General features: G+C 38.4%; 5 protein-coding genes and 2 long non-coding RNA genes across 8 annotated transcripts in view; 4 read left to right on the top strand and 3 right to left on the bottom strand.

The window, feature by feature from the left end:
* LOC129760831 (jmjC domain-containing histone demethylation protein 1) overlaps positions 1–14,739 on the bottom strand; it is a gene marked incomplete at its 3' end in the record, with an annotated part of 19,628 nt that extends 4,889 nt beyond the window's left edge. Inside the window, exon 1 of the mRNA XM_055758503.1 lies at positions 14,114–14,739. Within this exon, the coding sequence (XP_055614478.1) occupies positions 14,114–14,161 (48 nt within the window). The remainder of the gene's footprint in view (positions 1–14,113) is intronic.
* A 13,555-nt stretch (positions 14,740–28,294) lies between these two features.
* Positions 28,295–29,807, bottom strand: LOC129760826 (uncharacterized). 2 transcript variants are annotated; one of them, XM_055758501.1, is made up of 4 exons: positions 29,676–29,807; positions 29,405–29,603; positions 29,126–29,341; positions 28,295–29,052 (listed from the first exon to the last, which is right to left on the bottom strand). In XM_055758501.1, the coding sequence occupies exons 2-4, from the start codon at positions 29,473–29,475 to the stop codon at positions 28,449–28,451; spliced, it is 891 nt and encodes a 296-aa protein (XP_055614476.1). In that variant the 5' UTR covers positions 29,476–29,603; positions 29,676–29,807; the 3' UTR covers positions 28,295–28,448. The 2 variants fall into 2 exon arrangements, with proteins under 2 accessions (XP_055614476.1, XP_055614475.1); XM_055758500.1 differs by having other exon boundaries at positions 29,405–29,712.
* A 1,255-nt stretch (positions 29,808–31,062) lies between these two features.
* LOC129760823 (DNA helicase MCM9-like) lies at positions 31,063–35,283 on the top strand. The gene is made up of 4 exons (XM_055758498.1): positions 31,063–31,282; positions 31,348–31,828; positions 31,969–33,037; positions 33,106–35,283. The coding sequence occupies exons 1-4, from the start codon at positions 31,191–31,193 to the stop codon at positions 34,758–34,760; spliced, it is 3,297 nt and encodes a 1,098-aa protein (XP_055614473.1). The 5' UTR covers positions 31,063–31,190; the 3' UTR covers positions 34,761–35,283.
* LOC129760824 (GTP-binding protein Rheb homolog) lies at positions 34,838–38,296 on the bottom strand. The gene is made up of 5 exons (XM_055758499.1): positions 37,761–38,296; positions 37,140–37,211; positions 36,422–36,629; positions 36,217–36,346; positions 34,838–36,150 (listed from the first exon to the last, which is right to left on the bottom strand). The coding sequence occupies exons 1-5, from the start codon at positions 37,807–37,809 to the stop codon at positions 36,061–36,063; spliced, it is 549 nt and encodes a 182-aa protein (XP_055614474.1). The 5' UTR covers positions 37,810–38,296; the 3' UTR covers positions 34,838–36,060.
* A 1,529-nt stretch (positions 38,297–39,825) lies between these two features.
* On the top strand, positions 39,826–40,671 carry LOC129760825 (uncharacterized). Its single transcript, XR_008740391.1, has 3 exons — positions 39,826–39,901; positions 40,280–40,443; positions 40,515–40,671. It is a non-coding gene; the product is annotated as an uncharacterized LOC129760825 (long non-coding RNA).
* A 7,111-nt stretch (positions 40,672–47,782) lies between these two features.
* On the top strand, positions 47,783–48,299 carry LOC129760820 (uncharacterized). The gene is made up of 2 exons (XR_008740390.1): positions 47,783–47,864; positions 47,929–48,299. It is a non-coding gene; the product is annotated as an uncharacterized LOC129760820 (long non-coding RNA).
* Positions 48,300–54,784: 6,485 nt separating this feature from the next.
* On the top strand, positions 54,785–56,493 carry LOC129760822 (malate dehydrogenase, mitochondrial). The gene is made up of 3 exons (XM_055758497.1): positions 54,785–54,973; positions 55,121–55,525; positions 55,679–56,493. The coding sequence occupies exons 1-3, from the start codon at positions 54,908–54,910 to the stop codon at positions 56,252–56,254; spliced, it is 1,047 nt and encodes a 348-aa protein (XP_055614472.1). The 5' UTR covers positions 54,785–54,907; the 3' UTR covers positions 56,255–56,493.
* The last annotated feature ends 14,788 nt before the right edge of the window (positions 56,494–71,281 follow it).

Raw genomic sequence — 71,281 nt, 5'->3', positions numbered from 1 at the left:
TGAAAAAATATATATATATGACCAATAGGCTTACCGATCAGTATCTCTTTTTGAGAATAAGTGAAAAGTATATTGCTACCACCCTTATTTAATAAGATTTTGCATAAAAGAATTGATCAGGTTTTTTAATGTATGAAAATATTTGGAAAAGTCTACAAAGTTCATCAATGAGATTATAGGAAAAGCGATATGCCTGGCACCACTGCCCACAGCCGGAAAGTTTGTGTTTTGGAATTGCGTTCCAGCCGTCTCTGTTCTCGCGGTTTTTTATTCATTCCGGTTTTAAAACGTAACATTTATTGTTCAACTGATTCTAATATAAATAAATACCGCAAAACAGAAATCATTAGACACATCACGTAAGTTGTTGATAAAATCTCCTTATACTTTCAATACTTATACACCGTTTTTCGTTTTCAGATACTCATCGATTTTGCATAGGAGTAATGACGGCCAAAAAAAATTTGACCCGCTGGGGAGAACCTAATCCCATCCGATGCGATCGGCCCTATTGGCGGTGCTTTAAAACTCCTGCAACCTGCTCCGCCCCGTTAGCGTTTCTCCTGCAGAATATTCACCGTCGGAAGAAGAAACCTTTCAATGAGGACTTGATGTGAACTGAGATGGTATAGTTCTCTTTCCGGAAGGGTATTCAACGGCGCTGGCCGTTCCAAAAGGAGGATAGATAATGTGGTTAATGTGATGTTAATAATTGTGAAATCTCAATGAAGCAACCAATTAAAATCATTGTTTTTTAAACCATACATTATGTGTTTTTCATTTTGCAAATAAAAACAAACAAAAAACTTATGCATGTTGTGGCACCCACTTTGGATGATCGGAGTCCACCAAAACGGCTTGCTGTGATCTGGCTTCCTTGGCTCGAATCCGCTTCTTGTCTGCTGCGTGGTTCCTGAGTAAGTGAAGCCAGACGGTTGAGACGAACTAAAGCTAAAGCCGCCGGCTAAGAGCGCGATGAATCGTCCGAGAGAATGAGGAGGAGATGCGGAGAGAATCGTTCGTATTGTGTATGTGTGTATGTGTATGTGTAGCGGCTGGCAGAAAGCTGTCAGTATACACTGATGAATAACAGAACGTAATTTCCAAACGTATATCCCACATCTTTCCTCTCCTCCCGAAAAACGTGAAAAAAAATGTCTCCCAACTTGAATATTGAATGTTGTAAAAGACAACGTTATCTAAGGTAGAAATTGAAAACCCCATCACACTGAAGATACAATCATTACAACCATCGTCAGCCTTTTTTTTTGCTTATTCACCAAATATTTAATCCGAATCTGACTTTCTTACGAGTCGAACATCAATTCCTTCTTTTTCTTATCTCGACTGTTATTATTTACCATAGGATTTTGTTATCGCAATACCTTAGGTAAATTCAATACAGTTTCTGAGAAACTGGGTTTTTTTCCCATTTTGCTCATAAATATACCATAGGTTTATTATATTTATAATAAAAGGCCTTGCTCACTCGTGCATTGGAGTTTTTTTAATAAACCAAAAACAATTACCAGGACAACATATTCTAGCGAGACGTTTCAACGGAAATCTTCAAATCTATTTTTTTCTTGTGCTAAATAAATTTCAGTTTCAAACTAAAATAAACCTTTTTTTTTCCTCGCTCGTTTTCAAATAAATTGACAGTTTACTACCTTCTAAACGTGGTAGGACGATAACAACTCATTCAAAAAATGTATTAAACCAATAATTAACATTTTGGTAACTCTTGCTATTTTTGTCCGATTACCATTTGCGCCAAGATTCAACAAAGAAGAAGAAAGTTTGATCTTCTCTCTCTTTTTCGGATATCCTAAACATAAGATCGACTGTTCGGCAAAATTTGTGGCTTATCACTTGTCCCAAAAATTTTAGAGAGAATATAACTTTCATATATGTTTACCTTCATCTTTTTTATTTGAAGTGTCTTATTCCTATGAGAACACTTTTAGTGGTTTTCTCCCGTTTCTGTATGGCTTCTCAATAGATTGACTTTCTCAACATATACCTTCTATAGGAGTGACCATTGGAATCAGGATCTCCATCCTATTCTATATTTCCATGTTCTCACGCAGTTTTTTCGCAACCAAAGCTTCCAGAACTTACCGTGTAGTTCCCAAAACAAAAGGCTACAATGTGTTCCACCGGAAGAATTAACTTTTCAATTCTTCTTCCTTGTCGAGTTCTTTGTTATAAAACTAAACAAAGTCATTTTCTTTTTCCACTAGCATCTCAAAAACTTTAAACTGGTTTCCGCCAGAACCCTTAAATCCATTGTAGGTATCGGTCGAATGGTAAGAACCATTTTTTTTTCTAAAATTTGCTTTTTTCCAAACGAGTTTTTTTTAAAGCTACTTTGCGATAAGAATCATCTTTCTCTCCTAGTTAATCTAATCTCTATATTCCTTTTTTTCGATCCTTTTATTTTAAATATTCTGATTTTGGTGAAAAAACACCTCTCATATTAAAAAATTGGTGTCGACCGAATTTTTTACTATCCCATTTTTATTCTCGCTGAACTATCGAATTATTCAGTATCTGCCGAAATTTTTCAAAACGATAGTCAGTATCCGCTAACTCTAATATTATCCGGTATCCTCCGAAACTTAACAAAAACTCAAATTTAGTATCCTCTAACTATGGTGTCATCCAGTGCCTGCTGAAATTTCGCAAATTCACAGTCAGTGTACGCTCACTTTGATACTTTCCGGTATCCGCCGGAGATCGATCAGTCTCTAGCTGGTATCCGCCAAGCAATCAAGCTAACGATGGTGAGTGTCCGCTCAAGCCATCACCCGGTACCCGCCAGATTCTCTCAATTTATAGTCGGTATCCGCCGAGCTATTCAAACAAACGATGGTGAGTGTTCGCTCAAGCCATCATCCGGTATCCGCCGGATTTTCGTAATTTCTAGCCGGTATCCGCCGAGCTATTTATGCAAACGATGGTGAGTGTCCGCTCAAGCCATCATCCGGTATCCGCCGGATTCACTTATTTCTAGTCGGTATCCGCCGAGCTATTCATTCAAACGATGGTGAGTGTCCGCTCAAGCCATCATCCGGTATCCGCCGGATTCTCTAATTTCTAGCCGGTATCCGCCGAGCTAGAAATATTCAGAGGAAAACATAACTTGCAACAACAAACCGGTATCCGCCGGAATATATTCTTTCGGTATCCGCCGAAAACATTGAACGAAACAACTAGGGGAACATGCCCTATTATGCGCCGCCTAAGCGAATCGCTGATTTTCTAAGTATTCCACGTACAAATTGTGTTAAAAATGGGTGTAATCGTTGAAGAAAAGTGTTTTCTACAAATTCCTATGATTTTTCATTACTCAAATTGCAATAATTTCTTTAAAAACATGATTTTTAAAAACCATATTCAAAGCCACAGAACAAAACTGTGTTGCGAATACGCGCCGCTGTGTATTCAATACGCGCCTAGCAGCCGAACACACCCGAGAGCAGCCGAAGACCGAAAACACACCAATACTTTCAGACACTTTGACTGAAAAGAAAATCAAAATGGACTAATAGAAATTTAACAAAAAATGAAAAATAGATTTTTTGGGCTGAATTAACGCTCAAAATATGGTTTTAGACTTTTTGTTAATTTTCAATGAAAATTGGCCTTTTTGAAAAATTAATGCTATTTTCAGCCTACTACGATTGGCGCGTTATAAAGAGCGCATGGGCCGTAATAGAACATACACATAAAAAGCATACCTTAGCGAGTTCAGTATGATTTTTTAGCATAAAATCATAGTTTAGATTCTCCTCTATCGATCTGTCAGAAAATATTGTCTTATTTGTTTTTCTCTACTTGATGACACCTTATTGAAAGTGTTTTAAAATTTAGATCGAAATGAAGAAAAACCTAAATTGTGAAATTATCACGACACAGGGGCATTTTAAGGAAAAATTCATACTTGCCATGACCAATCACAGCATTTAAAACAAATTGGTAATATTTTGCAGGCTTAAAATGTTTCAGATTCTTCAAAACAAGAGTGGCGCGTATTAGCCACATGGGGCGTTATATGAACTTTTCCCCTACTCAATCTGTTTCCGTCGATAATCAATCACTTTTCAGTTATACTCACATATTTTCTTCAAAACAAATGCTTCAGATTCTTCCCGATGAAGAGATTTAAGCATCTGGCACGGATCGCCAAAATGTGGCACCCACTTTGGATGATCGGAGTCCACCAAAACGGCTTGCTGTGATCTGGCTTCCTTGGCTCGAATCCGCTTCTTGTCTGCTGCGTGGTTCCTGAGTAAGTGAAGCCAGACGGTTGAGACGAACTAAAGCTAAAGCCGCCGGCTAAGAGCGCGATGAATCGTCCGAGAGAATGAGGAGGAGATGCGGAGAGAATCGTTCGTAATCGTATGTGTAGCGGCTGGCAGAAAGCTGTCAGTATACACTGATGAATAACAGAACGTAATTTCCAAACGTATATCCCACACATGTGTGTGTGCTTTGTTAAAGTACGGTTCAGAGAAAAGTCTGAATAATGTTGGAAGGAACGACGTGTCAGATTGGTAAAAAACCATAACAGTAAATGTTTCTTTACAAGAAAACTTTTAGAAAAAACTGTAACAGTTATTGTTTGATGAACGAAAAACGTTTTCCATAAGCAGATTTTGGATCTTAACCTTACTGTTTGTAGTATAGTTCTTCCATACAACTGTTTTAACAGTTTTAAACAGTAACATAACTTAACGCCATATTCAACAGACCGTCGTTTTGGAATTCAAGATAAGTGCAATGTTTTTTATGGTTTCAGATATCATTTTCTAAACGTTTTTTTACGCTTTATCTAATCGTTTTATAACTACTACAGCAACAGTTATGTTACAATATTTTCGTATTCGGGTAGAAATCTATGGGACGGATGAAGGTTAAGCACCACTTACGCCTTTTTTAAACAAATCCTAGTCATTTTTGGAAGATATTTCTTTTTTCTGGAGCTTCACCATCAAAATTTCCCTCTGAGGTAGTACACCAAGTTTGTTTTACACAGCTTTATAGAGATTAGAAATCTGAAACATAAGGAATGAAAATTGGGACTTTCGACCTGAGGTATGAGACTTGAGACACGTAACCTGATATTGTCGCTGATTTCCCAAACCGGAGTTTTAGTCAACATCAGCGACGGCGACATCACTGACGACATTTCATGTTGACCAGATATCTATCAAACATCTTCCGAGTGACGGATTTCAACTGCATTGGCAATATCTGATTTCTCAAACATGACACATGACGACCGGTCTCACGCCTCACGTCTCATGTCTCACTTCTCACGTTTTATTTTACGTTTTACGTCCGCTTCTCACGTCTTATGTCTTATTTCTCACTTTTCTAGTCTCATTTCTCGCTTTTCATCTCTCACTCTCACTCTTACGTCTCACTTCGCACGTCCCATTTTTCACGTCTTTCGTTTTCTTTTAATTTTTCACGTGTTACGTCACAAATCTCAAGTCACACTTCTTCCGTCTTACTCCTCTTTTTTCTGGTGTTACATCTTGCTTCTCAGTCCCATGTTTCAGATATTTAACCCAGCAAACATTTTTTTTTTGCTATTTTTTTTATGCATGCATGCATGCATAAGGCTATGATCATTTAGTATCCGGGCACTTTATTTCGGTGATAGCTACGTTAATAGAGCTCGGATATGCAAAACTTTAGTAGCGTTGTGTTGGTTATGAAAAGGACTATCTTGCCTATTTTTGATAGAATTTTAAGTTAACGTGTGTTTGAGATATTTACGATGCAAAAAGACATGGTAAAAATAATTTTGCACAAATTTGCTCCTTTTACGCATTTTGCGCCTGGAAAGTTCTTCATTGTTGACTTGAAAGCTCATGAACTGTAATTTTTTTCTGATTTTTTTTTTCGGACTCAATGGTTAACAAGTATAAGGAGCCACTCTAGGATCCACACGAAGTTCAAATCAACCATCGAAGCACTGACCACAATCGAGTTGCAACCCTTGATCTTAAGTATGGTCAAAAGTCTATGGTTATTGGGGATAGCTGAATGCAGACTCCTTAAATAATGCAAAAAATCCATTTCCGGCAGGCAAAAAGTGTTGCCTGACTAGTAGACACCAAGTAAATAACAAATAATGATCAGTTTCAAAGATCACAATCTGTGCATCTGGTTTTTACGTAAAATGACAGATGTGTGATCATGATTTTGCAAAGGTTTTGCTTCTGTGTAAAAAAAAATCAATACATGACTGAAAAAAGTGTGCAAAGATAAAAAAGAGATTTTTTGAAAAAGTTAGAGTATTTCTTGAAATAATTGATAAATTTTTTTTTATATTTTTACATTAATGTCATATTAATACCTTCATCTCCTCCATAGAAAGTATTTCGATCAAATGAATAGTTTTTAAAATACACACGTTTGTAACTGCCCGGAATCTAAATGATCATAGCCTTATGCATGCGTATATCAACGTATTATTATACGTTATACAATGATCGTATGAAAGTTGAAAAAACAGCATTTATCTACCAAAGTGGACGCAATATAGGTACATAAATTTCATAACTTTCTAAAACGACGAAAACTACACCAATTGGGCGTTATCCGAAACCTTATTCAGCCATCTGAATGCCCTGCTGGTTGCAGAGAGAACGTGACGATGATTTTCTCACTGATTTTGTCCGCGCGTGAGCAAAATCATTTATCAATTTTCAAACATGGCGGACTTTCTATCATATCCGATTTAAACTGACTTTAGACGACAGTTTATACGATCTGGTCGCTATGCAGTTGGGATTTCGATTCGCAAAGACATTGTGAGTTATCATTTCTTATACAATTTCATGTTTGCTGGGTGAGTCCTATTAATCTCTTGTCTAAGTGTATCAGGTTTTAGGTGTATAGACTCAGATCCTAAATCTCAGGGGTAAAGTCCCATTTCTCAGTTTTCCACAATAAGCACTCACATCCATGGGGTCAACTCAGAAGCGCCCTCGCTAGGTGGATTAGAAGCGGCAATCCAAGACATGAAATACAACAAAGCGCCTGGGACCGATTCCTGCTGAAATGTTTAAAGCCGACCCTTGCTTGTCAGCACAAATTTTGCACCGTCTTTTCGCTGACAATTGGGATACTGCAACTTGCATTGTTAAGTTTTCAAAATGTGTCAAAAGTGTCAAAATTTCTACCACTTTCTCCCAACACGAGTGAACTTTCTCTAAAGGCGTGGCATAACGTTGATCTACATAACCCTCAAAGTACTCTGCAAAGTGGCCCTGAACAAGATCTAGGATAAAATTCATGCTACACACAGTCGAAAACAAGCTGGATTCCAGAATGTTTAATTTTATTGAATTATTAGAAAGATTTTCAGTTCAAAATGTAAGTAACATTCCATACGTTAATTCGAAACAACGTTTAATTTGTGAGGAGTGTATTCGAAAAAATTGCAACAATCTATTTTTTTGAATAACTTTGGAATGCATGGATAGACATTGATAAAATTTTCAGTGAATTTATCTCGTAATGTAATGTTCACATGTGCAAATTTTTATGACGATATGCCAATTAGTTTTTGAGATATCGTCCAATGAAAAAATGCATCGACTTTAATTTTTGGGCGCCATGGATGCTGCTCTTCATTTCATGGATCTTGACTTTCAAAATTTATCATTGTATTGAAGTTATGACTACCTATTTTGTCAGGTAGTCCTCCTTCGGCCCAAAAACCACATCGTAGTCATCAATCATCCACAGTTTTCGTGTGATGGCACGGTTCCAGATCCAACCAAAATAAGTTTTTCAACTTTTTGGAACCTACCGAAGTGCTATGGAGGGAAAATGATTCCAAATCCTTCTTTTGTCACTCGGAGTTGGAACATCGCGAAGGGGGGGGATATATAAAAATAAAGCAAGGAACTAATAAATTGGAATAATTTGGACGAAAGCTTGTGTGAAACAAAATTCCATACAATATCATTGCACAAAACCTATGAATCAAGTAATTTTTCATAGAAAAATTCAATGAAATCAAGGAGAGCGAAGTTGGCCTTGCCCGAGTGCGGTCGCATTTTTTTCCGCGGCCACGTTTTACTTCGTGATTTCTTTAAATTTTTATTTCCCTCACCATTTTTCAACAAGTTAAACAGTGGTAAAGTCTTTTATGTATATCGTTCGATTCATAGTTATTAAGTGGGTTATTAATTAGAAACCCTAAGTGGAGTGAAATAAATGCTTATCGTAATGGTTTGTGAAGTTGTTGAAAGTGGCCGAATCAAAGTGGCTGGTACTACGCTTTCCGGACCGGTCCAGGACCATTCTTAGAAGACATCCAGAAACTCTCGACTGATTCGGAACAATAAGATAAGTACCTAACTGTATTTTTTTTGTGGTGATTGAATTTATTCAAGATGTGTCAGAAGTTCGGTTTCCACGACCGAGGAATTTTGAATGTTTTTTTTTTTCGAATGTTTTTTTGTTTGAATGTTTTTTTTTTATCTTAAAAATACTCGATGTAGAAATCCGAAATACATTAGCATTTTAGAGCTTATCATAATTTCACATCACTTTAACACCATAATAACAAATTTTCATTTTAATTTCTTTTGTGAGGGCTGCGTGCGCGTTAGTGTGGTCACTGTATTGATTGCTGTTTTTGTTAGTAAATCAATGCGTTACGGAGCGACAGTCATCTAGCAGTTATAATTTAAATTGCTTCAAAAACTATGCATTGAAATTTAAATGAAATTGATAAAATATGTGTTAACAGTCCAAACACAAATGTAATATTCTAAATTCTAATTATTATTGCGGTGAGTATAATGTTGGTAAGTATCGTAAGTTCCTAATTCCTTAACAGCATTTAATGTATCAATATTAAATTTACACTTTCCCAAATGACATAAATTCATATTTAGATCTTTCCATATTCATTCCATTCAAAATATTATATGAAGCGTTTGGTAGGGATCTCCACGCTTCATTCCGCCCCTGTATCCTGTATCTTTCGCGGTTTTCATCACATGGTTGGCCTGGCCGTAGTAATATCTGCAATGCATAGGAATATGTAACAGGTAATACGCTGAAAAGAAAAATGATAGACGCAAGTCTCCCATTTTCCAGGATGCCTACATGTTTTGGCCATGTTGATGTAAGAAGAAGAAGAAGAAGAAGAAGAAAAATTCAATGAAATCAAGGATACAAAAGGTGATAAAACTCCCATCTCTCACAATTTGTTTTTTGCTCTTTCGGACATTTGATAAATTTTTCGAAATTTCCACAAGTTACTTCAAATTTTATTTATTCCCCTCTTCGTGTTTTTTGGAAATTTCGAAGGAAGGAAATTTCGAAGGAAGAAATTGAAATTTGTTCTGGCCTTATTTTTTTCAGAAGTTATGTAACACTGACTGACTTGCAGTTTCCTTAGATCGTCAGCCACCTCAAGTGCTAAACATCAAACTTTGATTTTTTCTTCTTGTTTATTTCCGGAGCATCCAACCGAGACTTGACAACGAAAAATTTCTGGCGATAAATCTGCCAGGTGCCCGCTTAAAAGTTTATTGTACAATCTGTTCCGAAATTTTTCAAAACATCTCCCCCCTGGCGATCCAAATATTTTGCGTACGATTTGACCACCGTATTTTGTTCATTTCACCGGTTGGCAGCTTTTTTTTTACTTTGTAGATATGAATTCAGACCTTTATCTTTATGTTGATTAGACAGCTGAACGAATAAGACACAAAAACTGTCATTTTAACTATTTTTCTAACCGAAAGTTTGGATTGCGCTTGGTTATACCTGTGATATTCCTTACATTCATAGAATCAATCATCTGCACTTTTATTCAAATTTAAGCTTACTTTGACTACCTCCAGGTTTCTTTCCACGATTTACCATCAGAACATTTTTCGAACAGTCGATTTTCAGCGGATTTTTCATGATCCTGCCCAAAAAATTTTGTAAAATGATTTTCTTTATAGGATGATATCTTAAAAACCACTGAACATATCATCACAAAAAATTGCTCATGTAAACATTATATTACATGGTCAGTTCACTGAAAATTTCTTAAATTTCCATCCATGCTTTCAGAAGTTTTCTACAAAACAAAGTGTTGCATTTTTTTTAGAATACACTTCTTATTGTAGAAAGAACGTAGCAGAATGTAACTGTTTTTTTCTTCCAAAATTCAAACACAGCCGGGAAGCTCCTCGTTGTTTTTTTTTTTTCGAATCGAACTAACTCCAATTTCGAGAATGTCAGTTCGTTGGGTAATTCTTGTTATTCCATACCGCTGAATACCTGCGAACCAGTTAACTTCTCAAATTTCCTTTTTATCGTATTCGCTTTTTCGAGAAAAAAAAAAGTATACGCTTCGCTAAAATCAACAGCTCGAGGTTTCTGTTTTTTTGTCGATTCTATCATTGCTGATGTTTCCAACGTTGTTGTCTTATCCTTCGTGTTCCTGATATTCCGTCACCCCCAAAAGCCTTCCAAGTTCCTTTGCTATCTCTCTCCATAAGGTATACAGCTTTCTGTGGGAGATATTTACCGTATAGATACACGCAAGCAAGGAGTCAGAATCGCTACAAAACTGCCATCTACGAAATTTGACGCTCATAGATGAACAATTTCAGTAAAAATTCCAATACTTTTACGTTCTACAGGGACTCGTTTATGAATCAAATTAAATGACACTTTACATTAAATATGTTACAGAAATGCTTTTCATCAAATAACCGAAACGTTTGAATGCTTTCTATATAGTATTTCAATACTTCTATAACAACTGGAACATTCGAATATAATATTACTTAAAATGTGATGTTCCCAAAACATCCGCAAAAAAGTTTTAAAAATGTGTTATGGACATATACTATATGTCCCAGGTAAAAATGAATCAAAATTTTGAGTTTAGATCCCTATTGCAAGCGTAACGTAAAGCGAACAACTATATCCATGTTCAGCGCATCCATCACACTTAGCTACACGTCGTCGTGTTGTATTTGTTTTTTTCTTCTTCTGCAAATCGTTTGTTTCGCTCTCGAAAACTCATCCGAGAACCAACCTGCCATCCAGCCACGACACGGAACGATATCGTGCCGTGACGACAACACGACGGACGCACAGCGACTACTAACCCAATGTTCCACACTTTATCGTTGAACTCAACCGTGGGGACTGATTGACTGACTGACTGGGCATGTGGTTTGTCTTTGCGAGTGATTCATGCACAATTCGGACGATTGCTCCTCTCCAAAACTGCTCGAACGATACCTGATATTCGGGGTCTCTCTCTCATCCTAGCAGTTATGGTTGCCATTTATTTTAAATGTTCGCCGACACATGTTTCAACTTTATGGCAAAACAATCCAATACTGAACGAATAAACAATGGATTCGACATTTGACATTTGAGATCGGTTTGACTTTGGTAGTTAAATGTTATGAACAGATTTATTGGAAACAAATTAGAACAATTAAAAGCTAATGGAAGCTGTCTTCGCTCATTTCCTACTGGGAATTTTACCCTAAGAAATGCCCTGTAGGAAAAAAAATAAACTTTCAAGCCTGTATTTTCCATATGTGTCGTCAGAACTGACCAGTTTTTATCGAGTTCCAAGTAGGTTCAAACAGCAATCGGAAAGCACTCTGATATTGATATTGTGCACTTCTTAAGAACTTTGTCATTCGAGTGCAATATCAGTGTTTTCAGTACCAACAATTTTAAAATGGAAACACTGGTCCTAACCAGGGATGTCAACCTTCCAGATTTTGTCTGGATCTTCCAGACTTTTTGGACTTTGTCAGACATTTTTTTTAGGTTTCCAGACTTCCAGACTTTTGACATTTCTTCCAGACAATTCCAGACTTTTGGGTTTGGACATAAATTATTATAAGAAACTATGAACATTCAAATTGGCCATGGTGTAATATGGCAGGAAATGATAAATTTTATTAATTCAAAAGTGTTCGAAACTTATAAATAATGGCAAATGCTTTGAAGATGAATGTTAAATCGAGAGTCAGACAGAGCACGTGACTGGTATAGTGACAGAAAAATACGAAACGCAGAGAAAACTTGGATTTTGAAACAAATCAAAACTGACTTTGATTCAAAATATTCAGTTTTTTTAATCAAATTCCTGTTTCCTTTGAATCAATGAATTATCGTTATGATTCGAAAGAATAATTTTGGAAAGAAAGAATTAATTTTTTGAACTGAATAATTTTTGACTTTGATTTTAAACAAATTCTTTGATTCAAAAGATATTTGTCCAATTGCACTTTTCTATTGAAAAAAAGTAAGTTTTCTTTCAACAAAAAAAAATGTTTTCAACAGAAAGGAATCATTTCTTTAAATTGAAACTTCAAATTTAGAAAATATCTTGGATTGAGTTAGAACCAGAATTCGAATAATTCGAATCAGAGACAGCTATTTAGGAGGATTCCTGGTAGAATGGTAAGTGTGTGTTAATCCGTTAATCAAAAAGTGGATATTTAAGATTTCATATACAATCTTGCATTGTTACAGGACCACGACTGGTTCCACCCCAAATCCTTATTATCTTTGGCCCGATCTTCAGCGTATATTTCTTAAAAGTTTAGTAAAAGAAAAATGGTTTAATGAACCAATCCTTTTTAATCTAAATAACATTGTAGCAAACGAAAACAACTTTGCTCTTTTGATGTTTTCTTATTTCAAAGCATTAAGATTTTGATTGAAAAAAAAATTCTTTAAAACAAAGGAAATTGCCTTTTACCCAAAGCAATATCTGTTTATACCAAAATCATATGTAAAAAATCCTTTGTTTTTGCGGCACTTTTCTTTGAAAACAAAAATCTTTCCGCTGCGTGTATTGCAACTTGCAACATTGATCTTATGGGGACCAAAAAAAGGGAGTCACCTTCAAAACTTTGGTGTCCAGACATTTCCAGACAATTCCAGACATTTTTTCAAAATCTTCCAGACTTTTCTGAAAAACAGTTGGCAACCCTGGTCCTAACTAGAATTTTGTACGAAAAAGATGCTGACTACGTGCTCGATTTGAGAGCAAAATACGGCACTGCAAAAACGGAGAGAACAGGGGTTCTGCTGGGTATTCTGAGCGAGCAGTTATAACAGGCAGGCGAGGCAGGAGCTACATGACGGCATTTTCGTTGATTTCAGTATCCCAGAAATTAGTCCCTATATGCTCGTCATCCACGTCGGGTGGATTTGTTCATTCTATCTTCCCCGTTGACGAGCGATGGCAGTTCTCGCTGTCCACTTTATGCTCCGTGTACGAAAAGCTTTTATTGTATTTAGTGTAGGCTGGGCTTGGCGTTTTCTTTCTTTTCATGCGCCTGCTTCTGCCATCGTTCGCTCCTTGTTGACCGCTCCTCCACCTCCACACATGCTCACTTCGCATCGTTCGTTCGAATGTTCGACGTCGCCTTCGTCGTCCGTCACCCAGTTCACCACACCATCATCGGTCGACCTTTCGATGCTGCTTGTTCAATTGGAGCTGCTGCTCAGTGCTCTGGCTGACAGAGACCAGGCCAGCACACATCTTTGCTTCTGCCGTTTTAGCTAGGCTCGTCGAACTCGAAACTCGTCGACGGTCGGTGTGAAGCACGGCGATGAAAAATGAATGAAATCATTCTCTCGAAAATGCCGCAATGCATGTGATGGCGGATCGAAACTTTTTTTTCCACCTAAGGCTACCTTCTTCTCATCGCAACTGGTTAAACCTTGCAATTAGAATTGGTTTTGGGGTCTTGTTTCAACCACACTATTACCCTAACAGACAATATTTAGTCTAGAACGACCTAAGGTTAATTAGCGCCGTTCTCCCATTTTAATGTTATTGTGCAAAGATTTTTCAACTATGGCGTCTTCGCAATTGGAACGATCTCACCATATGTGCGATGTGTGATTGTCGCATGCTGTCCGGTTTCGAATATAAACATACCCTACGAAACATTTAAACGTGTTATCATTCCGCCAATCCACCTACAAACTAGGTTAGCCTAGTTCCCATATCCGCGATATATGCATACCAGGTACCGAAAAAAAACCACAATTGAAAATTAAAAAAAAGAACCAGATCACCACTTACTAATTGCCTCCGACTTTTGGACGGCGATATCGACACTTTATCAGACATTTTGCCCAGTTATGGTCTCCAGTACTCTGAATTATACCCTCTAGCTGCCCACTTTGCACTCCACTGCCCCGAGTGCCATAAACAGTGTCACCACTCCGGATTCGACCGCACGCCGATCGAACACCAATTTTCAGCTACTTTTTGATATTTTCAGATTGCTCACAGTGCGAATTTGCCTCGATGTTTCTTCCCCAGCATATTACACACGTTTTCGCTGGCTACCTTCCTATAGGCTTTTGGAAGCCTACACCACCAGTTTGGGGAGGCACAACCCCGAGAAAAATTAATCCACTGAACTTATCGGGTGAATATAAGGATATCCAAAGTAGCAACGCCACCAAACAGGATCCAGAACTTTACAATCGGGTCCGCATCAGTTTTCCGCACACCTTTTCTCGAGTTGGAACTTTTTTTTTTCTTCGCTTCCACTCGATGTGTATCACCTCACGTCGTGGTTCTTTTTCTGGTGGTCGGTTTCGAATGATTTCTTTCACCACAAGCACGGATAGCGAACCAGCGCACTGTCTTCAGGTCACACGTCCGAATCGCACAACAGCCTACCTCTCACTAAACTTATCGAGGGAAAAACATCGACGAGCCGAGGCGGAGAAAAGCGCGCTGAACTGAACAGCTCGAATTCCGGTCACTGCCAAAGATCAGTGCTGCCGAAAAGGGAATTCGTAGTAAAATTTCAATCACACAATTGTAGTTGAATGTATCATAATTATCGTTGAAGCAATAAGAAATTCATAGTTAAATCTATCATATTTATAGTTAAATTTGGAAAATTGAATCTATAATATTTATAGTTGGGTGCAAAAAATTCAACTAAACTTTGATGATTGAATTGCGGATATGGTTGAAACAACTAGACGAATTTTCAAAATATTAGAAATTGGTTCCGGATAGAACGAAAATGTTAATTAGGAAGAACGATAGTTTATAATTGCGGAAAACGGTTTTCACTTCTCTCGAGTACCACTCAAATAATATGTTGCAGGAAAGTTCGGGAAGTATAAGGTAAAACTCCTAGGCTTAGCAATTGGTACCTTTATCTATGTTTGCAGCTTTCACTCACCAGTACTCTCTGACTTTTTCACGGGAACGTATTCCTTCCTCCTCCGGGCGTCGAGCTTGGGTTCGTTGAGGTCGGCTTAGAGATCAGCTGGTTCTAGCTGAGGGTATCCGATCCAACCTTGGGTGCTGAGCCGGGCACGGTTGGTCCTTCGACGGTATGCGAAGTGGGTGCTGAACCAGGTACAGGTATAGGTCAACCCGACGTTGTAACGCACAGGTTTTTCGTGATTTTTTATTTTCATCCTACAGCAAAATAGCTTTCAAATAAGCAGCCAAAAACGCTTAAATAAAAAAATACATTTTGGAAAACTTTTTTTTATAACATCGAGTATCTTTTCTAGGATACAAGTTAGGTTTGTGGTTTGTTCACATGAAATGTAGGTACTTAAAAAATCAAGAAATATTAATGATCCAAAGTTTAATTTTTCTAAACTTCCAGTGCTTCTCTGGTGATTTTTGAATGAAAAAAATTTTTTTTCCCATACAAATTCCAATACAAAATTAAAACTCGTTGCGCTTATTCAGGACTCAATGTATCTCTCAAAAAATGTTATTGCTATTTTCAGCAGTCAAAATAACCAAAAAAAGTCATGGATGGTGCAAAAATATATAAATTTCCATACAAGGCTAGCATCGGTCTAATGCTTCATACTGCTAGCTAATGACGATGCTGTTCTTCTAAAACCTCATTGCTAACTCTGAATAATATCTTAAAGCAACTATCATCAGTCTTTGGTTAGGTCAAAATGAATGTTTACTTTGAAAATGCCGATATTATTTTTCTCTTCGTTTTTGTTTATCAAAATCAAAATGTGGTTGTCTATCTTTACAATTTTTTTGCTCTGACGCATGGTGGACTAGTTTTTTTTTGTGATGGTCCCACAGGCCCATTTGGGTCCTTTTTCATGTTATATGCATCTTTAGAAGTGGGAGGGACAGTTTATCCTTAAGATAATATGAATGTTCACTTATTTTATCTATTTTGTACGACTTATTCGTCTTACTCCCGCCTATGTCCATCACCGTACAATGTTCTATCTGATGCTACGTCAGATCTTCATCCCTATTAAATAATCCTTTTTAGAATAAGTTCTTTTTTAAATGGTCTGTTTTATGTAATTTAATGTAAGCTTCTTAAAAATATCCAAATTTGAACTTTCTTTAATGTTTCGTGGTAGGCTGTTATACATTTTCAGTCCGTTGTAAAACACAGAAAGTGTGGTAATCTCTCATTTCGTACATGGTAATCTGAAATCGTGAGCTCACCTTGTATTGTATCCGTTTATGTCAATTCCGTAATGCAGGCCGCCCAATAAACAAGATGGAAGCATTCCTTTCTTCATTTTGTAGATAAAAATCAAACTGTTGTAAGCAAACCTCTGTTTAACTGACAACCATTGCAACATATCAAGCATAAGAGCACTATCCAACATGTTTATCGGTCGATAGAGTGTTGCCTTTCGTGCCTTTCTCTGTTTTTTGATAGGAACTTCTTGTAGTTTGTGGTCCGTAAAGAAAGAACGCAGTTACATAAATTAACAAGAGCTTTTTATTTGGGGTCTTTACAGTTTGGAGTTTGGAATTGAACTGACTAACTAAAGTGAAAAAATTCAAGCTACAGATTGCCGATTGCTTAGATCTCAACACCCCCTCTCAAACGGTCAATCCTAAGGAACTTCGGAGTTGAGAGAACCGAACGGAATCCAGGGCCTTGGTGAAGATATCTGCATGTTGATCTTGCGTTCGAACTGGTTTGATACAGATGACACCGCTTGCGACATGGTCCCGGATGAAGTGATGCTTCACATCGATGTGCTTCGTTCTTCGGGTCTCACAATTCTTTGCCATGAACATACACCCCTGGTTGTCCTCGAAAATTGTAACAGGACCGCCAGGTTCTCGCAAATCTTCCAGTATGCCTCGGAGCCAAAGAGCCTCGGCTACCGCATTACTCAAGGCAACGTATTCTGCTTCACTGCTTGAAGTGGCCACCGTTGTTTGCTTCTTGCTGCACCATGCTACGACGCAACCGAAAACTTTGAAAAAGTAACCGCTGATAGATTTCCGGTCTTCGGAGTCGGATGCCCAATCTGCGTCAACGTATCCAATCAACGGGGGACTTGAAGATGAACGTTTGAACTGCAACTTCCATGTTCGTGTACCTTGGAGGTAACGGACGACACGCTTCAGATGCTTGAAGTGGACTGTGGTTGGGTGTTGTTGGTAACGGGCCAAATAACCAACCGAGTAACAGATGTCTGGACGGACACACAACATGATGTACATCAAACTACCCAGCAGTTCCCTGTACGGCTCCTGTGTTTCGGATCCATTTCGATCTAGGGAAAGACCTTTCTCCATCGGCGTCTTAACAGGATTGCAATTCTCCATACGGAACCGCTGGAGGACTTTGGAAAGGTTCACCTCCTGCGATAATTCCAGTGTGCCTTTTTGCTGGTCATAATCCACCTTCATACCCAGGAAGTTTTGCAGCAATCCACAGTCGGTCATAGAAAATTTCGATGCCAACTGAAGTTTTAATTTCTTGATTGACGCTCCCTTTCTGCCAGCGATAAGCAAATCATCCACGTACAGAATTATGATCAGCTCATCGCCCTCGTCCATCTTGGTATACAGGCAATAGTCATGCCTGGAGCGAAGAAAACCCATGTCGATGATAACCTTGTTGAATTTCTCGTTCCAGCACCGGGGGGACTGTTTAAGTCCGTAGAGAGACTTCAGCAGCTTGCAGACTTGACCTGGTCTTGCTTCCACGCCTTCAGGTACCGCCATGAAAATCTGTTCGGTGAGATTTCCATGTAAAAACGCCGTTTGTACATCCATGGTATGAAATTGAAAACCATGGTGTACACCAACCGCCAGAACAACACGAATGGTGGCCAGCTTCGCCACAGGTGCGAATGTTTCCTCGTAGTCCAGTCCTGCTTTCTGAAGATAGCCCTTGGCAACCAATCGCGCTTTGTATCGGACCGGCCTGCCACCAGAATCTAGCTTGATGCGGAAAACCCACTTGGAATGGAGTGGTTTTACGCCCTTCGGACACGACGTCAGCTGCCATACTTGGTTGGTTTCCATCGAACGGAGCTCATCCTTGACAGCTTGGAACCACATCTTCGAATCATCTCGGCCTTCGATTTCAGCATACTTAGTCGGTGTATCTGGGAGAAAAGAACAACCGGTAGTTGCCTCGTAACTAAGGAAGTAATCACGAAACTTACCGGGGAGCGAGCGCTCCCTTTCGCTGTGCCTCACCGACGTTTGTCCCAGGGACTCGTGGCGTTCTGGGTGCGAGGGGAGCGCAGAAGGTTCTTCGATGTCTTCCTCTTCGGCTTGTTGAAAGTCTTCATCACCACTCGTTTCGTCACCGACTTCAGTCACCTCGTCGCAGCAAGCTTCATTTTCTTCTTGCCGATCAACTAAGGACGAGTCGATTTCCTCAGTTTCCCCCTCTGGCTCGTACATAGTTGAAACTGTTGTAGGAAAAACTTGTTCGGGCTTGCTTTCATCTTCAACCGCATACGGAAATGACTGCTCATCGAAAACAACGTCTCTGGCGACCAAGAACTTGCGCTTCTGCTTGTCCCAGAGTCGGTAACCATTTGCTTCGTAGCCCACGAAAACGACTTGACGACTTCGAGGATCTAGCTTCTGCCTTTGCTGGTTAGGAATCCATGCGAAACTTTTGCATCCAAAAATTCGTATCTTCTCCAACGAAGGTTTCTTTCCGAACCAAATTTCCGCCGGGGTTACGTTAGTTGCCAGCGCTCTCGTAGGACTTCGGTTTATCAAATATACGGCTGTTTTCGCTGCTTCGGCCCACATCTGTTTTGGCATGGATGATTGAATTAACATTGCACGTACCTTTTCTACTACAGTCCTGTTGAATCGCTCTGCAACGCCATTCTGTTGAGGCGTATAAGCGACCGTCGCCTCGATTTGGATTCCCTTGGACTTGTACCACGTTCGTTGTTGGTTCGAACAATATTCACGACCTTGATCCACCGTAAGCTTTGAGATTTTCGTTCCCCATTGTGCTGTAACTTGGGCCTCAAACTCCTTAAATTTGTCGAAGACATCCGATTTCCTCTTCAACGGAAAAACCATCGCAAAGTGGGAAAAATCATCGATGAAAGATACCAAGTAACGAGCACCATCCACTGCTACAGGATTCATTGGCCCGCATACATCCGAGTGTATTCTTTCCAGCGGTCTGGTGGCGCGAGGACGAGTACCGCTGAATGGATCCCGACACTGCTTCGCAAGCACACACACATCACAAAGGCGATTCTTTCCGGGCTTGACCTTTATTCCATCAGCCATCTCGTGCTTCACCAATCGTTGGATTCCGTCGCTGCTAAGATGGCCCAACCTACGATGCCACAAATCCTCGCTCGCTGCTTGACACAGATTTGCCACCGGTCTATCCGATTCGATTTCCATTTCGTATAGGCTGCCTCTCAAAACTGCTGTTGCCACAATGGTCTCGTGCCTCTTCATCACCGCTTGATTGCCACGGAAGGTGACAGTTATCCCTGCTTTGGCCAATTTTTTGACAGACAAAAGATTCTCACGCAGCTCCGGGATGTAAAGGACGTCACGCATTTCTATTTGTACGCCTTTGTTGCTTCGACCCTCGATGATCCCTTTCGTTTTGGAGACCAAAGACTGCCCATCTTTGGCGACGTTGATGATTATGGGATCCGTTAGGCTGGCGCTTGTCTTGAACCATCTGCAATCGTTGATAAGATGGTCACTCGAACCAGAATCGAGTTTGAACATCAACCGCCCGTTTGATGATTCTACTCTGCCCCGCCTAGCCAAAAAAGAAATGGCTTTGGAGCAGCCAGCAGCCGCATTCGCTTCTCTGGAGGGGCAATCCTTCTTCATATGCCCCTTCTTTCCGCATTTGTAGCAGGTTCCAGTGAAATTTGGTTTCGGCTTGGTTTTAAATTTCAACTTTTTCCCAGAGAAGGCTGTAGAATTTTCCTCGGTTGCTTGGTGACGTGCTTTTTCCTTAACTTCCTGGCCTAACAACCGTTGCTTGGCAACTTCCAGCGTAAGTTGATCGTCATCAAGGTTTTCCAGTGCCGTCACTAATGGATCATAAGCCTCGGGAAGGGTTCCAAACAGCATGATGACTTTGTCCGCTTCGGTTAACGTCCCTCCGGCCACTTGCAACTGCCGGACAAGATCCTCGTAGGCGACCAGGTGCGAGCGCATTGAATCACCTCCTCGCATTTTGAGACTTCCAATCTGCTTCCTTACCAGGTTCTGCGTGGCCAGTGACTTCTTCGCGTAAGTGTTTGCCAATCCCTGCCACATCGTTCGCGCCGTTGGTTTCTCCCGGACGATTTCGAGACAATCGTCCCCGAGGAAGCCAATTATGTAGCTTCTCGCCTTCCGGTCTTCCTGGGCAAACCTTCTTGCCTCAGCCGGTTCCGCCGGCGCTTCCAGCTCCAACACGTGATCGACGCCCATCGCTTCCAGGAAAGCTCGAACACGAAAGCTCCAATTATGGAATCCGGGACCTCCGGTATATTGGGGGATACCGTGAGCCGGATTGTTCGGGGTGCCCATAACCTCTTGTAGTTTGTGGTCCGTAAAGAAAGAACGCAGTTACATAAATTAACAAGAGCTTTTTATTTGGGGTCTTTACAGTTTGGAGTTTGGAATTGAACTGACTAACTAAAGTGAAAAAATTCAAGCTACAGATTGCCGATTGCTTAGATCTCAACAGAACTACAGTTGAATACTTCCAAGTATCATGTACAATCCCTGTTAAAAGACTTCTGTTAATAACATCTCGTAACGGATTCGCTAGTATCTTCAAAAACTCTTAGAGAAACATATTCAATACCCGCCGTGGGTTTCGTACTGTTCATTTCGTACATTTCTTTGAACTCTTGGCTTTTATTGTATCAAATGTGCGAAAGTCTCCGCCATTGTGAGTGATCTGATTCAGGCAGACAATAGAGCTTGTCGGAATGTTGTCATGAATTTCCATGACACTATCAATAAAGAAGTCATTGAACTTCTCTGCAATTTCAGATTCATCTGTGATTTCAGCTCTGCTAAACGATATCGATTCAGATTTGGCATCACTTGGATCCGTTAAACGCTTTATCGACGTTCACAGTAACTTTCCATTAATTTTGCTGCTCTCCAACTCATCTTGAACAGATCGGTTTTTTACTTCTTTGATTTTACGCGAGTATTCATTCCTTACAACTCTGTAATTACGCCTACTTTGTTCGCATGTAGTTCTTAAAAAAATCTTTATAAAGCTTATCTCTTTGTCTTTTTCTTTCTCACTAAGACCTCCAGAGTACCAGTTAGTATCTGAACCAGTACCATTTAGTACCAGTTTTTGACGAACACTGAAACAAGTGGAAATATTAACTTTTACACGACGAATTGTAATTGTCCAACAGAAGGGAGGACAAAGTGTTTCAATTTCAATTCACCTTATCTCATGAATCATCAAGAAAAAATCATCTTTTAACCTTCTGATTTACTTTCTATAATCTCATATCAAGTAAGGTTATGTGCTACCGCTCAGGTTTATGTTAGTTTAAAAGTATGCTTCCAAAAATTTCAGTACCCACCCAAATTTATGCGCTTAAATATAGGGTACTTACGACTTGTTTGTTGTGGCTGGTTTTGGTCTTCGTCTATGATGTTTTCAAGGTTTTCTCCGCTCAATTCGGAGATATTTTTGGAAACTACGGTGTCGGTTGATGATTCCGCCCGGTTTCGAACCCAGATGTTGTTCTGGGATTCGGAATCGGAGTGGTGCGATTGAAGATGTTTTGGAAAATGACGTACTTCGACAGCTTGGCGACTTTTCTCGCAGGTTTAACGAAAACCGTAAGACATTATTTTGTGCCCGTTTCCATCCCACAAACTTTTACCTTAGCGACGAGTTTTTCTGTCCACAACCTGTCGTACGATCCTAAAATTTAGGCAAAATCGATAACCAATCCCTCTCCCATAAAACGCACTTCACGTTTACTTTCTTCAACTCGCGAAAATTACCCACACACTTGACTCTATTCATGATGTCAAACCGAATGAACGAACTATTCCAGGTGTTCAGAAAATTGCAGCCATCAATTCATTCTTATACCGGAACTGGAAAAAATGTAAAATAGACTGGGCAGGACCAAACTGATACTTTCCCGGCACACATGTCAGGAGGTCATTCCCGGTCTGGATTTTCTGGAGGAAGTTGCGGCCACGACACTTCAGAATCTTCACGTTTTTGAAGAAAACTCATACGGCGAATATGATCCAAACGGGAGAATTCAAGATTTCGAGGCCTTCCTGAAAAGAGAATTTGTTGAACTATAAATGAATATACATGTCACTTAACGCTATGGTTTCAATTCATGTATCACTTCCATGTCAAATGTTCCTCATTCCGAAGTCGTTTCGTTTGAGAGTTGCGAGTAGTGTGAAGTAGTATAGGGTGAATATCATGTTTTGTGTACAATATTTACAGCTTATCTCTTCCCTGTCGAATCGCCTAAGATGAAAGTGTGTCGGAACACATAGAGTGAGCGATATGGACCAATTTAAGAAACTTGTTTCCGAAATTTTATGGAACAGATGCGAGATTCTTTTGAAAAACGTTAGCTTCGTTCAACCGTTGATAAAAATCGGTTTCAACTGGTTTTTGTCAACTAATAGATGTTCAACGAGCCAATATTTTGGTCGAAACAAGTCAGGTCGTTGTTCAATGGAGCAAGTTGAAATCAGTCGAAATTAATCCAGCTCGGCAGCAGGATTCGTTTCGACCTGGTAGAAATCGGTCGAAATCAATTGGAAAGAGACAGGTGATTTCGACTAGGTTTCATTGAACAGACTAGTTGTAAATCAGACTGACTCTTTTGCCACTTTTTTACAACTCATTACTGCAACTGAACACTGAAATGTCAGTTTTTCAAAACGGAGTTTGTCTCGAAAAGGCCTACATTTCCTACCAAAAAAACAATGTCAAATGTCAAAAAGTAGCACTTTTCGACACTGTTTGATTTGGAAGGTGTAGTATCCACGTTTCGACGTGATTAGCGAAACCCCATTTGGGAACTAAGTCGACAATCGACTTAGTAAAAGAGCTGTGCTTATATATTTGTACAAAGATGATAAGAATAAACGAATGAGTCCTTCTCTTTTGAAGTGACCACAAACGAATCAAGACGTGTTTTTCTATTGCTTCAAGTTGTTACTGAAATTCCCCTAATTTTAACAGAAGGAAAAAACTACAATCTTTTTCTACAGGTTGAAAAACTTCATCCTGAAGTGTATTTTACGAAATTGAAAAAAAATGTGTATGCAACTCGTTGTGAATGCAAGCCTCGTTGCATAAATGTACGCTGAAAAAAACTACCTTTTGCAACTTATTGCAAAATAACTATTTTGCAAGAGGATTTTCTTTTAAATCACATTTTCAGAATCCTGATAAATAAAGAAAAACTGATGAACAAAAAAAATTCTAGCATCGCTGCTTATTTAGCTGAACTTTAAGTACCAAGATATTGATGGCAGTTTTACTCTAGAACGTTCAGAATGTTGGAGCTGTTCAATATGTGTTCAGTTTTCTTGTTCTCTTGCTCGAAAATGTCGAAGAATTGTACAATACAATCATCGAAACGGAGATCGCCTGTCTAGTGAAGCTACCGAGAATTCGGTGACTAATTCAATTGTGTTTGTCCCTTTAGCCATAGCAGAGCCGAGAGAACGCGGCAGGTCAACTTTTATCGAGGAGAGCAGCTATGTTATGATGGGAAGAAACGAGTTTTACGATTGGAGTCATGCTAAGAACGAAAGAGCAAGAATAATCGAACATGGAACGTATTTCGTACGTTCTGCGGCATAACCAGGTATTGCAGCAACACAAATATCCAACAAAGCGAAGCCAAGGGATACGTCCATCTCTGTTGAGCCTCGATGGCGAACTGAACCAGCAAAGTGGATTTGAATTTGATGATATACGGATAGAGATAGCAAAGCACTCGAATAATTCGAACGGTGGACAGTGTTACCACAATTAAATTTAAACCATCAATATCAGCACGTTTTTCTTGAAAAAGAATATTTTCAAATAGTTAGACGTATGTACTTGCCGAGAATTAGTTTAGCTTAGCTTGATTGACTACCCGCAGCCATCTTAAATCATTGAAATGCTTCATACATACTACAGTGAAATTAAAGATGGTTTTGAATTGGTTCCTAAATAAAATTTTAACAACATTCAATACATGATCGTTGGTGTGGCTCATTAGAACTAGTTCCACATCGCCAATTGTTGCTACTCCGTGATTGACCGAGGCCATCAATTTTGATCAAAGGTCAAGATAATGGTGTCTGGGATTGACATCACATTCACAATGTCCAAAACTGATGCTCTCTCTTTGAACCGTCAATAACGGCGCCGGCCACGTCCTAGTAGTCAAGAGATAGTTCATGGAGAAGGTAGAAAAGGATGAAAGATGAATAAATATCACGCTTTAGGACCGAGGTTACCTCTGCCTCTTAGAAAAATTTTGTTTGATGAATAGGAAAAGGAATTTGATTAGGAGACACTTAAGACTTGTTTGGAGGTTTTTACAAGTTCTGCCCTGAATTTAAAACAGTCTAGTCAGAATACAGATAATCCAAAAACATCATAAGGGTCGAAAAACGGCATTCAAAATTTTAGCCTTTGTTCAAAATAAATACAAAAAACGAGTCAATTGGACAGACAAGAATTGTTTTAATTTTTTTGGACTCACCATGTTCTAATATATATGTATATATTAAAAAAAAAAGCTTATTTCAACTTATATAGCCCTATAACAGCTGCATTCTGAAAAATTTTCACCGATGACCCAAACATTTTTGCTCCATAAAAATTAGTTTTTAAATTGCAAGCACATTAGAAGGCAATTAAAGGTTAAAAAAATACTACGAGTTTGCAAAGAAACGCATGCGTTAGTAAAATGTAATGTAAACGAGGACCATGAGAATGGCAAGAGTCCATTGAAATAAAAAAAAATAGATTCCGCTCTGTTCAAATGTGTGCTGACCAGATACCGGCAACGTTACACGATTTGTCTATGTATCGTGTGACCAACATCTATTAAATAAGTGGTCGTGAATCTCGTTTTTAAGCTTCTTTTTCCTCAGATTTAAGCTTTTTTTTGCCTTGAGAGCATAGGAGATGAAAGCTTAAATCTGAGGAAAAAAGCTTAAATCTGAAGAAAAACGCTTAAATCTGAGAGATGTGCTCCACACGGTTTGTATAACGTTGCCGGGATCTGTTTGTATAACGATGCCGGGATCTGACGATATATAGACAAATCGTGTAACGTTGCCGGGATCTGGCTCTCAAGGCAAAAAAAGCTTAAATCTGAGGAAAAAAAAAGCTTAAAAACGAGATTCACGACCACTTATTTAATAGATGTTGGTCACACGATACATAGACAAATCGTGCAACGTTGCCGGGATCTGGTGGAAAGCTGCAAAGCTTGGATCCCATCTCGCGGGGCGGTAGCACCATAAACATTGTGTAGATGACGCCAACAATTTGTTCGAAAACACAACAGCTCGACTATCTTGATACTCGGAGATCTTTGATGTTAGTCACACGACACATCCGCTCTTTCGAAGCTGCGCTGCTGCCATCTGGGGTAGTACGATGTTGCGTGAGCAACATTCTGGGTGAACGATAAATTATAGACAACTTTACATTGCTTCGAGTTAAGTTTTCATAAATCCAAATGATTTTGAAAAAAAAACACTCCTTTGAAAAATTGGAGTTTGTTTTTAAGTAAATTTAAATAAATTAGCCTGGTAGGAGAGTCAATTCTATCTGATAGTTCCATTTTAAAATAGTCAGTCGGTCAGAGAAAACTAACATAAGGCCGTTTAGATACCACCTGGACAACTTAGGGGGAGGAGGGGGTATGGAAATGTCCACGAAAAGGGGGGTAGGGGTTTGGGTAATGTCCATGTGGACATACTTACTTTCAAAATATTTTCTAAAGGTGAATAAATATTAAGATGTTTTAATTAAAATCTTAAAATTGCAAAGCTTTCCAGTTTAAGTTTAAGCAACTAGTAGCCTTTCAAGTGGCAAGCTATAAATATGATAAATTTGAAATTAATAATAATTATAATTATTACAAATTAGATTAAAAAAAATAAACAATTTCAAATCTGTCCACGTGGACATCCGGAAGGGAGGTAGGGGTTTGCCAAATGTCGTCCATTTTCTTAACTTTTAATTTTTTCCAATAATCTATATTTTTTATCATATTTTTATATTAAACTTTAAGCGCTTCTCGTTGGTCTGTATAAAAGAACGATTTTCTCGTTGTTACTTTAAACTATAACTATTGGATTTGGTTTAGTTGTTACATTTAATAAATACGTTATATAAAAATTTAAATAGTTTCAGCCTAAGACAGTATAAAATGTTAAGTTTTAATTTAAAATTTCCTACGGCTAGTGGTTGTATAAATATAATTTTCAATAAAATTTCCCAAAAAAAAATGAGATCATGAAGTCCGATAAAAATACAAAACATTTTATAACCATTGAACGATGGCAATTGAAAAGCATTTAAATAAACTTGAATTGTGTAGTAATCCAAGGATATAATTTTTATTTTCATGCCAACCAAACCATCATCAAATATCCAAATCCGTCTTCCAGCTTTAAAATTATTACGCCTGATTGTATGCAGCTGCAGAAGGAAACCTAATAGAAGATAGCAAAAATTTATGTTTTTTCTTATAAAAAATTTTACCTTACCAATTGTTGGGTCTTTCCCAAATTTTAAAGGAACGTTAATTGACTACTCTTTCAAAAAACTGCAATTGAAAATGTGCATTTGGCTCGAGTTTTCATTCAAAAATATGTGAAATACTCAGAATAGTTTTTGGAGTAGTAAAAAATTGACCTTTTTTGATGTCGATTTGCGATGCTTCACGGCACAAACACATTTTCTCCTACAGCTCACAATAATCTCTAAACCTTCTACTTCAAATCTGTATCCGTCATTTTCTGAAAATCCTAACCAAATCAAAGAAAATAATGATTTATTAGAAGCTAGTATTTCCACCCGTTTGTTTACATTTTCTTGCACACACACGACCTGTCAAAAATTAGCTTCGAAATCGCGAATAGACAAATCGTGTAACGTTGCCGGGATCTGGTTTCACACGGCGCGGGAGGCCATTGAAGCTTTTTGTTACGCAAGTAGGTTAGAAAATTTTGATTTTATCCAATCTTATAGAACAATGAAAAATTACGCGATATGCAGATACTCACAAATTTTAAAAACAGATAATATAGGTATACTTCTTCGGACTTGTTCAGAAAAACCACATACGGGGACAACGGGGATAACAGCGTTTTTACAATACTCGTTGGTTCGCTTACCTAAACCAAGCGATGCTGAAATCACAGATTTCTCACATAATGTCAATACTTTTTCACTTTTCGGACACTTCATTCAAGATTTTCTATCAGAAAAATCAACATTTTCGATTCGAATTGATCACTGCGTGCGGCCATTTTTGGACTTTCGAATAAACATTAAGCTTTTTACAGCAGTGCTGCTAGCTTTGTGGTTGTCATGCACTCACTGCAGTACTAGAGTTAATCCACTCTACTTCTTCAGTAGCTCATTATTCCTATGGTAGAGGTTCCATATGTAAGTCTGTCTCTTAAATAGAAAGGATTCGCATTTTTTAATTCACGTGTTGGTTGTAACGAACTTAATTTCACGTTTCGTTCATTTTGTAGCAGTGTCATGACTGCATTTAAGTCAAAGAAACGTAAGAAACATCATTATTTGGATTTAAATGTATACTTATTTATTGAAATTACGATCGCCTAAAAGTGACATGTAACAGTTGCACAAGGCCAAGTAAGTATAATTAGTTGGGAGCGATTACTAAATACAAAATTCCGTAATTTTTATTACATCGAACAAAATTTCTTTTTTTTTCGGAATGTTTTAATCAAACTTAATAGGTTTGTCGAGGTTTTTCTTATATATTTCGCCAATAGTACCGAAGAAAAATAAGTTCCTTAACCTAAATCCTTATCTTAGGGTTATAATAATAGTTCTAATGTTCCAGTCGTGCTTTCACAAATCATTCACTTCACATTCGAAACGAAATGTTATTACAGTCAACAACTACATTTCCACATCCATACTGTTAAAATCACCAACCGCAGAATTATTATTGTTATTTTCCTCGAAATCAAGATCATCATCGTAATCTGGTAGATCCGGCAAAGATTCATCTTCGCCCATTTGCATATCACCAATGCTACTGCTTTGGCAAACATCAAGTTTCTGTTGCTTCTTTTCCTCTTTCTCGTCATCTGTCTCCGAACCCAGATTTGACGATGCGGCCGGAGGCTGCCAGAGAACCAAAGCTGTACATGGTTTTTCGAACCGTTCTAGCAAAGCTTTGGGTAAAATTTCGCCTCGATTATCTAGCTTGCGCACCTCCTCACAAATAGTAATTCGCTGTGCCTTTCGCAATCGTTCTTCCAACTCTTGGGGCGACATGTACACGTGGTGGGAGGACCGGCCGGTGGATGGCTCACCGCTGACAGACATGTCATCGTCCAGAGACGATGGCGTTGAAAGTCCTTCTTCTGAAAACATCGGGGAAGTGGCACCAGATGTTGTTTGTGTAGGTTCGATGTTATGCGATGTGTAATCGGAGGACAAATGTAGATTATCGAAATGCGAGGCCATAGCTTCTTCAGTAAGAAACTGCTTAGGAGGACTGTGGATGAAACGAAAGCCCATCTTTAGAGAAACTGATACCAAGGATAGGATAAGTGATAATGTACTCTTACATAGGGACAACTTCCGGTTCTGGTTTTCTCTTCCTAAGATCGGTATAAACGGGAATTGAACTGGTAGGGTTAATTGGATAAGGCCCAGGTCGAATTACAGCATTGAACTCCATTAGTTGCCCAGGTTTTCCGGCATAACTCCAGGGCATATCGGATACGTTAAATGGCACTTCACTAGGTGATGGCATGATTTGAGAGGGTAAAATGCTTGGATTTCTATGAAAATAGTTAGTCAGTTAAGTTCAGCAGAATTTTATAAACATCGGATATTACACTTACCGAATACGGAGTGGTGGCATCTTCTTCGTCCCAGGGTATAAAGAATAATGATGGAAAGGAGAGGCTGACATGCTTGCGGAACAAGGGGTGAGCTTCGATGAGAAATTTCTCGAATTTCCTTAAAAAACAAACTGTGTGGGTTCACTTTTCAATACGTTTTTGTTAAATACATTCATGCGAACAAATTTATTGTAAAAGCCTAAAACAAAGACGTGATTTATGTTCTGTCGTTTTAAATTTATAAATATTTTGGTCAAGTTTTTTATCCAACCTCTTCAATTTCACTTATTTCCTCTTTTGATGAACGTCGCTTTTTTGTTTACGCCGAATCTCCCTTTTGATGTCTTTGTTGACTGGGTTGCCAGGTGCCCAGATTTGTCTGTAAAACCAAGACTTTTGACCCTTCGTCCAGATATTGGTCAGACACAGATTTTGCCCAGATTTTTGGTGAGAGTGCCCAGATTTTACAGACTTTCAAAATTGACAGATAAATTCAATATTAATGTATCAGATTTGATATGTAAGTGGCAGATCAGCCTAAAATCTGGCTTGTATTCTATGGTATGACCAATCATTTTGTTTTTTTTTTAAATAAGATCGGCATGGTACGTGGTAGGATACTGTGTTTGTTATTTAGTTATTAACTCGAAAATAACCCGAACACCATAACAAACCTGGCATCCCTGGTTGAAGACAAATGCAATCTAGTACTACACAAGCACGGTTGCCACACTACCGGATACCTATCTTGACCACACTATAGAAAATGTTTATGAATAATATTTTCCAATTCAATCCATTGAATCAGTGGATATTAAATTTTTTATTTTTTATTTAGCGAGTGCGACCCAGGATAGCAAGATTTTAGATATACTACTCCGTTGCTTGCTTTTTTATAAGTAGGCCTACCAAAAATTAGTTATAAAAATTCCATAGAAATGTATGGAACATTTTGAAAATATTAGTTTTCTGAAAAAACTACTTATTTTAAAATTCTGTAAAAAATATAACGTTGTTCAACAAAGTATTTATAATGCATTAAGGGCAGCAGCGGATATAAAAAAAAAATATTACATGGATTTTTCATTGAGATAAAAAATTTACTTTTCATCAAATTCTTTAAACTGAAAATTTATAATTTTTATTGGATGTAAAATAAAATATTGTTGATTACGAATTGTAACAAGATTTTGATTTTTAAATTACGCATATTTTTACTAAACTTCATCTGAAAAAAATATTTCCGAAATTCGATATTTTTGCTGAAATGCTGATAGATTTCTCAAGAAAGACTGTCGCGTAGTCAGAATATTGAAAGATTTTGAACATAAATTTGATCTATTGCTAAATGAGTTATTTCAAAGAATGCGACTGATTTCTTTTTTGAACAATAAGAGCCCTCAATTTTCCATAAATCGTAATTTTGTTTGAAATCTCATATATACATATCGTTCGAAATTTCATAACTATATTTGACACTGCGTTAACACGGTTCTGTCGATTGAGGTTAAGCGCAATGTTATACCCATTGATCTACCTATCTTGGAGTGCGACCCGACCACCCACCCACGCATTGTTTACGAATCTAGTACTTCTTGAATTTTCGAAAATATAAATCCTACTTTTCAAAGCGACGTATCATTTTTTTTTTATAAGCACCACTGCGAGCGCGCGATTATTACAAATTTTTAATTTGATAAACAAAATAGGTCAATTTTCAAGTTAAAGTTCTATTATTTTTGTTCGGCAATTATCATAAACTCTACTAGTAACTTAGTAGACAGTGATGGAGATTTACTTGAAGCAACATTATGATGAGGATATTACGAATTTACTCAATAATCCAGATGACCTGTTGCACGTTACCGTTAACGTTAAGTAAGTTTTAAGGAAAAATAATGGGAATGCAGGAAACAATAATTCCACAACTAAACATTTTCCAGTTTGGCTCATCTGCAGCGAAAGGAACCCGCACTTTACAGCGAACTCTTCCGTAATACACAACAAGAATTGATAAAATGGGACCAAAGTTTGCTGGAAGCACAGAAAGCACTCGTCGAGGGCAACATGTTCTTGGAACCGGGTTTCCAAATCAAGCAGAATTGCCACGTTCGATTTGTCAACATGCCACAAACGGTTGCCGAAGTAGTCAAGCGAGCATCGTTCCCGAACAACGACAACGTTGGCCAGTTCGTGCAAATCCGGGGTAGTGTCATCCGTATGACCCAGGCACGTTTCTTGGAATTTAAAAGGGAATACGTTTGTAGCCGATGCAAGCACGAAATTGTTCTTGAAGCGGACTACGAAAAGAGTTACGTGTTCGACCCGCCACGATACTGTCAATTGGCTAGCGAGACCGGCTGCAAAGGAATTCCACATCAGAAAAGTGCTCAACCAGTGCCCGAGTATTGCAGGGATTTTCAGGTTTGCGTTTTCATTGCAGAATTATTTTTGTTATTGTGATGGTGATTTTATTTACGAAAATCTTGAAGTTACAATAAGAACTTAACTACTAGGCCATTAAATTATTAAATGAAACAAAGTATTAATTCCAATCGTTTTAGGAAATACGAATTCAGGAAATTATGAGCGAGAGGAACGTCCCAGCATCACTGATTGTGACGTTGGAAAATGAACTGGTAGATAGTTGTCAACCGGGTGACTGCGTGACCGTAGTAGGAACGATTGAACGTCGCTGGTCACCACTGGTGCAAGGGAAGCGTACTGAAGTAACGGTCACAATGCGAGCAAACAGCGTATCGAAGGATGAAAATAAGATGAACCTGGGAAAAGATCTACCGGAGCATATGGTTTTCATTCGTGCCGAGTGGCAGAATACGATAAAAGACATCGGGGAGCTTGCGGCACGTGATATGATAATCCAATCAATTTGCCCGGAGATCCATGGCATGTATCCAGTAAAGCTAGCTGTTGCTCTCTCACTAGCCAGTAGTACTGAGCGCTATCTGGGAAGTGGAGCCAGCGTTCGTGGTCATTCACACTTGTTGTTGGTGGGCGATCCGGGCCTAGCCAAATCGCGTTTACTCAAATGCGCATCAGATATATCGGCTCGGTCTGTTTTTGCCACTGGGATGGGATGTTCGGCAGCTGGTTTAACAGCTGCTGCCGTAAAAGAAGATGGAGAATGGCAGCTCGAAGCTGGAGCTTTGGTGCTAGCAGATGGAGGCATATGTTGTATCGATGAATTTAACCTGATGCGGGAATCTGACAAAGCCTCGATACACGAAGCCATGGAGCAGCAAACGATCAGCATGGCGAAAGCAGGTCTCGTGTGTAAGTTGAGCACTCGATGTGTGGTGCTGGCTGCCACTAATCCTAAGAATCTTTTCTCAATGACCGAAGCTGAGAACTATAACAGCGCAAGTTTGGGTATCGGAGGACCATTGTTGAGTCGGTTTGATTTGGTGATGGTTTTGAGTGATGATCGAAATCAAGATTGGGACGTTCGCGTTGCTAATCACATTCTTAGTCTGTCGGTCATCAATACGGTTCAGGAAAGCTTTCAAGAAGCTTCCCCGGAGGGTTATTGGGATCTGGAAAGACTGCAGGCACATTTTCTAGCAATCAAAGATATTCATCCGAAAATTTCTGAAGAAGCAAATATCGTGCTAGGTAGGTTTGATAACGGTCGAAGTTTTTCCATCTACATTACTTATTACAGGTACTTATATTACTTCCAGGTTCCTACTACAAGTTGTGTCGATCAGATCCATCTCGCGATCCTGCAAGGACCACCGTACGCCTCCTGGAAAGTTTGGTCCGTCTCTCGCAGGCGCACGCTCGTTTAATGTTCCGTGATGAGGTTACACCAATCGACGCAATAACCGTAGTTCGTCTTATGGAATCAAGTTTAGGATTTGGCAAAATTCTTCGGCCGATCGATCTAATCCGTAGCCCATTGCCATTGGGTCCTAGTAAGTCAGAGGTCAATGAATTATTGCACTGTCTACAACTAAGCGACTTGAACTGTGATGTGTTGGTCGAGAATGTAGATCCAAAAAAGGTTCAGCAATATCTGAAAGAATTGATGAGAAAACGGAAAGCTTCTGCTCCCATTAACAGGTGGGAAACAATTGCAACTCAAAAAATTATTGAGTTTGACCAGAAAGTTCTTAGTGAACTCGACAGTAACGAACAGCCGAAAGTGGTGGAAAAAGATCAACCAACAGAGGAGGTTGGAAACAAATTTCAGGAAGGCGACCTTTATTCGAAATATTCATTTACACAGATGCGCAAGGCCAAGCAAAAGAAAATAGAAGCTAGTGAACCAAATTTATCCAAACTAAGTAATAATGCTAAGAATAAAAACGACAGAAGAAAAAACAATGAACCAGATTTAACATTAAAAGAAAATTTAAGCAGTGATCAGCTTGATAACATTTTAAGCAGCCTACGTCAGAATTTCGTAGCTGGCCTTAGCAAAGCGACCCAGCCGGAACAGTCGACTCCAAGTTATCAAATAGATGCGAGCTTTCCGCCAGCCAGTGGCCGATCTAAAATTTCCAAGGAGGAGTCTTTCAAAGTCATGCTGGACGTAAGTTCTTTGATGGATGATGATGAAGTTGGCGAAGAACAAACCCAACATCCAAACAGCAGCACCACAAATAAGTCCATTGACACCGCTTTAGCTGCAACAGAAAGCAGTTTGAGCGTTTTTGAAGAATCTCAGCTGAATGAACTGGGCATAATGGGATCAAGCAGCATTAGAGCCTCTTCATCTAGTGCTGCAGATAGCAGAAAAGGTTCGTGCTTGGCCGGCCCTTCGCGGTTTAATTCAGACCATTCAAATGTGAATCGTAGTTTGGTCAGTTATACCCCTGTATCTAAGAACAGTAGCACTTCGGTTTCAGTAGTAATATCCGAAGAAGAATCTCGCTATCGTTTGAGGAGACCGAAAAGATCTGCCCAGCGAAACAGCTCAGCACTTGTAACGACGCCTATTTTCGATGAAGAAATTGATTTTGACCTAGAGCAAGCAAACGACAATATCTTTACGCGTTTAGACCGACAAGACTCCGCGGAGATCCCGCAGCAGTCTAGCTCCGTTGTCGAGAAGCGTAGATCATCTGTTTCCGAGCACACTATAACCAAACTACGGAAATTTGAATTTATTCCACGACGAGAGGAAGCGGAACCATCGAACGATAAGATGTCATCTCCGGCGGAGCGTTACAAACAACAGCGTGACGACAGTGCTTACGAATCAGAAGTAGGAAACCCATCGACAAACGATCTGCCACGATCGAGTACTAGTAGTTTGAGTTTCCTTGGCGGGCCACGGAACGAAGCAGATTTGGATGCAGATTTGGCCTGTTTGGATGCAATAGATTTTTAACATTCACCGGATTTCAAATATAAGAAGCTAAGGACCATGTGATACCTCACTAGACTGAACAAAAAAAGCAGTTATCTAGTTTGGTTTAGGCTTATAAATAATTTTATACCGTACCATAGATTACAAGTAAAAGAATAATTTTTTGCCGCACTGAACAGTAAACCTAGCTGGTAAAAAATAATAGTAAAAATCGAACAAATCGCGGAATAAATCTATATTATTTGTTTTACAAAACAATATAGGCAGAGTAGACTCACGCATTGTTTTTCGTATGTCAAAAATGTATAATATATGCTAATGAACGACAGGCTCGGTTTGACCCAGAGCAAAGGATTCCGGGCTATCTGAAAGGATAAGCTCAAGTATCTTCCCACAACGGTGTATTTTTACAGTTGTTTGGTGGCATCAATTTACTTTATATTCCCATTAATCAAAAGAGTTGTTAATAGAATCAATTCGTTTTTTTTTGCTACCGATCCGCTACATTGAGTCTGAAAAGAGCAGTTTTAAAATGAATCTTGAAAATTTTCTTACCTATTGCATATCTTTATGTCCGAACTGTCCAGTTCAAAAAGTTAGTACTCAACTACAAGTACACGAAATAAGACGTAAAGGCAAAAACTTGATTCTAAAAGTAGGTTTTAATTTTTACAATTTTCTTAACATACTTTTCACACTTCGCTTAACTCTCTCGCTCTTTATGCCATACTCGTATATAAACTTTCATGAATCGCCCTTTACTGTGCATCTCTGATTCCATTAAAACTTGTGTCTAATAAATTTCCACCCTCTTTTCAGTCGTTTGACGGTTCATTCCTTTTCTGTACTCCAGCGCGTTTTGAATGACAATGATAACTTTTTCAATTATTGGTCTCTATTGATAATCCACGAGTAAGTCGAACTGACCGTATCTGATCTTTAGAGTATAACAGTACATGAGAAAAAAAATATCCGGATAGTTTTACAACAGCTTAAAGAGCAAACGTAAAACGACTATTGCTTTTAGTGACTTTTTTCATGATTGCCTTTGCTTACAACAAAGAAGAAACATTCGAAGCTTAGGACACGATTACTGTAAACTCAAAAAAAACCTAGATCGTTCTAGTAGAATGCACCTGTACGGTTGGTTCGCTTACGGTATTGTAAAGGGAGTGATCGTAGTAAATAGTCACGCTCACTGTTGCATTTTGACAATGATGACGACGACAACGGAGTTGACGATAAATTTGCCTAAACGAGACGTTATCGCGGTGGTGAACCGATAAATTTGCACTACATCTACAGCCGGGTCGTTCGCTGTTCATGAAATTGTACAGCTGCTCTTTTCACTTGTATTGCCATTGTCGCTCTCGATCTGCTTTAGCAATAGATGGAAAACGTCCGCAACAGACTGAGAAAGAAATTTAGAAATATTTTATCAGTTTGCTATTTGATGGTAGAGTTATTGGCCACAAACCTCATTTTGCTTAGCAGATGTTTCGAGAAATTGAGCTTTCCAGCTTTCAGCCAACTTTCGGCCTTCTTCCGTTGAAACGGCTCGTTCCTGATGCAAATCTGTTTTGTTGCCAACTAATACCACTGGTACACTATTTAAAGGGAAACCACAATCATTAAAGTTTTTAAACACAGATTTTCGTTCATTAGGAATATGTAGAACTTACTATGCTTTTCCCATGACGTCGAGCAGCTTCTCGTAGATGATCTGGATCACCTCGAACGACTTATGGCTAGTGATGCTGTAGACCAGCACGTACCCATGAAAGTCCATACTGTACTGGGCAGGAAATATGCTGTACTCATCCTGACCGGCCGTATCCACAAGCTTAACTTCGTAGTCAGTCGAATTGACCCGAGTGATCTTGGTGAATGCTGAAGGTAGAGTCATTTATATTTTAAAAAAACTTTTAGCTTTGTGCTTTTCTAATGATTACTCGAGACGGCCTCCTCGAGGAAACAGAAAGAACATTCGAACCCTTCACAAGAAGACCCGAATTTTGATCACGTCATATACGGAGACGGATAATCAAATGAGTTATCGACTACGTGGTTTCATTCAACCAATAGGTTTATCAAAACTTCTTTTCGACTAGTACCTAGTAGGTAGTGACAATGGCAAATTGAATAACATAACTGTATGAAACAAAAATCTTGCAACTTCAAATAAATCAATGGTACAAAGTTTAGTAGTTCCTGAGACATGAGCTGCAAAATCTGGCGTTTCCACTTTTTCTGAACTAGGGCATTAGTGTAAATCAAAAATGTTTGAATCTAGATTCGCGTTGGAAAAAAAATTAAACTAGGTATAGATTTCCGTGATCTACTTAATTCAGAAATATCAATCTACAACTACAATTCCACTTTTATGTTATGTATACTTACTATTTTCAATGGTCGGATCATACGAATCGACGAATTGTCCTTCTACAAATTGAATACTGAGCGAGGATTTTCCTGCAAAAAAAAAGCGAAAACACTTCTATCGATCAGTGAATGCCAATGCCGGAAAATCAAGAAATTATGCTCTAGAGAGGTATTTATCTTATTTAGCGAGCGAGTCAAACATTAACAAATTATTGCGCTTGTTGCATGTTATCTGCTGCTGGATGCTGAGGCCAGCATCTAGTTTACTGTTTTGAAATCTGTGCTCTAGGTGTATAGTTTGGTATTTATACGTTCAATTATCGTGTTCCGAGTGGCAACAATAATCTTCGCTAGATATGGATTACTCGTATGAACTAAATGTTTTTCACTCAATCGAAGTGCTTCTTTTTTGATAAATTTTGAACGAATGCAAACATGATTTTTGTTCATGAACTGATCCCTATAGTGACTCGCTCGGATGTTATCGCATCGTTTCGCTGAGCAATTTTACGTAGTCAAGCAGCTGATAAGAAATGGTAACCTGAAGCATTTTTGCAACGATCAATAATTATCAAATCCATGCTTGGGCAATAAAAGTGATTGTTCGTGTTCGTATTAAATATTATCTTTAGAACTTACCTACGGATCTGTATCCCATCATAGCAATGTTCCGTTCCTTGGCTGGCATTTTCTAGTGGTTGTTCCACGAAGCAACTCGGTGGAATCAGGAACAGAAGGCTCTTCGCTCAGATTACTTAATAAACGCCTCTCTTCTTGTGGCAATTTTAGGGAGTATTTTGCGGGACAAAAATTTTTATTCTTGGCAAGAATTCCTTGCAGCCTGAATCACTCGCGGGTACCTATATTGATGACACTTCCCACTCAAGCGAAAAAAAAAACTACAATTCGATAATCGCGTGTTGAGTAGCCTTGTGAGCTGCTACGCAAATTCGAATCACGGCATTCAACCTAAAGAACCACACGCTGCAATCACACATTCCACGTATTAATTACCTATCCGATGGTAATCAGCTTCCGTGGCAGTCGATTTCCGTCAGTAAAACCAGTTAAAGAACAAATCGGAACAGGATTTCGACGATGCTAGAGAAAGGATTTTCGGAACCACTAAACAAGATGGGCAACCAGCGAACGAGTTTTCTGTTGTCTTTTTTTTACTTTTCTGTCAAATGTCTGTCTGTGAAGGCGTTAGCTTAAAAATGATGGCCAGTGTTGCAAGTTACGATGTACGATGAGTTTTTTAACAATGAACTATAATGAACCTAAGGGCATCCGCAGCAATACGAGAGTATACGCGGCCCGGTTTTGCTCATTTCAGTGGACCGGTTTTGGTACACACAAAATTTTCGGGGCTCCACTTAGCAAAAATGGGCTGTTACTTTCCGTTAGCAAAAATTTTTTTTTACTATTGAGTTAGCACTTTCTAATTTTGTCTTTGAACTTGCTCAATTTGAGTAAAAACAACCCATTTACTAACAAAATTTAGTTTTAATAGTAGTAGGGACTCGAACCGCGGTCTGTTTTGCTATTATTTCAGCAGATACACGCTCGTTTTCATTTAACCATTTTCGAATGAAAAATAACCATTTTCAGGGTTTAGAATAATTATTTGCTGTAGAATTTCAGTTAATTCCAAGCGTAAACTGGTGCAATTATTGATGCACGGTAAGTTATCATTTTCTAACATTAATTTTATTTAATATTAGTGATTTTTTTATTTTTGCAGGGACCGGATAATCATAACAAATTTTTCTTACCCGTGGATAAACGGAAGAAGTTCCAGCTCTGTAACGAACTACACCGCTTTGGCAACCAAACAGCGAAAGCAAGAAATTTTGAACCTCCTGCTGGAATATTTCCCCGATAATTTTCACCCCATGGCTGCCCGGAAAATCAAGTGTCGGATTTGGATTCCGGCACGAGTATTGGCGAGACAGCGATCTGCCGGATTGGAATCAAACGACAGACCTCAACACATAGATGTCGTTCACATATCCGGAACCAGAACCAGAACTGATGGTCATCGAATGTCAATAGCTTAGCAGCACCAAAAACTTGGATGATCCCAGATGGCTAAAATCTCCCCCGACTTAGCTTGGAGCACGTAGGCATCGGAGCGGGTCGTAAATCGTTGGGCAAAGGTTTGCCGCTTGGCTTTAGCTCCGGACTCGATAAGAGCGATCAAGGCTGTTCACATTTACAGCCTAGTCCGAGGGCTCCGAAGAATCCGGCATGGTTGAAACGAATTACCCTGCTTGATTTGGAAGATTTCCATTCGACGAGTTCGCGAAAATACTGGCCGGACTGCACGGCAATAAAAATACTTGTAGGAATACACTACAATACTTTCGACAATAAACAAAACATTTCAAAATCTTATTTTTTTTCTGACTATCATAGCTGCAATTTTCATCAGAGGAAAAATGCTCCTTAAATTTCAATTAAAAAATAACCATTTTCCAACTTCTTCGCCAAATAAAATGCGGTTAAAAAATAACCATATTTCAACTTCTCCCCGAAAAGTCATTTTATGAGTTCTCATGGAGAACTCATAAAATGGCATTTCCCGGGAAAAGGTCTAAAATGGTTATTTTTGAATCTTAAATGGTTCAATAGTTTCTAGCGTGTATGTCAGACCAGCACAGCAGAGCTGACCAAAACAAAGGAAAAAAAGAAAAAGTATTGCGCAGTTTGTGTGTTGAGTGGTAACTTGCGAATCGTTGTGCGTCGTTTTAAATTTTCTTTGTGGAATTGCAAACATGGTAAGTGAATAACATGTTTAAAAAAGTTAACTGGAGCAGGGGAAAACTATTCGCAATGTTCTGCTCGGATTTGGAATTCTAAATTCCAATTGACGTCTTCTGGAACAGCGAAAAAACTGTGCAGTGCTCTCATCGAGTTCAGGTGGGAAAAATGAAATCCCGTATAAGTCCCGTTAACAAGCGCAAGAGTAGTTCCGAACTAGAATGGAATACTGCGGTCTATTATTCGCTTTTTCTAGAAGGTATCCAATTACAAATTATAGTTCCGAAATCGAACGGAGCATTGCGATATTTTTTTCGGTAGTTACAGAGCAGCTGTTTCAGAAAAAAATCAAATTTAATTTGAAAGAACCTCATTTTTTTGTTTATCATTTTCAGGACTTGGCTTCGGGTTACACAATTATCAACGGGCAGCTGGAGGGAATTGTGAGGCGGACAGTGTCGAAAAATGGTGCGGCGAAGTGCAAGATGAGGGTGAGAAAGACGAGAAAGAGGAAACGAAGGATGAGAGAATCCGTGATGGAATGTTACAAGCTGAAAATGTAAGTATCAAATAGCATAGTTGTCTAAAGGATAAAATTTATGTGGATTTAAACCTATTTTAAAAATTTAGGTAATATCGCGCTGATGGTATTGCTCAGAAATGTCATTGAACACTGCCAAGCTAATGACGGACGAATACCAACATCCTTGTAAAAATGCGTATTCAACAACCATCTATGATGGCGTTCTCCAACGCCGCTTTTTAACGAGAGGCCTTCAGCGAGAGCGACAAGGTATTTATTTATTTGTTAATTTCAACTGTAAAGTTTTTTTTATCATCTCTATGACAATTAGTTAAGCTGCCCTTTCACAACATATTCCAATCAAAAATTAAATATTAGAATCGAAATCTGAATTCTAATGCCTGAACCAGAATTCTAACACACAATTGATTTTTGACTTTCTGAACAAAAACACGATAGCTGAACCCATTTAAAATTTATATACTCAGTCCCAATTATTGATGGAAAATCTTATGCCTAATCTGTCCAAGTTGACTAATAATTTATTTTGTTTTTCACTTTTCAGATTCCGGAGGATGCTAGCTTTGAAATATAAATATAAATTTCTTTGGTATTCACGGAATGCCATCTGTCATCATGCTTTGAATAACATCAGCTGGAGGTGGAAAACAATGCAACCTTTTTGCCAGTTACATTCACTGAATTGCTTTAGATCAAAGCCGAGGTCTCGTAACTACTCCTGACGTAAGCTGCATGGTGTTAAAAATTGTACACTGTGTAAAGAGTAAAATAAATTGAATGTAAACCCAAAATGTGTTGAATTCGGTTTCTATGCAGATAATCACAACGGATAATTCAAAATTTTCAATTTACTAACATTCTAGTAATCATAAAGCGATAAAAAAATTTGCTACTATTTTAGCAAACAAAGTTTTTTTTTACTATAAATTTAGTAAACATTAAGTCAGGACACTTTTTGGAATTCTGCTAAAATTTTAGTAAAAAAAAATTGCTAAATTGATTGCTAAGATTCTAGCTGGTCAAATTTGAGCAAAATTTTGCTAAATTTCGGCCTCGGAAATTTTGTGCACACTCATCTGGCGCAACCCCTTATAGTGTAGTTTTGACCCGTTATCGGAAAAGACTGGGTTAACTCCTTTTTCATGTAAAGTCCTTGTACCCCTTATAGTGTACACAGCATGTACGTCAAAGCAGAGGTAAAAATTAGTAATGTAAGCATGTAAAATCTACACATTATTTTGGAAGCCCGCTCTGCGATGTCAGCCCTTTGATGTTAGCCCTTAAAATGTCAGAAGGATGGAAAGAAAATAATAAAAACAAATCAGTTAGTTTTGAATTTCTGTATTCGCAGGGTATAATTTTCATGCTCCTGTTATAGAATAGGAAAATATTCAATCAACTCAATCAATTGAACTGATCTTTCAGCATTAACCGATTCATTGAATCGTCGAACGAGACCGGTTACGGCAGAAAGAGTTCTATATTCTGAATGACAAGTTAAAAAACTACCCTTTATTTAGTAAGCCAGCTTTTCTAAATAATGTGTAAAATTGACTCGAGGAAACGACACTTTTTTGACAGATCTCGGCTGTTCGCAATAATGGGTCAATTTTACAAGTTTAAGGTGTTGCGCCAAATGAGTGTGTGTGTATACACATCCTTTCGCGCACCAGCCCGCTTAATAAATATTCTACTAGGGCTACTAGAATTCTAGTAGCAGTTCTAGTAGAATTCTAGTAGAATTTCTGCTGGCAGCCAAGTAGAATATGGCCCACCCGTTTCTACTTGGAATGAATTTCCCGATCCAGAATGACAGTTTGAATGAACGACAACCATGTGTGCATGTGTGAGTGAACGACTATCGCGTGTACATGTGTGAGTGAGAGCTAAACCAGTACTACTACCAATGGATTTAATGGATCCAACCAATTCAATGCTACTTAATTAAAAAAATATTTTTTGTCCAACATGTTTATTTGTTCAACACTTTTTAAAGTTCTACACAAAAAGCACAAATTTGAAAAAAACAAACACATAACTTTCTTTTTTAATTTCATCTTGTATCGGGAGCTTCAGTTAGGATTTTCCACCGCCGGCGAGTTGTTGATCAGCAAATCGGATATTAACCACTCGTTGGCTCCACAAAGGGACAGTTCCCGGAACCACTTACTTCGAATTACTTCCATTTGCCACAGAATAGAAACCGACATGGTGTTGCAGCTGGAGTAGGAGTTATCGTACAACGTCCTTTGCATCCAGAGGCTCTTGCCCGTCGACATTTTTGAAATTGTCGATTTCCGGGAAACCACTTGGAAAACCGAGCTTGAAATTTTTATACTCCGATGCCGATGCTTAATTCGATGCAGTAATACACTATCCTTTTCTGAAAAAGGTTATTTTCATAAATAACAGATGAAATCAAATAATCGAAAAATTTTCAGCTTACCTGGTTTGGTCGCCATTCCTTGAAATTTCGGTTTAGAAGCAGCTAGGCACATAGAAGGCCTCAAAATCGATATTTTGGTGACCATCAAATCGAGTATCTGAAATATTTAATAACCTAAATTAAATAATCTTACATAAATCGTCATAAATCATCACTTAGGGCATCCGCAGCAATCGCGAGCAAAGTGAAAATGCTCGCGAATTTAATCACTTCTATACCGCACCGGGGGTTAGTATCAAGGTGAGCAAAATAGGGCCGTTGCCGTCGGGACCGACAAAATCACCAAATTTGCTCACTAGAAAGGGGCGAGAGCAAACATGCACTGAAAAAATTCTACCGTTTTAAGCAGAATTAAACAAACGAAGTTGTTTACTCGATTCTGAATCAATGCGAAGTGGCCAGCAATATGGCTCGTTATGACGGAAGCGAACCACTGTATGTATGTCAAAACACGAGCCGAGGGCTTCAACGGAGTTGTTAAAAATCGCATCTTGGGCAGAAACTTTTTTTTATTGCACAAAAACTAATTCCATGCAATATTTCCAAAAAGCCCTTCAAGTCCGACGATTGCTTCCTGAAGATTTAATGGAGTAATAATAATCGAGACCAGTGCGCTGTGCAGGATATTTGTATCCAACCGGCCAATATGGGTGGCATTCCAGTACTGTTTTTCCCCGTTTTTCGGAGCAGCAACTATTTCAGTCAGCACGTTGGATAGAAAAAAGTTGAAGATTTTTTAGAAAAGTATGATTTTAATAGAAATATAATAAATAAATAAAGTTGAATTTTAGTTGAACTGTTTAGTTTGTTGAATTTTGTTTTTCGGGTCCATGTGTTAGGAAATATAAGTGCCCGGCGTTTTGAAAACAAAATCGAGCTTAATTCGAAAATACATTCTTATCTGAACTTATTCTATTCAATCAAGTCGTCCTACAATTCAATAAGTTTTTAATCACAATCCAGCAAACGGGTGACACGGAATTGGAAACACCGTAAGGGAAATTCAACGCTTTGCCGAAAGGATCAAAGTTGAATCGGTCGCCGAAAACAACCACCACCGGTTGAAAGCGGTGTCCTATAGATATGATAACGAGGTCAAGCGAAGCAAACATCCTGCTAACTGCTAAGAAGTTCTTGCTGCATCCGTCATCGGACCCGATTGCTGGTCGTCTAAGGTGCTTGGCCTTAAGTCAATTGCTGCTGCTGTACGGCATGTTCAACCAGGATGTAGACTTTGACGTCACGTTACGGATAGCAGCTTTTAAGACCAACATTAATCGAAATTTTAGCAAAAAAAAACTGACGACTCCGAAAATTTACTCGGTCCGTATTAATTTAAGATTAAGATTTTCTTCAAAAGTTTTCCCAGTGCAATGCTGAATTTGAAAATATAATTATGCTACCGCCCGGTGCGCGAAAGAGTGTGTATCCTAAAACCGGTCCGCTGAAATGAGCTAAACCGGGCCGCGTATACTCACTTATTGGTGCGTTTGCTCTTACCTAGAAAAGTTTGCTCCTTGAGCTGATGTATGACATGCTTCTTTCGCCATTTTGTTAAGTTGATGATTAGTTTTTTTCTCAGATCCAGTGTTGCCAGTCTAAAATGTGTTTACAGAATCAAAGAATTTTTTTAAAAATAAAAGTTATAAAAAAAATTTTCCAAAAAAATGGAGTAGAAAGAATTTTAGGAAATACATAATTGAAATTTTAAACTGAAAATTTCAATCAAAAATTAAAAATTGTATTTGAAAGCAAAGCGAAAATACCTCTATAGAGATATTTTCAGCCACAGTTATGCAAATAATATTAAAAATTGTGAAATTCACAAAAATATTAAAATTTTAGTTGTTGTTGATAAAGATAACATTATTTTGTTCCTTTCGAAAAGTTGATTTTTTTTTTCAAACACTACAGAATTGTTTATAGAAAGGTGATAATTTATATTATTATTTCCATAGTATTCCGATAATTTGTACAAAGTTAAAACGCAAAAGTTAAGTCAATATCATAAGGGGCCGTCCACATACCACGTGGACAACTTAGGGGGAGGAGGGGGGTATGGAAATGTCCACGCTTGTCCACGGAGAGGGGGGTAGGGGTTTGGATCATGTCCACGTTGACATACTTGCTTTCAAAATATTTTCTAAAGGTGAATAAGTATTAGGATGTTTAAATCAAAATCTTAAAATTTCAAAGTTCAAGTTTATACAATTAGTAGCTGCTTGAAAGCATATGATAATTTATAAATTTAAAATTTTTAAAATTATTTTATATCAGGAAATGATTAACCGGTTTTTTTTTTTCAAAATCCGCCATTTCAATAACAAAAAGGTAACAAGTTGTGTTTTCTTTTTAGACAAAAAAAAATCTTATCTGTCCACGTGGACATCCGGGGAGGGGTGTAGGGGTTTGCCAAATGTCCACGCTTGTCCACGGAAGGGGGGGAGGGGGTTAAAAATCTCATTTTTCTGTCCACGTGGTATCTGAATGGCCCCTAAGGAACTTAACGTTTTTAAAATAAAAAAAATAAAATTTATCATAGAATCATTGAAATGCACTTTTTCAAATGAGTGCAATCATTACATTTTGATAATTATAAATTTCTTTGACCTTTTCTTCTTTACCTCCACAGTTTACTTCATATGAAGAGCCTAATATTCTGTAATTTAAGTGAATTGAAGATATTTCTAGTAATACAAATTTAAATCCGAGTTGAAACTTCGCAATTTCCAAAAAATGAAATATACTGGAGTCACTGCATCGACCATGCTTGTTTTTGAGCCTGGCAATATGGCCGACAGGCAGCCATCCTTGAATCACTCACACTTGCGGGAAAAAACATGAACAATCAGAAGGATGGTTCATTTTATACGCATAGCATACGCATGAACAAAATTATGTGCAGATGTACATTAGACCGCTGCAAAAACTGACTTTTTGCTCCCATGTGTTTTTCCGATTCCTTTTTGCTCTCCAATCATCTGTGTTAAATAGAAGATGATTTGGTTCATCCCTGAATTAGCGCAACGGTTTTTAAATTTGTATGGAAATTAGTATGGGGAAATTTTTTTTTCTAGATAAAATTCGCTAGGGAAGCGATTTAGGGTTTTATGCAAAAAATAACTTCTTCATTGGGTTACTGTATTCTTAAACTTCAATTTTTACTAAGGTTACTTTCAGCTAGATGCTACCAGAAAAAAGTTAAAGCAATCTGTAAAATAAAAATCATTCATAGTAGATCAACAGTCAAAACTGTCAGCAGCACTGGAATCATGAACTTGCATGCAATTTTCCTAGCTAAATACTTGAATACAAGCTACTGCGTTTCATACACAAAGGCGTTTTAAATCGGGTAACGCAGATAGAAAAAAAACTACAGCACTATGTAGAAAGTAAAATACAAACTTTTTGAGATCATTGAAGATATACGGTGATAGATGTGGTGAAACGTTTCCGAAATTCACAACCAAGTTGAAAAATAAGATAAAGTTACGCATGTGGTATACCTATTCATTCCGCGGGCGGTCAAATGACGGTAAACACTTTCCCCTAAAACTCTCTTGTTTTTCGACCGATTTCTACAAAGTTTATAGTTTTGGAAAGCCCGTAATGTGACTTAAATGCGAATTTCAGCTACAATTATTTTTCTCAAAGTTATTCAAAGTCGAAGGAAAAAATTCGTAAAACAGGATTCGGGAAAGGCTCTAAATCAGTTATTAAGGACTCGAAAAGAATTTCACTCAGTGCCAGAGAACGTTGCGATCCAGTGCAAAGCCAATTCTAGGTGCTAGAATAGTCTCAAAAAAGGCAGATTGATAAAAAGTTAAAAAAGAAACAGCTACCTTTGAAAAGTCGTCAAAAATTCTGTGTTTCGTGTTTTAGAAATCTAAAGATGCCAAAATGTCACAAATTACGTCAAATTTCCATTTCACTTTACACAAATTTTCTAATGTAACGGGAACAGCTTTGGCGGTTGATTTATTAAAAATTACGGTTTACCAGTTTTTTACATTTTTAGTGACCATGATCTTAAGAAATTTTCAAAAAATATTTCCATATGTGTAACATATAGCTTCTAACTTCAGCGTTCTCAGGCACTAAGTAATTTTATTTTTTCGAGTACTTAATAACTTTTTCCCGAAGCCTGTTTTTTCGATTGTTTTTTTCTTCGACTTTGAATAACTTTGAGAAAAATAATTGAAGTTAAATTTTGTCTGAAAACTGTATTTGAGTCAATTCACGAGCTTTCCAAAATTATAAACTTTGTAGAAATCGGTCGAGAAACAAGAGAGTTTAAGCGGAAGAGGTGTTTGCTGTCATTTGACCGCTCGCGGTATGAACAGGTACACAAAAAATGTCGATATGTTTAGTGTTAAATGTGCAATTGATCATCTGAACTTCATTTTTGTGTAAATTTAACACAATACATACAGTTTTTGTGAATTAATGATTGAAAACACGATAAATAACGCATTTTTTTAGAATAAATCAACTTAATTTATGGTTTCGGACCTGATTATAACATTTAAAAATAATCTTTTCCTGTGGATTCTGTGAATTAGTTAAAGCAAATGATTTAAGAGGTTGTTTACCGAAATCGATTGAAAATTATATAAGTTACCCAAGCAACATTTTAAACTCCAGATGGTTTTATAAGAAAATTTGGAAGTTTTATAACGAAATTGCTCAAGAATTAATAGCCGTGAACAGTATTTCGAAAAGACCATTATAAAAACTATCTTCAGGGTATCTACACGATAATTATAAAACCTATTTAAAAAACCAAAATTTATTTTAAGAAAATTTTATTTTCCGTGTGTAAAGTAGTTTTGAAAACCGCTATAAGACAATTTTAAAACCTCGCTATAAAACCCTGTCAGAATGCCATAAAACGTCAAATGTCAACAGCTGATTTGTGATAATAACAACAAACCACGAGAAGAACAAGAAAAAACAGTAGAATTATTCGTTCAATTTCAACAACCAAAAGGTACATTTTTCATCTTTTGTTAATCCTTATCTTGAAGTTGATTTTTTTTTTAAATTTTCATTAGGATTCGGAAAAAACGCAGATCTGCATCCTTTGCCTAGGCTGGCCAACGATAGCCTTGAAGTCAGGTACATAGGTCAAGGATTTTCCAAGAATATGCCGCTATCGGAGGTTAGTTTTTCTCCGGCAACCCACCGGAAAAACCGTGTGTGCCGTCTTACTGGTTGTCGTCGCTGCTGCGTAACTGTGGCTGTGCACCGGAAGGTGATTTGTGCACCAGAAGACCAGGAGAAACAACGGGTGTCGAAGGTGCTGCAAAATTGTCCAATCCCCCAAAGATAATCTATTGCTTAATTCTACGAGGTAATCCGGATTACAATTTGTGTCAATAAGTGAGTGATATAAATTATGGTTATCAATAAAAAGTGATTCGCATTTCGTGTTTTTTATTATCTATATGATCGAATCGGAATTTTGAAAAGAAATATTGTTTCGTTCATTGTTTCCAATTTATTTTCATTAAGCAATATTTTCCATAAGAATATTTAATCAACACTTAAATCGCACAAAAGGAACTGAATTATATTTTTGGAACGTTATGAATACAAACTTCCGAATTTAAGTCTTTTATTTAGCAAAACTAGACTGGCCCACGTATTTTATAAGAGTTTCTCAAAAAATCAACCGATAATTTTTGAAGCGCATCAAATTTATGCAAATTCAAGCAGTAAAAGTCATAAATTTTGCTTTACGTTATTGCATGTTTAATGCTTGGTTGTTTACATTTTGATTCCAAATGGAACCATTTTATTCATGTATGTCATTCCATCAGAATAATTTTTCTGAATCAATTCCATTTTAAAACCGCTGATCGAAAAATAAACATACACGCAAACAATTATTCACTCAAAAAAAAAATTGACATCTTGAATTGCTCTCGACGAGGTTGTATAAGATTCTTGAAATATGTTGTTCAGAACCTCCTGTAGGTGGGCCTTTTTACACTAATAAGGGTTTTATAGATGTTTTAATGCAGTTTATAAAGCCTGATGACGTTTTATAACGAAGTTTTTAAGCGGGCTTGGAGATTAGTATAAAACTAAAATTGTTGCTTGGGTTATGCTTGTTTTACTGTAATAATGATGCTTTTTCTCTAAATAATACCACCATAGTGTAAAGTAAATTAACTAAACTTAGTTTATGAAGAATTCAACATTGTAAATCTTCACCTGTTAAACGGACTGACTTTGGACTGATTTCTGACCGATTTCGGACCGATTCGGGACCGTTCCTTCGATCCGGGAAGGAATAACTTGCATGCAAGTTTTCAGCCAGCGATGCCATGAGTGAAGCAAACTCGTCTGAGTTTTTGATAAATCTTTTCTAAATTCCAAATATCTTTGTTGTGATACAACTAAGCATCATAGTACCTTTACATCATTTGTAGAGATTAATTCGAGGAATAGTATTCAGCCTTTTTTTTTATTTTTCCGAAGTTTCTGTAAATCTGTAACGATTTTTGAATAAAAAAAATTGATTCTCCATGTAATTCTCCATACAAAATTAAAACTCGTTGCGCTAAATCAGGACTCAATGTATCGCTTCCAAACTTTACGGAGATTTTTGTGTGTGAAAATACCATCAAAAAATGGTATGGGAGTTGTAATAACTCATAAATTTCAGATTTCCCATACAAAGCCTGCAGCGGTCTAATGTACATATGTGTGACAGATTTCAATTCAAGAGATAAAAACTCACAAATACTAAGAATTTCGACTGTTGAACTGTCAGCTAACTGTCAAATATTCACGCTTAAGAAAAGTCAGGTAGAATAATAATTGACTGGGTATTTATTTTAAAATTTAGCATTGCACTGAGAAATCTGTTGCCAAAAATCTTGTTCAAAAATTTAAGCGGGCCGATTGAATTTTATGAGCCGTGAACGTGAGTTTGTTTTGCTGAAATTCGATTTTTGGTGGATCGAAGGTGGTTTGCTGCTATAGCGGACATATCATCTTAGTCGACATCCTGGGGGAACTTGCCGTTTAGCACCAGCAAGTCCAAGCAGTTTCGAGCAATCAGTAACCGGGCCCGGTGGCGGATTCAACCGGAACTTCCGAGCAGCAGCAGCCAGAATCAAAGTCAGCGGAACCTGCGTGAAATATGCTAGCATGCTGTGGAGATTCAACACTAAGCAGGAGATTTTCCGCCGCTGGTCACAGGCTCCGGCTTCAGTGGGTCGGAACCGTCCCCCGTGGCGCAGCGAGATGGAGGATTATTTTGACCCAACCTTGCCACGGTTCAAGCCTATATGCGGCTATCTGAAAACATCTTTGATTTGATAGACCTCATAAGGATACGATCCATTCGCCGTTTGGATCTGCAGTTGAACTCTATCTTCACCGAGGGAGTCATCTTGGTGCCGGCCCTGATCTACCAGGTAATAATTCTACATCCCATTGGAGAAGGGTAATAATAGAACCCATAATAGAAGCAGATTTCAATATAATCTAAAAAGTTCTCTGCAATCACAGGTTGTACCTTAGCTTCTGCATTGGTAAATATCTGCTGATGGCACTGCGGTTCAACAAGTGCCTTCGGCTGATGAATTTCTCGTCCAACAATTGATTCAATGGATTCGGTGAAACAAAACGGTGTAGCGGTTCGATCTCCGGAACACGTACACCTCGGCGGACGTTTGGGCCACCATCAACGAGCTGGTCATGCAGAATCGGGATCCACACAGTGTGAGGAATAGGTGTTTGATTGGTCAGGTTTTATATCTTATTTAAATTTAGAACTGTACTGTATATAAGAATGATTTATTTCATTTATAAAAATGTATGTAGGCAATCATTATGGTGGTGAAGTCAAATTATAATCCATGGGCTGGGAGTGAGATTCCTCGAAATAACTCTGCCTTAAAATCGCTTGCATTAAATTCTCATTTCAGAAGCAGAATATTAAAAACTGTTCAACAATAAACTATCTATTATATCACAAAAACATTTGGGAACCACTAGCTAGTTTATTCTAGCACAAATTCATCCCTTTCCGCTTTTCACCTTCCTGATTCGGAACGCATAAAAATTCGTCAGATGCCTCAAATGTATTCTAGTGGCAAATAATAGGTGTAAATTAAAAATAAAACTTTTGCGGGGATGTAGATACCGATATTGATATGTTTTCCATTTTTTAAGACACACTGTACATAGGGGGACATTATTAGGTATAGGTATGTGTTCTTCTATGAATGCTGCAGGTGTCCTGAAATGAAATAAAGAATTTTTGAACATCAAAATAGAAAAATGATAATGAATATTAAACCAAAATAGAGAAAAGTATATTTTTGAACTTTTTAATATTTTTCATTTTAATTCTGAACTTTTGTAAATGTTTCAATAGTTCAGAATAAAAATTAAGACATAAAAAGTTGAAAAATATACTTTTTTTCAATTTAAAGCACATCCAAGTACTTGCCGATCAGTGAATAATGTTTCGATAAATAATCATCGTCGTAGAATAGGTAGAAATGATAGAATGTTTCGCTCTCGTGTCGTGATATCCAGCCGATCCAACGTGACGGAGCTCGTCGGCCAAACTCTCTGCTGCTGCTGGCCTTAATGCGATCTATTCATCTTGTTATGTTGAGGGAGTGGCAATTGCCGAATGATTTGCATATTGGCGTCCAACATTCCCTGCAGGCTCGCTAGAATCTGGTTGAACATGCCCGGGTTAAAAGCCACCATTGAATTGATTGTGATCCAGTTGCAAACTGCCGCTGTACCTCCGGAGCCCTGTGGCTGTTGTTGCTTCGAAGAACGATTGTGTAGTAGTTGAGGACCTCGATTCTGATAAGGTTGTATCCATGAAGACCTAGATTCTGGTTCAGCTTTGTAGTTGAAAAAAATAAAATACCGACAGCAAACGAATCTGCCGGTTCCCCCACGGCTGCTGTGGGCAGTTCAACGGACCCCGACGAATCGACCCGACGGCAAAATGAAATGTAAACAAACTTTACACGCTGAATGTTGTTCATTTAACTCAGCATTAAACGGTTGTTTTTTTTCAGTGTAAGATTGCTCTCGCCCCTTTGGTGTGAGCAAATTTGGTGACTTTGTCGGTCTCGACGGCAACGGCCCTATTTTGCTCACCCATATACTAGCCCCCGGTGCGGTATAAAAGTGATTAAACTCGTGAGCATTTTCACTTTGCTCGCGATTGCTGCGGATGCTCTAAATAAATGAATTTGCCAAACAAATATTGCGGTTACTGGGAAAATTTCAAATCGCGCGACGGTAGGCTTCCGTGCGGTGCTAGCCGGAGCAGTAAACACAGTCAAAAAATTCACTCTTACTCACTAATTTCATTGAAAAGTTAAGAAGTAAATTCTTGAATCAATCTTCAAATCATTATTTTGCAAGAGAGGACAAAACATGAAGTCATCGCAATGAAATATTATTATTCTTAGTATTCATTGAGATTGAATTAATTACGGGCGTTAAAATTCCAGACAAAACAAAAAACAATCTACATTATTGAAAACACATTTTTCCTTAGTCTGAGAATTAACGAATTTGGCATGACGAAGATTTTTGATGCGATAAATGCGTCTTTGATACTTTATATGCTGGTCGAATTCTATTATGTTGTCATTAAAATGTAACAAATCGTATATGAGAAGTTAAAAAAAGGAGTTGTGTGCGGTGAATAATCTATTATAGGAAATAATACCATTGGCATCGCAAAAAAAATGGACTGCGCACTCATAACTGCGAAATTTGTGCGATCTGTCAAATCAGTATAAAATCTGACGGTTTTCTACACGCTAACCGCTTTTCAGTTAAACATTATACGGATAACTCCAACTGCAAAACATAGCACGAAATCCAACATTCAATGAATGATCGCTACCGTGTCGTCGAACTATAAACTTATTTAAACAACTACAGGTTTTCATTTTTTTTGTGAATTTGTTCGCTGATTGACCCCATCGCAAACAGGTTTTATTATTATTCATTTTTCCGTGATTTTGACCGCTGATTGACCAAGCTCAAGGCAAGCACAATTTTTTGTTTTATAAACAATAGATAATCCGATAATAATATTTGGTATACATGTTTGTTTGACAACTTTTTATTAAATCATCTTCCAATGTTTTCCGCTTGTTCATCCGATTTAATTTCAGTCGATAAATAATCCTTATGTAGAACAATGCTCATTTTTTTCTTGAATACTGTAATTTTTTTTACAGTGGTACCCTACGGGAGCCCAAATCAGCTATCGCAGAAATAGAAAAAAAGAGTGGATCAGCAATACTCATAAAAGACATTGCTAGCCATGTGTTCGCTACCAATCCGGTATAAATATAGGAACAAGACGAGCAGGGGCGCAACGAGCGAGATGGTTAGAATAAGTGCACTGAACAAAATCGGGCTATATAATATATCGGGTGAATCCAATAACTTCTATAAATTAGGGTCTTGATAAAAGGAATAGCATTTCTAATGAAAAGTAAAAGAAAATCCAATAAATTCTAGCACTTGGTTTTGATTTTTAAAACTCCGTCTGAAACTACTAAAAGTTCCAATAAATTCTATAAGTCAGTCACCCGGAGTAAAATGCATAAGAAGATCCAATAACTCTAATCAAATTTAAACCATTTAAATAATATCGATTCTGAAAAGGAAGATTATTCGTTCGTGAATTTATCATTGTTCATTTTTAAAGCTCAATCCAAAATACTGTTAAGTAGTTTATTTTGATCTGCATATTGCAATAATGCAATGAAATCATTGTTTTATCCCAGAATGAATAATTGCGGAAATAGCAGGATTTATTTTATTTTATTTCGCTCGATTTTTTTTTTCTCCAGCTCAAGCGGAAGACGATCTATGTGATGGGGAAAAAATTATTCGCAGCTTCGTGTGGCTCAATCAAAACATCCAGCTTGATGAGAGGACTTGATTTTGACATCGCAATACGGAAGGATGTACATATTTCGTCGGTAAGTTTGTATAGTTTAATTATTTTGAATGAAAAGTAATAGTGTTAAAATACATTACAGAACAAAAGTCCATTAATCATATTTTATGGATACCACCACACTGCAATGAGCAATACAGCACAGGAAGAAACACCAGCTGTATTTTAAATTGATTCGTGGAATTTAAAAAAATGTTGGACGACTGTCCTGCAAAACAGGTGGAACGAGAATTTTAGGAATTATGTACATCACGTTATATCGTGAGACATAATACTATGTAAACAAAAATAAAACGTTTCCAAGGAATTCAACAACAAGCATTTCATTCTTCTTAAGGCACCCCTATTAAAAATTAAATGTTTTCGTTTTGAAGACTGGTGGTAATAGAGCAACAATATCATATAGGAATAACATCTGCTTAAAATTGTTGCAAATATCGATGATAATTTTGGATGGCGTCTTGTGAATACGCTGGCTTCGTATCGTAAATAGTATTATGCATGCAGAAAAAATCCAAAATATGAGTTAAAAACAATAACGACGCATCCGAGTTTCCTAGGAGACTTGAAGCATGCGATTGATGGCCTAAGGAAAATGTACAGTAAATAACATAAACAATGTTCGATTACAACATCGAAATCGCCTCAGCACTGATGCGATTGCTCTTAAATATATTTACACGATTAAAAACCTCGCTGTTCAGCGTTAGCTAACGGGAAATATGGTCAGCCTGCTCGCCCAAACAGAAAATCCCGTATATAAGGTCCGCCCGTTTAGAACCGTTATGGACTGTTATGGAATAGTGCATCTTTTTCTCGCATTCAGGAGTGATACCTAACGTCAAACGCGATTTTATAACCTCTTCTAAAGGTCGCACGCGGTATGAGATGCAAGAATTTTGCCTCACTGTTACTCTTGGATAGGCATCGTGCTTGTGGATTAAAATCCTATCGACCACCACCGACTGTTCGTCGTCAGCTTGCGTGCGTTGCGGTTTCGATATTTTGGGCCATTTTAATCCGACCCGTAAAGGCAGATTTTTCATCCAGCTTCCACAATGTTTTCTCGTACATTAAAAGCAGTTGCTGCCCAAGGCGCTAAGAACTTTTCTACCAGCGGCCAGGTAAATTTGCGATTTTGCATTTCAATCATTTAATTGAGTCAAGTTGCTGCAAAAGTTGCAGATTTTCTTGTTTACGTAACAAGTAGGATGTGCTAAATCGAATGACCGTGAGTGACTGGTATTAATAGATTTTTTTTCATATTACAGAACAATGTCAAGGTGGCCGTTTGTGGTGCTTCGGGCGGTATTGGACAACCACTATCCCTGCTACTGAAGCAAAGTTCCCTGGTGACGGAACTCTCTCTGTACGATATTGTCCACACGCCTGGTGTAGCCGCTGATCTGTCGCACATCGAAACTCATTCCAAGGTCACCGGATACAATGGTCCAGAGAATCTAGAGAAAGCCTTAGCTGGTGCCGAAATCGTTATCATCCCAGCTGGCGTTCCACGTAAGCCAGGAATGACGCGTGACGATCTATTCAACACGAACGCCTCGATTGTCCGTGACTTGGCTGCTGGATGTGCCAAGGCATGCCCGAAAGCACTCATTGGTATTATCTCCAATCCAGTGAACTCAACAGTCCCGATTGCCTGCGATACACTGGCTAAGGTAGATTTCCCTTGTACATATGCCGTTTTCGTTATCAGAAAACCTTGATAACATGCTTCTGATACTGGTTACAGAGTTTAACTGTAGACAACACTATTAATCACTATTAAGCTGATTTTAAATCCCTAACTAACTATTGCTCTTTTCCATTAGGCTGGCGTACTGGATGTTAAACGCGTCTTCGGTGTTTCAACGCTGGACATTGTTCGTGCCAACACGTTCATTGGCGAAGCTGCTGGGGTTGATCCACAGAAGGTCAACATTCCAGTCATCGGTGGTCACTCTGGTGTAACTATCATTCCGGTGCTGTCCCAAGCAACTCCTCCAGTAAGCTTCCCTCAGGATAAGATTGCCGCTCTCACCGAACGTATTCAGGAGGCCGGTACTGAGGTTGTGAAAGCCAAAGCTGGAGCTGGTTCTGCTACGCTGTCCATGGCTTATGCTGGAGCTCGCTTTGCCTTAGCTCTAGCCCGTGCGCTTCGAGGTGAGAAAAACGTTATCGAGTGCGCTTATGTACGCTCCGATGTGACCGAGGCCAAGTACTTCTCCACTCCGCTGTTGCTGGGCAAGAACGGATTGGAGAAAAATCTGGGTCTACCAACGCTCAATGCTTTCGAACAAGAGCTCCTTAAGAAGGCCATTCCGGAGCTCCACAAGAACATCAAGAAGGGCGAAGATTTTCGTCAAGAACAACTAAAATATTTATTTTCAACTAGCGAAAATTTTTGACTAAGTACAACACTACATCTAGAGCATTTTGGCATAACGTTCATTATTTTTGAGAGGAAGCAATGAATCGTACAGCAAGTTCAAATCCAATGGTTACATTATTCGTCATTAAATGACATAACAAAATGACCTGTTAAAACCTCATCCCAAAGAAAACTGTAGGAATCCGGAAGAAACCTAACGAACATGAAAATTAAAACAATGTGTTTTTTTTGTATTAAATCGATTAATTTGCCCGACTACGTTGCCTAACTTCATTCTGAAAGAAAATCCATGTCTACCAGGAAGCTTCGCTTTTAAAAACAAAATTTTGGGAGTATGACATTTGGCATAAAGCCATTTGGCATAATGCCTTTTGGCATAAAGCCATTTGGCATAAAAACCATTTGACATAAAGGCCATTTGGCATAAAGGCCATTTGGCATAAACGCCATTTGGCATAATTTCTTTTTTCGTGTGATCACGTTGAGATTCACTTTTCGGACAACGTTGCATGTTTTCTTTTCCTAAGTTTTGCGGCATTGCCGCAAACATCGAGGATGCAGGGGGTGAGGCGGCACAAAGCCGCTTTTTGGCTTTGGCTTTTTGGCTTTTATGCCAAATGGCTTTTATGCCAAATGGCTTTATGCCAAAAGGCATTATGCCAAATGGCTTTATGCCAAATGTCATACTCCCCAAAATTTTTTACCGAAAAAAGCGGGCACAAATTAGTATAAAAACTTTATTTTTGGCTCACTTTCAATAACATTTACATTATGAAGATCACAATTGGCCACTGAATTGAATCATTGTTTGAAAGATGTTATTTTTCTGTTTGCAAAACTATAAAAGTTGGTTACCAAACTCGTCCGAACTCAGGAGATATAACCATTAAAAATGACGATTTTTGTTACTTCAGTATTTTGAAGATATTTCGTTTGAACTTCAAATTTTGTATACTATACGTTTAGCAAAAGTGTGCAACTTTAATGTCTCCAAACTCTCTAGAACATATTATATATGAAAAATAACTCGCAAAAAAATAAGATTGAAAAAACTGAAAATTGATGACATTTTTTTTTAATTATCATAACTTTGGTACAAGCTAAAAACTTTTCTCAGACAATATAGTTTTAAAATGCATATTGAAAAAGTTAGTTTTTTTAACTCACTGTTAGGTGGACTAATCAATTTTTTTTAAATAATTTCATAGCCATTGTAATGTTGGTCATTTGTCTCGAAGACACTATAGGTCTAAAACGCATAGTTTCGGCAGAAAATAGTTTTGATCGCCTTTTCCATCCCTGTGTGCGGGGTCTTTACATCTTCCCCAACGATGAAAATTTGGTTCATTTTTACGACTTAAAAGCACAGGTATTTTTTCGAATTTCTAACATTTTTTAAGTTACTTTCGGTAAGGTTTTTTTTTGTGGCGTTTAAATAGCTGTGAGAAGCTGACGCTGAACAGGAAATGTAGGTGGAAAGATTTGAGGAGGAAATAAAAGTTTAGAGTGGTGAGCGAACTTGAGACGTTAGTTAGATCATCCCGCACTGCATTAAATCCATTTCGGATGAATATTAACAGAATGCAGTACAAGATAATGAACTAACCCCTCAAGATACCAGTTAGAGGAAATACGTTGGCGGGTTAAGACAGGTCGCTTACAAACTCCCAACGAAACTAACTACAGGTATACGAACCAATTTAAAATATTAAAAATGAACAGTCCTCACCATGTTATAGAACTCCATCTGTTGATTAAACTGTTGTTTAAGTCCTTAGGATGACAACCACATCATGGAAACAATCTTTTGGGTCAATGTTGTTAGGAAATGGCTTGAAGGTTGTTCGAGTTTTCCAAACTCGAAGCTCATTCGTCATCATCAGAAGGTAACATGGAAAGAAAAATACAAAAACAAAAGAGAAAAGAAAAAAAAGAGAAAAGGAAAAATAGGATATTAGTTCATATCATCTATCCATATATAATAAGAAGCCAAGCTCAAACTAATAATAAATCTTGCTTAAATGGCTTGATTGATACCGTCTACTCATATAAATGCCCGAAATCATCTATCTGGACTATACACACTCATTGTTGATATTCAAAATCATACATTCTTCTATTATCTACTTCCATAGACGAGTTTCAAACCTAACCGAAAAATGTAAAGATCTACCAAATTTAATTAAAAAATCAAAAAGCGGAAGGGAGGGCAAGTGCTTCAACTACCGTTCATCTTATCAACATGAATCATGAAAAAATAGACATGAACCTACCGCTGAATTTAAACTAAATAAAATTGTCCAGCATCTCTTCTAATTTAGGTCATATTATGGAACCATGTTTAATAAGATTGTGTGTATCGACCCTCTCAGGAAAATGATGTTGTTCGATCTGTTTATGATCACTGACATGCGTAGAATTCCAAATCAAGTCCGACCCAACATCGTTCCTTAAATCTTTGCTTCAAAAGTACGTAAAATTGGGTTGTACCTCCGTCCGCGGTTCTCACATCAGCGGTAGGCTATTTTAGCGGTTTACCATTTGGCAAATGGCCTTGTTTGGCGGTGTTATTTTTTACGGCATGAGTCTTTTCACGGTTTGTCTTTTTGGCAATATGCAACGTTTTGTGGTATGATATTTGTTCAGAAAGATACTGAGCAAATGTTTTACCCAAATCTTTTTCCTGGTTTCGAAACGTAAAGCGCATGGTCCTACGCATCATTCTAGTTCGAACGCGCAGCGTCAGGAGGCAGCCACTCAGCTCTGATCTATGTTTCTAAGACCGTCCCGTTTTTTCTAGGTGTACTGAAAGACCTAGGAAAGCCCCGTGTTTCTAGGATTACCCTAAGCTAGGTAAAATCCCCTAGCCCGGTCCGCAACGCGAACCTCCGTGTTTCTAGGATTACCCAAAGCTAGGGACGATCCTCGTTATTCTGATCCGATCCGTGCGTTTCTAGGCCGGTCTTTTGAACATTTCAAACAGACCGCGAAGTGACTCAGTTGCCAACTATCCATACCGCCAAATAGACTTATTTGCTGAAAGGCAATCCACCAAAAGGGCCATATGCCAAATTAGAAACCGCCAAATGTTACAAACCGCCAAACAGGTTCATACGAGAAATGTCATACCGCCAATACGAATACCGCGAAATTGTTTACCGGGAGCTCAGATTGAAATTGAAACGTGAAATTGATCCTATGTAAATGTTCTTTACTGATGGTTCTAGAATCGACAATGCGACTAGCTTCGCAGTGTATACTGAGGGTTTTGAAGCTTTGTTCAAGCTTAGAGAGCCATGCTCCGTTTACACTACTGAGCTAGCCGCCATTTACTGCACCTTGAGGCACATTCGCTCGCAGACCACTATTTCATCTCTTCGGATAGTCTCAGCTCCGTTGAGGCGATCCGATCGATGAAACTGATGAAGCTCTCTTCCCATTGCAGTTTTATAAGTCAATTTCTTTGAATGGCATGCATACTTTTATTCCGGAGCAGGTTGAAAGTAAATGTTCTACTCTGCTTTTTAATTTCTAGTTGAGCAAATGCTTTCAAATTTTGCCATTCTAAAATTCGAGCTAAGTAAAAGCTATGAAGCAATTGCTATTTTCTTATTCATACCACCTATTGTCTTATTCAAGGCAATGAGAATGCGGACTCAATGGCTAAGGTGCGCGCGTTACAAAGTGAAATATGTGAGAGGACAATAACTTACAGTGAATATTTTTCAATACTTCGCACTTTAGCGATTAACGCTTGCCATTCTAGCATGGGGATAACGGCACACTGGAACAATGTCTCCATTCGATTATCCCTATAAACGTTCCAACGAAGGTATGGTTTGAGCATTTCAACATAAGTCGCGATTTCATTCGCGTGGTTTCTCGGCTCATGTCAAATCACTACCGGCTTGACGCGCATTGGTTTCGTATACATCTAGCTGCATACTAGCATTGCAGCTGTGCATTTGTGGGGATGGCTACCACGAAATTGATCATATTGTGTGGACGTGTGAACGGTTTGATCGATCGAGGGCTTGGCTACTGTTTACTCTTAGGGCCCAAAGTAAACTACCTGAGAGAAGAAATAATGCTGACGTGACTAGCACACGCGAACTACTATCAATAGAAAATTTCCAACCAAGAAACGCACGACAGGCATAATTATTTCTTCTCTCAGCTTGGCTCTCTGCCCAAATCACCACCCACCGTACCTACTCGGAGAGCAAACAAACACTTTCTGCTAGACGCGCTGCTTGTGGTTCTAGAAATTCAGGAATGATTTTACGTTTAAAATTTTCATATTTTTGTGAAACCTCACAGCGTAAATTGTTGCACCTCACTAGAATGTAGATTAAATGTGCTTTTCAATGAATATACTTTTGATTGGTCCAAACAAAGTGAATGCACTGAAAATCCGGGTACAACATGACGGTGGACCACAAAAACAGATGAAATTTAAATTTGTACAAAAATCGCGCAAAGAAGTGAATTTTGAAAAATTCCAGTAAATTCAATTTTCATTGCATCAAAAATCTAAAGACAGCAAAATGTTAGAATTTTAAAAAATTTTGTAGTCATATTTTTTTTTCAAAAACTCTATCATCGCTCAAACAGTTTTTACTAGCAATCGAATGTAAAGTAGATTTTTCAGACCACTTTTTTGAACTTTTTGTGACTCTTACATTTAAAAAAAATTTAAAAAATATTTCTTGGCTTCATGATGCAGACAATAACTTCACCTTTCATGTGCATAAGGCAAATCTTTTTTATGGACGAGTAATATATGAACTTATTGAACTAAGTAACCCGTTGTTATTAGTTATACTTAGCAACCAAATAAATTTTCATTCCATTGTAAGACTTCCTACAAACCACACGTGTTTTATTAGCTCTGTCTGTCTTATCAGGTTATGGGCCTGACCGTTTGGTAGGAAGATTTTTTTTCGGAATTCAGCAAGAATGTCTTCAAGCGTCTCAAGCACTTCAAGCATCCCCGGAATCGAACGACTTCTAGGTCGCGAGAACTGGAGCACCTGGAAGTTTGCGGTGCAAACTCTTTTGGAACTCGAAGAGTTGTGGAGTACGGTCAAGCCGGAGCGCAAGCCGGAAGCCGTCGACGGTGCAAAGGATAGGAAGATACGAGCGAAGGTGATTTTGCTGATCGATCCCATCAATTATGTCCACGCATGGACGCCAGGACTGCTCGAGAAGTATGGGAGAATTTGGAATCCGCATTCGAGGACCGTGGTCTGGATAGAAAAGTTGGTCTTCTTCAACGATTCGCAAAAATCGATCTGTCATCCTGCGATTCCATGGCCGACTACGTAAACACCATCATTTCGGCTGGTCATCAACTGAACAACATCGGTTTTCAAATTTCCGAGGCGTGGATTGGTTCCATGCTCCTGGCAGGGCTTCCGTCGGAGTACCGTCCCATGATAACGGCCGAGGAGAGTTCCGGGCTCCCCATCACTGGAGACGCAATCAAGACAAAGTTGCTGCAAGATCTCCAAATCCCGACGGTTGATGCGGCGCTTTCATCAAATAAGCGATACGATGGCGGTGGTCGAGGCAGCGGTAGCAGCTAGCAGACGAAATCGGTTCCCCCCAAAGGTCCAAAGTGTCGAAAATGTCACAAGTACGGACATTTAGCGAAGGATTGTAGGAGCACCAAATCGGACAACGTTTTTTTCACTGGTTTCTCTACGCATCAAGCTGTGAAAAACGACGAATGGATTTTCGATTCTGGAGCGAGTGTCCATATGACGAAAACTCGCGAGCTGCTGGAAAACATCAAGCCCTCAAGCGGAACGGTGGTGGCAGCAGACGGAAAAAGCATGGAAATCAAAGCAACAGGTTCAGTTGTTTTGCGTCCACGTTGCCATGGTGACGATACTCTTGTTAGAGAAGTTCAGTATCTACCGGAACTATCAGTAAATTTGCTTTCCGTCAACCAAACCGTCAAGAAAGGCCACCGAATGATTTTCGACAAATCAGGCTGCAAGGTACTGAATCAAGCCGGCGAAATACTAGCGACTGGAAAACGTTCCAGCGATATTTTCAAATTGGAGCAACGTACAGAAAGCGTGCTAGCTTGTTCGTCAGTTGGCACTTTGGATGTCTGGCATCGAAGGATGGGCCACCTACACCTTGATGGAGTCAGGAAACTTGGCAACGGTTTGGTCAACGGCGTCAAGATCACCAAGGAAACTGAAGGCAACTGTACGGTATGTCCGATGGGAAAACAGCATCGCCATTCGTTTAACAACCCAGGCACAAGATCGACGGACATCCTGGAGCTGGTCCATACTGACATCTATGGGCCGATGGAGGTGAAGTCGTTGTCACGGGCACGCTACTATATCGTGTTTGTAGATGACAAAACTCGCAAGATGTGGGTGTATTTCCTGCAAAGCAAGTCAGCAGAAGAGGTCCTGAGAGCATTCAAGGTTTTCCACACTCTGGCGGAACGACAATCCGGAAGAAAGCTCAAGATTCTTCGCAGCGACAACGGTAAGGAGTACGTCAACGGACCAATGCAAGCGTACCTGAGAGAACATGGCATTCGGCACCAGAGGTCAAATGATTACACACCTGAGCAAAACGGAATGGCTGAGCGAGCGAATCGAACGATTGTCGAGCGTGCAATGTGCATGCTGTTCGAGGTTGGTATGGCAAAGCGTTTCTGGGCGGAAGCAGTGCAGACGGCGGTTTATCTGGTTAACCGTTCCCCAAAGTAACCCCGGAAGAAGCCTGGTCAGATAAGAAACCTGATCTCTCAAAGTTCGAATTTTTGGGACCGTGGGTATGGTCCATGTTCCGAAGCAACAGCGAGCGAAGTGGGATGCGAAATCTCGGGAATGTCGGCTTCTCGGTTTCGTTGAAGAAACAAAAGGCTACCGGATGTACGACATGAAGGCCAAACGTCTATTCAAGAGCATTTCGGTTGATTTCATCGATGAAGGTAAAGTGGTTCTCGATACGCCGAGCGACCGCAAACCGACCATGGTGCAGTTTGAATTCGAAGAAGTCCCCCGTACTGAATCAGCACCACATCGACGAGCATCTGAAGGCAGCAATCAGGTTCCGGAAACAGATGACGAATTTTTCACCGATTGCGAAAGTGTTGCCGAGGTATTAAGCGACGAAAACGGTAACTTATCTGATGCTACAATTGTTGATGTGACCCCCATCACTGTGCTCCCCCCGCGCAAAAATTATCAACCACCTCGGGCACAAGTGTTGAGGCGAAGCGGTCGGGAGCACAAGATTCCAGACAAGTATGATGATTTTTCGATTACGTGCAAAGGTCTACCTCGTCGCAATATTTCACAGGCATCATCTACTACTGGGTCGTCCACTACCGCTGGTCCGTCTACTGAAGATGAAAATCCGCAACAGCTGGGTGCTGTAGCAAAAATCGGTTTGAAGGCCGCGGATGTCATACTTAATGACGATCCGACAACGCATGCTGAGGCTCTGGGTCGAGCCGATTCTGCGAAGTGGAAACAGGCGATGCAGGAGGAGTACAACGCACTCATCGAAAATGGCACGTGGTCCTTGACTGAACTTCCGAAGGGGCGGAAGGTCATCCGGTGCAAATGGGTCTACAAGACGAAGCACGACGCCGTAGGTAACGTTGACCGTTACAAAGCTCGCCTGGTCATCAAAGGATTCTCTCAGCGAAAGGGGGTGGACTACGACGAAACCTACTCACCCGTGGTTCATCACAGTTCCCTTCGGCTTGGTTCCATCGAAATACGATCCGTATTTGTACCACCGCTGCAAAGGTGGCAAAATGCTGTTCGTTGCCATTTATGTTGACGATGTCATGATTTTCGCAAGCGACAATACCGAAAAAGATGACATCAAAATAAAGCTAAGCAGTACGTTCCGAATGAAGGATTTGGGACCAGTGCGGAACTGCTTGGGCATCCGGGTCACTGGACTGGAGGACACCATTGCGTTGGACCAAGAGGCATACATCGAGACCGTTCTGGAAAGGTTCCAGATCCAGAATGCCAAGCCGGTAGCTACCCCGTTGAATCCTGGTATCAAGCTTACCAAGCAGATGTCGAGCGATGGACGTGATGGCGAGCGTATGGAAAAGGTTCCATACCAAGAGGCGGTTGGCTGCTTAATGTATTTGGCTCAATGCACCCGACCCGACATCCTTTTTGCGGTCAATATGTTGAGTCGCTTCAACCAAAATCCATGCAGCGCTCACTGGGAAGCTGTGAAACACGTTCTGCGGTACCTGCGTGGAACATCTTCGATGACGCTCGTGTATACGAAGAACGGCGAGTCAAAGTTGGTTGGATTTTCCGATGCGGACTGGGCGGCGGATATGGACGATCGCAGATCAACGAGTGGATACGTATTCCTATTCCAAGGTGGAGCAGTATCCTGGGCCTGCAAGAGGCAACCCACCGTGGCACTTTCGACATGTGAAGCGGAGTATATGGCTGTCTCCGCTGCAGTTCAAGAAGCGTCGTGGTGGAGAGGATTGTTATCGCAATTCGGCAAATCAGAACCCGTTCGTCTGTTTTGTGATAATCAAAGCACAATCTCTATCGGCAGAAACGGTGGATATACGGCACACACGAAGCACATCGATATTCGCCACCACTACATTCATGAGGCGCTGGAAAGGAAAATCGTGGATCTGGATTATATTTGCACAGAAGAGCAAGTAGCTGATGGCCTTACGAAACCCCTGCAACGTGTGAAGCTGGAGAGAAACCGTGAAGCGATGGGGATCAAGAGACAACCGGTTAAGGAGGAGTATTGAACTAAGTAAACCGTTGTTATTAGTTATAGTTAGCAACCAAATAAATTTTCATTCCATTGTAAGACTTCCTACAAACCACACGTGTTTTATTAGCTCTGTCTTATCAGAACTACAGTAGATTCCTGAGGCATGTTTATTTCGTATTTTTTTCTTTCATGCTGAATAACGAGAAAACTAGTACACGCAGAGAAAACTTGGATTTTGAAACGAATTAAATCTGACTTTGATTCAAAACATTCAGTTTTTTGAATCAAACACCTGTTTTCTTTCAATCAATGAATTATCGTTTTGATTCAAAAGAATAATTTTTGAAAGAAAGAATGAATTGAATAATTTTGGACTTTGATTTTAAACAAATTCTTTGATTCAAAAGACATTTTTTCAATTGCATATTTCTTTTGAAACAAAGTAAATTTTTATTTCAACCAAAGAAAAATGTTTTCAACGGAAAAGAATATTTTTTTGAAACAAAAATTTCAAACTTAGAAGATATTTTGGATTGACTTGCAAGAAGAATAGAAAACCGAAAAACCAAATAAAGTTCGACCGCTCGTTTTAAAAATCTAACCAGTGAATCGGAGTAAGCTATAAATAAGGAGGATTTAGGATGCAAAATGGTAAGTGTAAGTTAATCAAAAAGTGAATATTTAAGTAAGTTTGAGATTTTCTAAAAGCGCTTGCATAGTTACAGGATCACGACCGACGGATAGATTTCAAAGTCCCTTCGAATATGGTAAAAGCTGCGCAGAGTAACACCTCGGCCCAATCTTCAACGGCAATCACCAGTCGAACCAGCCAGCAGCCGGAGTGGCTTCCGGAAGTTTATTGACCGGCCCACGGAGAATGCGAAACTTTGTCAACGATAAGGGCCCGGTTATTCGATTATAGTGAACCAGTGTTCTATGTGTTTGTGAATAAAAAAGAATTTAAGATTTAAAATTCTTTCTTTTTATTTTTCAAATTCCTAATAGGAACTTCGAAACAACAGGAAAAAATCTTCCAATTGGATTAAATGGAAAATGGTTCAATGAATAAATTCTTTTAAATCAATATCTAAATTCCATTTGAGCAAAAGAAAATAACTTTGAATCAAACGAAACTGGTTTTTGTATCAAAGCATTAATATTTTGAATCAAAGAATTTTCAAAAGAAAAATTCTTTGAAACAAAGGAAAATGCATTTGAACCAAAGGATTTTTTATTCCCAAAATCAAAGGAAAAAATCCTTTGTTTTTGCGGCACTTTCCTTTGAAATAAAAAATCTTTTCGCTGTGTGTAGCTTTTGCTATATATAATGTTCTAAACATATTTTATCAATATTACAAGGTTTCTATTGATATAAGTTTTGTTTAGATCGGTTTAACACGCCAAAAGTTACAACGATTTGAGCTTGACAATTGACAATTGATCAAATTGACACTCCTAGTGCTGATTAGGGCAACGAAATCTAATGCGAATGAGGGTTAAATGGTGTCTAAAAGTACCGTTTGCATCACCGAATATTCTGCAAAAAAAAATACCATTCTACATATATCCCAATCTGTGAACTTTCATCTGAAGACACCAAAGTGGGCCAACAACTCCTTCAAGAGTTATGAAAAAAATAATGACAGTAAATCTCGTTTTTTTTTTCATCGAAACTAAACAATGTTTCGTTTTTTTAAGTTTTAAGTTATAATAAATAGCATTTGAGATGACTGTGCTTGAGAATCTTTAAAAGGTAGTTGAAAATAGTTTGCCGGCAAAAAAAGCTTTGGAATAGAAGTTGAGGAGCAAAAAAAGACGCAAGAGATTTTGACAGTGATTTTTGGAATGAAAAACTCCTAGAACCCAGATTTTTTTTTCCAAGGGATTTCACGATCAAAATAATCAGTTTCATTCAATTGATTTCGAACATTAAATTTTGCCATTTGCAATTGATTCTTTTTTTGAGGTGGTCGATAAAATTGACGGAATTTAGCTATTGAAATCATTGTAAAAGTTTCAGACCTATAAATGCGGTCAAACTATCAAAAATATTTGAATGTAGCTTCAAACATAAATTTGAAGAAAATTTAGTTTTTTTTAAAGCATGGGTGGCCAACATTTTTAACAGGCGGGCCAAATTCCAGAAATAAGATTGCCAGGCGGGCCAAAATAATTGTTCTAGAATATTCGAAAAAAATAATAACAGACTTTTGAAAACGCTATAAAAACATTCGCCAAGGTCACATCGAGTAAAGACTAAGCTTGACAGGTTGCCCGGTTTTATCCGGGTTTGTCCGGATATTTAACACAAAATTTGGGAAGAGTCCGATTCGGCTCGGTTGCCCGGATTTCATTTAAAAATTCTCGGATTTATTCACCTTTTTTGCCAAACAAAAAAAAATCAAATTGTATTGTTAAAGTGTTTTATTCATGCATCCAAAACGACAATTTTTAGTAAGTTCTATAATTAAAATCATGACAGGTTTTGTGGAAGCCTTAAATTCGATTTAAAATCTGCTGATAACTTATGATAGACATTTTTTTTCAAGTTTTTCTTGTTATTTGATATTGCCTGGAGTTTTGGTCGACAATTTTTAAATCAAAGGCCCGGATTCTACCAGGTTTTTAAATGACAATAGTCCGGATTTTTCCGGCTCGGATAAGTGCTGAAAGAATTCTGGCTACCTTATTATAGATTCATCTTAATAGGTCGTTTTTGTTACTTGCATATTTTTACAAATTTTACTCCATTTCAAAAAAAGTATAAATATTACGCAAAACGTAATTAATTATGCCTCCCAACTTATGTACGTCAATATTTTCAAGGCATTTAAGATCTCATCGGTTCACAATGGACATAAAGGCAATTTTATCTCCAAACATGAAGAAGTGACCGCCAATTTTTCAAATTTTTTTAGTTCAACATTTTCCTTAGAAAAATTTGATAGACAATTTAAAAAAAATGCTGCAGAATGCTATTGTTGAAAAAAAAAAGTGTTCACAAGCTTTTGACATTTAAAAAAATAATTTCTTCAACAAACTCTAGTTATATCATAAATAATATTGAATTTTCGAAGTACGGACCTCAACCTCAGCTCAATCCAACTCTTTCAAATACGAATTCGAGTCTTTTTTATCATTGCACCTTTTTCAAGTCAAAATTTTGCTAAAAAATCGTTCTTCTGAGAGATATGTCAGTATTAAACCGGTTCTATAGTTGAATTTTACTACCCAACAGTAAATTCGGTCTAATTTTTCATTATTGATGTTCATAAAAACAGAGCAAGATGCCAATTAAACTATATTTGGATTTGGTTTAATTTTTTCATGAATATACTCTTTTTCATTAAAGCTTAGCAAACAACAACAAATTGAAAAAAATAACAGATCATAATTTACAGATCGATATTTTACATAATTTGCAAAAGTTATTAAATTTGGATGAATGAACGAAGTTGTTGAAATAGAATTCATGTCACGTATGGTTGATTTTGTTGTAAAAGAATAATTTGAATTATGATATTGACATGCTTTGGTGATTTTTTACTATTTTTAAACAAATTTTATACGGTCTTACTATCTTTCTGAGACCATCCAAACTCCTCAATATTAAAACTAAAGTCTGCTCGAATGTTCTTCATACCAATGATATGTAGTCACCAAAACTCAATCGGGAAACATTGAAAAATGTGTGGTGGAATTTGCAGATAATGTGTCAAATACCGTACAATTTAGATAATTTAAAAATTGTAATTTTAATTGTTTTTATTCAGTGACAATAACCTTTTATTGTAAAATTATATGAGACTCGCAGAACCAAAGGGGTATAAGTGCAAAAATCATCAATTTTGAGTAAATAATGCCAAACGGTTCTCCATGTTTAATTTCTTAGATTTTCAAAATTACATTCGCATACTTTTACGTTCGAAAGAAAAATGCAAATGTTTGAAAAATGTATAGAAAATGGCCAAAAACAACAGTTTAAAAGCGTTTTTTTTTTAAATTAGTTCTTATACATGCACTTCAACCCCTTTGGCTTATATCACTTGAAAGGATTTTTCAGATGTTTGTTTTGGTTTAAGTAAGAGTAGGTTCAAATATATTTTTTCCAAATGATAAACGCAGACCAAGAAAACCGATCAATTCTTAGAACATGGCTTTTTCAAAATGAGCTTCGCGGGCCACAAAAAGTTGGTTGCGGGCCACATGTGGCCCGCGGGCCATGGTTTGGCCACCCATGTTTTAAAGGTTTTTCAAAATTATTTTGAAATTAGAATTCTGTTTCTGTTATCTTTAAGCTCGGACTAGCTGATTTCTACATTACTGACTGACTTCAATTCTTATCTGGTTTTTTATTCGAAAAATGTGAATCTTGAGTCGAGAACCGAGGCTTTCGTAAAAGAAAGTTGCAAGCCTATTTTGGATTTTTCTTTTCGTTCGGATTAGAATGATAAGAATCAATGAAAAATTTACTTAGTTTTCGGGTCAATAGTTTCGCATGGATATCGATCGGAACACCGAGTTCAATCGACAAGGTTAAGTTTATGCTAAAACCGTTCTTTCTTGTTGTCGTCGTCAGTCATCGTCCCGCTAATAAGTTTCCTTTCGGCTCAGTTACGCTACTACAGACCGTTACGTGTTTTCGGTTCCAATGCAGTGGATATGGAGATTTGCTGGGAGGTTAGAAAAATTTTGGAACTCCTGCCTGTCAATGGCCTGGCTGTTAGCATAGTAAATTGCGACATAACAGTGTCGTCTTGAATATTTGGGTCACTACCAGTCTCACGCCCATCCTATCCCGGCTCCAGGTTTTCGAAGAATGGATGCATTTCGGTTAAATTTTCAACGGTCAAACACTCGAAAAACAGAATGCACCAACTACCTGGACGAGGTGAGTACAAGGTAATAACAATGCCCGAAAGCCCGAAAGTGATCATCTTCAATGAATGCCCGGTCAAAGCTTAACGAAAGTAAAATGCTAATCAAATGCATGGAATATCAAGTAATCAACGGTTTAGGCAAGGCGCAGTTCTGCGGCCATCCAGGGTCACTAATATAAAACGCCACCACCCAGCAAAGACAAGTTCAATAGCGTATCGGTCGTGTCGTGGCACTGAATTCTTCAGGGAACCTTCGTACGTGGATAACAACCGTTGGCGTAGAATCGGAAAAAGTGCATCGACAAAAAATCATCTTCTTCATATACAAAGGGTGCATTAGTCTTTCGGTGTTGCGGTACAGTGTGTATGGCTTTTTATTCAGGAATTTTCCAGCGCGATAGAGCATAGTGGATTATCCAAGGTCAATGCCAGTGAAAAACGATAAGAGCAGATCTACGAAGTGATACGGACACTGACTTCGGTTTTTCACAAGCAGACGCTGCATGAGGACTTGAAGCTCGAGACCGATCGGACGACCAAGTGAAAGTGTCGTCTGCATCATCTGAGAGATTAATTTAGGAAGTGGCTTGGAAGTTGTGTGAAAAAACAGTGAGGGGAACTTTTGGTGTCTTAAACTTTAAACAAAACTTAAACGGGTCTTTGAGGTGTTTGAGCAGGTGTGGTTAACGGTGTGTTGTTAGGATAAATTAAAACGCTTAGTCAGTACAAAATGGGATCGAGAATTGAAAATCCGGCTATCGAGCACCGGGCCAAGCCGCCTAAGCCGGGCCATGAGATTGTGATATCGGGAATCGCTGGTCGGTTCCCCAACTCGGACAATGTGAAGGAGTTTGGCCATAATCTGTACAACAAGATCGACATGGTGGACGATCTGGAAACCAGATGGCGCCACACCAACGTTGAAATCCCTCGGCGCATGGGAAAAGTCAACAATTTGGAAAAATTCGACGCCACCTTCTTTGGCGTTCATTTCAAACAGGTAATGATAGGTATTTGTTGATTTGTAAAAAAAAGTGATGAAAATTTGAGTTAACCGGTTTCGGAACATTTTGACTTCGACGTTTCGAGGGAAGTTTTCATAAAAAAAATGATAGGGGCTTTAGAACCCCATAGTTAGACTTAAATGTTTTGTATTTAATTTTAATTTTAGGTAATCATTTGAATCAATATGTGATCCGATGGTCAGATATAAATATCAAATAACAAAATCGACTTTTTGGGACAGGTGGTATTTCAAAAAACGGCAAAGTTCCGGAAAATCGATTTTTGACCGAATTTTTTTTTGACCAGATCTCGACGTTTCATGTATTTATAAGTCCTTTGGCATCTAAATCGTAATATTGTTTTTTTTCGGAATTTCTTTGGTCCCTCCTGATGTGATTTAA

This window comes from Uranotaenia lowii, unplaced genomic scaffold, assembly GCF_029784155.1.
Source record: "Uranotaenia lowii strain MFRU-FL unplaced genomic scaffold, ASM2978415v1 HiC_scaffold_78, whole genome shotgun sequence".
Classification (NCBI taxonomy): Eukaryota; Metazoa; Arthropoda; class Insecta; order Diptera; family Culicidae; genus Uranotaenia; species Uranotaenia lowii.
The sequence above is the reverse complement of the archived record's forward strand: the minus strand, read 5'-3'. Positions and strand labels throughout refer to the sequence as shown.

What these genes read in the sequence shown, in the direction of transcription:
- LOC129760826 (XM_055758501.1), bottom strand. Translation starts at nt 29,475, where the DNA reads ATGTCAGCCTCTCCTTTCCATCATTATTCTTTATACCCTGGGACGAAG. An exon ending in ATGCCACCACTCCGTATTCG is followed by an intron (nt 29,342 to 29,404) that starts GTAAGTGTAATA and finishes CTATTTTCATAG; the next exon opens with AAATCCAAGCATTTTACCCT. An exon ending in GAACCGGAAGTTGTCCCTAT is followed by an intron (nt 29,053 to 29,125) that starts GTAAGAGTACAT and finishes TTTCATCCACAG; the next exon opens with TCCTCCTAAGCAGTTTCTTA.
- LOC129760823 (XM_055758498.1), top strand. Translation starts at nt 31,191, where the DNA reads ATGGAGATTTACTTGAAGCAACATTATGATGAGGATATTACGAATTTA. An exon ending in AGTATTGCAGGGATTTTCAG is followed by an intron (nt 31,829 to 31,968) that starts GTTTGCGTTTTC and finishes CAATCGTTTTAG; the next exon opens with GAAATACGAATTCAGGAAAT. An exon ending in AGAAGCAAATATCGTGCTAG is followed by an intron (nt 33,038 to 33,105) that starts GTAGGTTTGATA and finishes TATTACTTCCAG; the next exon opens with GTTCCTACTACAAGTTGTGT.
- LOC129760824 (XM_055758499.1), bottom strand. Translation starts at nt 37,809, where the DNA reads ATGCCAGCCAAGGAACGGAACATTGCTATGATGGGATACAGATCCGTA. An exon ending in GATGGGATACAGATCCGTAG is followed by an intron (nt 37,212 to 37,760) that starts GTAAGTTCTAAA and finishes TTTTTTTTGCAG; the next exon opens with GAAAATCCTCGCTCAGTATT. An exon ending in CATCTGCTAAGCAAAATGAG is followed by an intron (nt 36,151 to 36,216) that starts GTTTGTGGCCAA and finishes TTTCTTTCTCAG; the next exon opens with TCTGTTGCGGACGTTTTCCA.
- LOC129760822 (XM_055758497.1), top strand. Translation starts at nt 54,908, where the DNA reads ATGTTTTCTCGTACATTAAAAGCAGTTGCTGCCCAAGGCGCTAAGAAC. An exon ending in ACTTTTCTACCAGCGGCCAG is followed by an intron (nt 54,974 to 55,120) that starts GTAAATTTGCGA and finishes TTCATATTACAG; the next exon opens with AACAATGTCAAGGTGGCCGT. An exon ending in CCTGCGATACACTGGCTAAG is followed by an intron (nt 55,526 to 55,678) that starts GTAGATTTCCCT and finishes CTTTTCCATTAG; the next exon opens with GCTGGCGTACTGGATGTTAA.